Raw genomic sequence first — 72,089 nt, 5'->3', positions numbered from 1 at the left:
TCGAGCGTCATTACGTTCACGTGAAAAGTGCGGCTTAAGACGCATTACATGAACAATACCAATCTGTGGTTGACGACGACCGAGACCCATGGTTTTACGCGGAACAACTTCATAATCCACGTTGCCAACACCACGGAGCTCCTCTTAAGTTCCATAATACCGGTGTAACAGTTTTTCGGACAATCCTTTTTCCAACGGGGGCCCACACCCAGACATGGTCAACTGGATTGTAGGTAACTTCCCTGTGGTGCATGTTGTAACGTCCGCTGTCCGTGCCTTGTTGAGCTCTGATGAGGAAGCGAGGAAGCTAGCAAGCTTGCTCGGCTTGTCCGACGAAGTAGCCGGCGTCTAACGCCAAGCCATCATCCGCGCACGAGAGCATGGCGTCCAGCATCTGCACTTCTCTTCCGTAGACTAGGCAGAATGGTGTAAAGCGGGTTGTTTCTTGAGCCGCAGTGTTGTACGCGAACGTGACGTAAGGCTGTATTTGGTCCCACGTTTTGTGCTCCACATCCACGTACATCGAAATATGTCAGCCAATGTTTTATTCAGGCGTTCTGAGAGTCTAATTCCTAATGGTTGACATGCTGTCGTAGGTTCACAGCTGGTGTGACTCAGCTCGAAGATGTCACGGACAAGCTGAGCTGTGAATATCTTGCCCTGACTTGTAATGACGCTGAACGGAGCGCCGCGTCGGAGCACAATAGCCGGCATAAAAAAGTGCGCAACTTCGAACGCTCTGCCTTGAGGGAGAACTTTCGCTTCGGTGGAACGCGTCAGGTAATCTGTAGCAACCGCTGTCCATCTGTTTCCTCCCGATGACTTAGGAAATGGTCCGAGGAGGTCCATGTCGACTAAATGGTGTTTTAGGCGACATAATTACTGCAACATGCCGGGTGGTTTCAGGAGCGTCGTCTTTCTACGCTGTCTTCCTGTGACAGGTCCGATCGTATTGCTTTATACATGAGATAACTTGGGTCATGGTTATTCTGCCGCACCCAGGGAAGTGTTTGCGTGAATCCAAAGCGCCCGGAGGTCGGCTCGTTGTGCCGGGCGGGGAGGATGTCGTTGCTAAAGTGGCTGGTATTAGCAGGAGGTAACTCTTACCACTGAAGGTGGAGTTGTTATTACGCAACCCTCCGCCTTCAAGACGAAAGATGGAAGCCCACGAGCTAGGTGGTAAGGTATCGATAGATGGTTACCTTCTAGATGTTCCGTGAGCAGCTTAGACACTTCGGCCACACGTTGTTCTGCGATGTTGTCGGACGATGTGACTGCACCAAAGAATGCATCGTATTTTGCTTTGTCTTGGTATGGTTGCACGGGTGCGCAGCAAAAGCATTCAGCGTCGGTGTGCCTGCCGCCAGGCGTAAAAGACTGTGAAGCCAAGTTCCTGTAAACATAAGGCCCAACACGCTAGCCGCCCACATTAGTCCTTCAAGTTAGTCAACCAGCACTGTGAGTGATCGTAACATTGTGGAACTGCCTGTTGTACAGATAGGGCGAAATTTTGCGATGGCCATGCTACGGCCAAACATTGCTTGCTTCTCATATGTAGACTAGTTAGCCCCAGCGCGTGAAAGTGCGCGGCTAAACCGTCCCGAGACTGACATACCTGCCATTCGGGTGTGAATTTCGGTGGCGGCATCATCGTCGAAATGGGCTGGTACTGGCGGTGACTGTAGCCGACGTCGTAGATCGTCAAAGGCAGTTTGCTGCTCGGTAAGCCATAAAAATGGCTCCTCATCTCGTGCAAGCGCCTCAGAGGACTAGCCAGCTTAGCAACGCTTTTCATGAAATTGCGGTAGTACCAACAATTGCCTAGAAATCTTCGGACGGCTTTTTTATTAGTGGCGACCGGATAGTCCGCAACGGCAGAAATTTCTCCGTGTCCGGTTGGATTCTCTCGGCGCTGACGACGCGCCCAAGAAATTTAATTCATCATCATCATCAACCTGAATATACCCACTTCAGGGTGAAGGCCTCTCCCAAATTTCTCCAATTAACACGGTTCTGTGCTAGCTGCATCCACTTGGCCCCTGCGAACTTCTTAACCTCATCCGCCCACCTAACTTTCTGCCGCCCCCTGCTACGCTTTCCTTCTCTTGGAATCCAGTTTGTTACCCTAAGCGACCATCGGTTATCCTCTCTTCGCACTACATGTCCTGCCCATGCCCATTTCTTCTCCTTGATTTCCACTAGAATGTCAGTACCTTGAGTTATTTCTCTGACCCACTCTGCACGCTTTCTATCTCTTAATGTTACCCCTACCATTTTTCGTTCCATAGCCCTCTGGGTTGTCCTCAACTTAAGTAGAACTCTCTTGGTTAGCCTCCACGTTTCAGCCCCATAGGTGAGTACATCTAAGATGTAACTGTTGTATACTTTCCTCTTGAGCGATACCGGTAAGCTGCTAGTCATAATCTGCGAGTGCTTGCCAAATGCGCTCCATCCCAATCTTATCGTTCTTACTATTTCCTTTTGATGGTCCAGATCTGCGGTTACTACCTCTCATAAGTAGACATATTCGCCTACTACTTCCAGTGCTTCGCTACCTAACGTAAACTGCTGTTCCTTTCCGAGGCTGTTGAACATTACCTTAGTCTTCTGCATATTGATTTTAAAGCCTACCTTTCTACTTTTCCTGTCTAGGTCACCAATGATTCTTTGCAGTTCACCTCCTGAGTTACTTAGCAAGGCAATGTCATCAGCAAATCGCAGATTACCGAGGTGTTCTCCATCTACCCTTATCCCTTACTACCCCCATTCCAAGTCGCTGAATACTTTCTCTAAGCAAACTGTGTATAGTACTGGGGAAATCGTGTCTTCATGCCTAACACCCTTCTTTGTAGGAATTTTGTTACTTTCCTTATGCAGAACTATGGTTGCTGTGCAGCACTAAATATATCTTCCAGCACTCACGTATGGCTCGCCTACCCCCTGATTTTGCAATGCCTGCATTACCGCCGGGGTTTCTACTGAGTCAAATGCTTTATCGTAATCAATGAATGCTATGTATAAGGCCTGGTTATATTCCGAACATTTTTTTATCACCTGGTTGATGGTATGGATATGACCGATATTAGAGTACTGTTTCCGAAACCATGCTTGATCCTTTGCTTGATTGCAGTCTGAGGCTGTCCTGATTCTATTAGCGATTACCTTAGTAAATACCTTATACGTAACAGACAGAAAGCTGACTGGACTGTAATGTTAAGGTCCTTAGCGTCCCCTTTCTTGTGATAGAGGATAATGTTAGCGTTCTTGCATGGTTCCGGTACCGTCGATGACATCAGGCCACCAGGATGACACCCTGTATACCAGGTATACAAGGTAGCCAGTTTTTCTTGCACAATATCCCCCCGTCCTTCAACAAATCGATAGGTATTTTATCCTCTCCAGCTGCTTTCCCTCTTTTCACAGTTTCTATTGCTTTCTTAACATCGTCCTTCGTCACAGGTGGAACGTCTAACTGTTTTTCCCTACCGCCAATCTCATTACGGTGCTGACTACTTTGGCAACTGTTGAGATCAGTATAGAACTCCTCGTCTAGTTTAACAATCTTCTCCTTATTCGTAATCACGTGACCTGCCTTGTCCTTTAACGCATACATCTGATTTTTGTCAATGCCTAATGTCTTCTTCACCGTTTTAAGGCTTTCGCCGTTCTTTACAGCATGCTCAATTTTCTCCGAGTTATACTTTCTTATATCGGCCTCTTTGCGCTTATTGATTAGCTTTGATATCTCTGCCAATTCTATCTGATCTGTTCCATTGAAAGCTTTCATACTCTGGCGTTTCTTAATTAAATCGTTCGTCTCCTTAGACAGCTCACTGGTATCCTCTCTAACTATCCTACCGCCTACTTCTACAGCACACTCAGTAATGATATCTCTGAAATTATTGCTTATTGCTTCTAGGGTAATGTCGCCAGCCTCAGTTAGAGCTGAATATTTTTTCTGTAGCGAGGTCCTGAACTCTTCTGCCTCACCCTCCTCGCTAATTCGTTGATAGACTTCTTTCTTACTAACCTGTTGCGTTCCTTCTTAGATTTAGGCTGATTCGGGACCTCACCATCCTGCGGTCACTGCATCGCACTTTCCAGACTACCTCTACATCTTGCATAATGGCGGGAGTTGAACACAGTATGAAGTCAATTTAATTTTTAGTCTCCCCGTTAGGACTTTTCCATGTCCATTTCTGGTTCTTCCGTTTGCTGAAGAAGGTATTCATGATTCTGTGCGCTCTGCAAACTTAACTAGTAACTCCCCCCCTGCTATTCCTAGAACCAATGCCATAGTCACCTACTGCCTGGTATCCTGCCTGCTTTTTCCCTACCTAGGCATTGAAGTCACCCATTAGTACAGTATATTGCGTTTTTACTTTCCGCATTGCCGATTCTACGTCTTCGTACAAATTTTCAACTGCCGGGTACTAATAACTACATGTAGGTGCATAGGCCTGTACAGCCTTTAGTTTATACCACTTATTAAGCTTAATTATGATGCCTCCCACCGTCTCATTATTACTATAGAATTCATCTCTATTACCCGCTATATACTTATTGACAAGAAATCCTACTCCTAGTTCTGGCCTCTCCGGTAAACCTCAATAACACAGTACATGCCCATCCTTCGGTACAGTATAAGCTTCACTGAGCCCTATGACATCCCATTTTATATCCTCTAGTTCGTCTAACAGCACTGCTAAACTAGCTTCACTAGCTAGGGTCCTAGCGTTAAACGTTGCAAGGGCCAGTTTCCAATGGCGGCCTGTCCAGCGGAGCGAGGAATTCTTAGCACCCCCTGCTGCGTCACTAGTGTGACCACCGCCGTGGTCAGTTGTTTCGCAGCCGCTGATGACTGAGGGCAGGCATTTTATCGGACTATTCATGGGAGGTTGCGGCCAGTTACTCCACCAGAGTGGCCAACTCCTGTTCTGGTGAGGGAGTGCGTTGCCGAAGGTGTTCACCGGCATCAGGTCGCACCCCAGTCCAGTTTATGCAATTCCATTGAACCGCGGATTTTTTTTATCCGGTGGAGAATTGAGCGGCACCGGGATTCGAGCCCCGCTCCTCTTGCATGAGAGGCGGATGCTCTACCGCTACGCCACCGCTGCAATTTAAATTCAATAAAACGAAAATGAAATTTATCCCTAATCCCAAAATGACTAATAAATCAGCAGAGTTTTATGGCATGTGTTTGTGTTGTGACTTTTACTATATTTTATGATGCTTCTTATTAGTGGTTCAGCAGTATTTGGGGACTATATATGCAGTGAGGATGCTCAGGTAAATTTTATTGATGATGCTAGTTGATGTTTTCATTTGTTTTTACCCAAGAACAAAACAGATGGCATAATACACAACAGTGAAAACTCTTGCATACTCAGGCAGTGGTATTTATTGCCTTTTCAGTTTTAAGACGAAAGCCTTTATAGGCTCATGCTGTCGTGGACAAAATGTGTCCCGCTTTTGCAGCGGCTCTGATTGACCGAGACGGGATGATGTCATAGAGATCTCGACCAATCACAGAGCACCATCACAGTATATGCTAATGTGAGGCTTATATGGTCATATGTCAATCAAGGGTCACTTAATTATTTATTAACTAAATAATTATGCAAGCACTAATTGATGAATAAGCCGTTTGTTAATTAAATGTCATTATTTACTGATTTACAATAAATTATTGAATAATTACGTATTTAATTACCTGCCTAATGATTAGTTAATAAAACAATTACCTAATGGCTACTTGATTAATTACTTGCCTAATGGATTACAAATTATTGCGCCAGTTGCGTAGCAGAATGCTGCACTCATGCTTTCGCCTTTCACTACTTTAGTCGCTAAAGTATCTCGTAATTTTTGTCTTTTACTACTGCACTTCGATTATGTGCTCCATGTTCTGACCCATCCTTATAGTATTCAGACTAATTACTGAATTTTTCTCGTAGTGTAGTAAATACTTGCGATATATGGTCATGCGATGTACGGGTTTTCTAAATGTGTGTTAATAGGAGGTCATAAACTATGTGGAGAGGGTGCCGCGGAAGTATTGGTCAATGTTCTGGGCCAATAATACACACTTCACTGAATGAGCCACATCTAATGCATTTTTTCTAAGCGCGAGATCACTGGCTTAAACAGTGTTAGACAGGTTCATTTATATTTTCTTAACGCTGTCTGCTGGGGACGTTCTGTGTGCACTGGACGATAACTATAAACCAAATATTGTGAACTACATCAAGTAGTGTTAAGAGAATGCTCTCCCTAAACCATAGTTTGTAAACCGATAGTTTATATACCATAGTTTAAAAACTTATAGCTTCCTAGAAAACGATAAATATGTAACAGGCAAGTTCTATCCGACTACCAGAGATTTCGTGGAGCAGTTTCAGGATATTTCTTGTTTGGGATGCTTTCAGCGTAGGATATTTACGCGTGGTAAAAAATTACCTTTTATTAAAATGATGCCTCACTGCTTATTATCTTCTTTAACGGATAAAGCAGTTTGTTTCAAGTGCAATGCATGGTCAATCTGCAAGCCTCCTTTTAGTGAGAACAACAGAGCTACTAGTTTTTCGTTTGGGGATGGGGAGGTAGGGAAAAGAACATGAATATATTTTTATGTCAAAAGAATGCTTTCTTAAAAGTCATCTGTACTGGCGCTTTCACAGGTTGATGCACTTATGAAGTGCATGTTATTCCTATGTAATCTGCGAAAAAATTAACATGATGAATCTTGGGATTACTCTTAGTATAGTATTCATCTAATATATGAGGTTAGGATGCATCCTTGAAGCACGCAATTTTTCTGTACAATATTCATTGAAACAGTTGCTTCGAAATGGACTTTGAAAGTATGGTTGTTCAGAAAATCATTCATGCAGTTCAGCATACTGCCGCTGACATCTAGATTTGCTCCATCACGCAGGATCCCAAACCTCTACTTGGTTTCTTTCTGGGTTTAAGAGGACCTCGATACAATGCTGCTTTTGGTCGAATGCCATCCGGACTGTTTTCTAGGCGGACAAGGGGATTGGTTGTTGAACACAACTTTTTATCGCGAAAGCAATACTGCTAGCACTTCGAGAATTTGGTGTGTCGTGGAGCCTCCATACATGACCTTTCACGTGACCGTGTGATGTCACGCCAGACCGAGAGACGAGGCCCCAGCTCGCGCCATCGGATGGTGGCGGCAAGTCCATACAAGGCGCTGTGTCGCAGACGAGAGAGGGCGCTCGCTGTTTGTGACGTCACGCTAGGAGGATAAATGGGGCTGTGGCTCGGCTCCTCGCAGTAGTCGGGGTGCAGCCACCGAACAAGGTGCAGCCAAGTGTATTGCTCTCGCAATCTTCCAGGCTTAACCAAGCTAAGCCTTCAGCCAATTTTTTTAAACCCACATTGATGAGAGTCTACATATTGTCGTGATTCCAATATGAAGGTCAGCCTGATATTTACACTGTCAAACAGCTTTACAAGTCAGCTGGTGAAAGTTTTAAGCTTGTAACTGCTGGGGCTTGTAGATGGTGTTTAGCAGCAGCGAACTGAGAGTTGAATCCATTGCCACTCTAAAGGTGATGGATGGCTGGCTTCAGCTGACATCCTCCACGGAATACTTCGATGATGATTAACGGTCACGATGGTCCACGGCCTTCATTTAATTTTTTGTGAACCAACTGTACCGGGCTGCGTTTAAGCAGCAGAGTGTGTTGAAACAGCTGTCGCCATTTTAGTAAAGTGAGGGACCGGTTCACTTCAGCAATGCTGTCCTTGTGCCTGTCAACAAGGAGGCCTCCAATCAAGGCGTCGACTGTGGGCCTCTAGCACACATCACATAATCTTCTCGCTAAATTCTCAACAGTGTGGCATGTGCCACTGGCCTCTGTGAACAATATGGGGACTTGGATGCCAACACCAGGTCCAGCAGCTCAACCTGTGTGCTGACTAAAACTGAAGTCGGTTGCAGTCCTTGTGCTACCCTCTTAGACATCTAGTCTTCTTTTGGAAGTTGAGTCGCTTTCTTGGCTCCGCTTTCTGCTGTCTTAAAATTGATAATTTCCATTTCTCCTCTCAAGGCTGGACACGACCTGGACTGCGCGCCATGTGCACTACTGCAGTGGACACATTTCGGCGCGCGCTCATATCTCTGCGGCATGTTTCTTTTTTCCACAGTGATACATGTAGTCTTGCCCCAGCAAGCCAACGAGCTATGTCCAAACCGCTGACATTTGGAGCATTGCCTTGGATTTGGTATATACGATCGCACTTTTCAAAGCAGGCATGCTGTATGAATAGAGGCTGGTAAAAGTGCTCTATGGAATGTTTGGATAATATGCTTCGTCTTAATTTCTGTATTGTGTCTTGGTGATTCGGCGAGCTCCGATTACTCCTTGTTTGGCAAGTTCCAGTTAGTTCTTCATCAGTACAGCGTGAATATTCTTTCTTAGCTCTGATGTCTCTCGTGTAGTTGAAGATTCGGTGAGGAGTAACCGGCATGCCCAGCTTGCGAAGCGTTTGCAGGAATAAATTTTGCTACTTTGTTCTTTTGTGACTGTGATCATCAGAGACTCTAATTCTCAGCTTCATATATTTATAGATGGTGCCAATGCAGTTTTTTATGGTCTTGACATTGATGAAAGCGCACAAGTTCTTTGCTTGTTCATCAGTGAGGGAGTTGATCACGAAAAACATGTAAAGATTTACATTTTTTGGCATCAATTGCTTCCTTTCGGTGCGAGTCCTTTCCAAGGGATCATAAGGTTTTTTTGCAGATTTATCCACACTACACGCATAGAAAAGGGGTTCCTGATATTCTTTCTCCTCTTATTCACCCTTATATGCAGAGGAAGGTCCCGGAGCCTCTCGCCTGATAGACGAGGAGTCCATCGGCCGAAGCTTGACCCCGTCTTCGACCGCCACTGTCCATGGTTTCTTCCCTCCACCTCTCAACCTATCACAACGGTACGGACGGCAGCTTCAGTATGCAGCTAGCGGTCCGTGATGGCGCCAAGCTCTACCATATCATTACCTAAGGTGTCCCTTGCGAGGACATATATTCCACTGTTAGCTGCATTATTTACATGCGAGGAAAGGCGCTTATAAAAGTTAAGAATATTTGTTTAGTTAAACCTGCACGTATAATATTATTTAGCAACAACAGTGAAGCTATTTACAAGACGCCGTTGACAAGTTTCAACTCTTCATAGAGCCGTTGCTATGGAGAGAGTAAAGGGGCACGCTCGAACCCTCTAGAATGCACTTATCATTATGCAGGATTAGAAGTTTGAGTATTCGCTATGGTCAGGTTGTTTTCTTGACAAAACTCTACTAGCCTCTGTCCAGCTTCATTTGACTCGCCAAGACCGAACTTGCCTACAATTCCGGATATTTCTTCACTCCCGACCTTAGCATTCCAGTCTCCTATGAGAAAAACGACGTCTGATGATGGGGTGTGGTCTAAAAGGCATTGTAGGTCCGCATAAAATCTCCTCAACGTCAGCTTCTTCAGCAGTAGTGGTCGGTGCATAGACTTGGATAACTGTTATGTTGAGAGGGTGACCTTGGATCCGAAGTGAAATCATTCGGTCGTTTTTGGGGTTGTACCCTAGCACTGCTTTACCCATTCTTCTGTTTACTATGAGAGCGACCCCATTCCTTTTCTTGGATTCGTGCCCACAATAAAAGACATAATGGTCGCCGGAGTTAAATTCTCCCATTCCGGTCCACTTCAGCTCGCTGATACCCAAGATATCAATGTTCAATCTGTTCATTTCTCGCTTGACGACATCCAGTTTACCTTGCGTCATAGATCTTACATTCCATGTTGCTATGTGATATATCTCCTTGCAACATCGGACTTTCCGGTCGCTTCCCGACACATTCACAACTGAGCGTCCTTTTGGCTTTAGCCCAGCCGCTTCATTCGTCCTGGAGTTACTAGGAATCGCCCTTTGTTCATCCCCAGTAACATGTGGGACGCCTTCCAACCTGAGGGGCTCATCTTCCGGCGCCATAACATTAATGGTATTGTGACTGGCCATAGGGTTTTCTTGGCAGGAAATACTGGAGTGGGTTGCCATAACCTTCTCCAGTGAATCACATTTTGTCAGAACTCTCTGCCGTGACCTGTCTATCTTGGGTGGCCCTACACATCAGAGCTCACGACTTCATCGAGTTTCGCAAGCCCCTCCGCCACGACAAGGCAGTGATCCATGAAGGGGACTGCTCATTGGAGGGTTAAATTCTAAAGTTAAAACTCAGCTACTTTGGTCATCTGATGAGAAGAGAGGAGTCGCTGGAGAAAGATTTGATGTTGGGAAAGGTTGAGGGTCGCCGGAGAAGGAGTAGGCAGCGAACGCGATGGTTAGATGGCATCCTCGAGGCACTGCAGATGAAGTTATGTGATGTTAGGAAGATAGTGAGAGACCGGAAAGCTTGACGTGACATGGTCCATAGGGTCACGAAGAGTCGGACACGACTGAACGACTGAACTGAACTGAGAAGTTTGAGGCTGCTGCAGAGTGAATCAGGGATCCGAGGCTCTTGTTTCAATTTGTGTTGTCATCATAACAGCGTCAGGCGAAACGTAATGAACTAAACGCTTCATTATTAGAACTTTGCGAATAAATTTACGAAGCTAACTTCCGCGAAAATAAAAATTAGCAAGACATATGTTCGCGACTTGAAACAGAAATGTAATATTAAGATGCGTAGAAATTATAGCATGAGAATAATATATAATCATTCTTATCATCAACATATTTCAAGCGATTGGCAATTGTTTTTTATACTCATTATAAGAAATTTACATTTTCAATGTGTGCTCGCTGAATATTTGGAGCGGGCCTGAATATTGAGTTTTGTGCGTTTTAACATCCTCCGACCTGATTTGGATGGCAATTTCTGTTCTTGAGAATCGCCCTATGTCATTTCACATGTGATGAAATTTGTTTACGTTCACACCAATGCATTTGAACATTCTTATGACGTTCTAGCATAGACGCCCTACTGTTACCAGGCGATGAATAGTAAAAATGTTCGCTTCATCTATATTTTTCCGCCTATGTTCAAAAACAATACTTTGCACTTCGAGTGCCTCCGCATGCTGGGCATCTTGCTAAATTTCACCGCTGAAATGTTTTCCTACCTCTAAATAAATAATTCATCTCTACATATTTTGTTTATTACACATTCAAGAGTAATTCGGCCCACTCACGAGATCACTGATGGCGGATTTGTTGCACATAATGTCGTACGACATTATTTTCAAAACATAGTACGTTGCACACCATCCACTAAAAATATGGCGGCTGATGGGCACTTATTTCAGCACCCCTAGATATGGGGGTTGCATCATGCTAGGCTACGCATGCATCTTTTGTGAGAATTATACGGGAAAATATATAGGCTTCTTAATCGCATTCATCAGTACGTCCTTACCAAATGAGCCTTTTAACATGTAAAACCCTTGATCACCTCGCTCTCAAATGGGGTTGTGTGGCTTGGAACACACATAAGCAGGATAGTTTTAGCATCGGGGCTAGAAAGGCATTGCAGTTTTCTTGTAATTTGGCCAAAATTTAGCGCCATCCTCTTTTCTTCTTCAGTTAGGTTCCACTGTCATTACTACAAGTCGTCGTATTCAACGCCTCCAATTCATGTGAATTTGAGGCATCAATTCCAGCCGTTTCTCTTCAAACGACGATTTTCTAGAAACACTTTTACGCAAGGAGCTACCATGAACCAATCATATTGGCTTTTTGTAATATCACACTACTGCTTTAAATTACAGCTTTTTCCACGCACCCTTTAAATTTCAAGTTCATTTCCAGGCAAGATCCATTCATTGCCACTAAAAGACTTTCTTCTGCCTGTCCTGCAATATGTTAGCGCGAAAGAGCTTCATAACATAATAAAACCAAATCATGAAGTTTGTGTGATGGGTGAGCCTCTGTGGAGCTTAGGAAAAGATGGTGGGATCAAACCGAATTTGAGCCCAACAATTTTGCTTATTAAGCCTAGCGACTGTCATCGCAGAAGCTCACCCCGTGTATTTCCCTGTGAACATTTAGCCCTGTACATTGCTCCTCTTCATATCCCTTAACTCCTATCAGTGCGTGATCGATCCAAATGCGCCTCTATTGCATTGCCTTTTAAAGGCGAGTTGAAGGCTACGGACAGTTTGACTAATGAGCTTGGCCCACCCAGCACATTTTGGTGGCCCACCTTCAATATCGATATTACTCAATTAGAACATCTAAATTCAGAGCTGCAGTTCACGCACATTCAAACCTATCTTGTCCATCCCCACAATGAGACTTCTCCAACCGACAAAATTTCGGTTGCCCACCCACAATGCTACAATGCCGAGATTTTGACGATTCCGCACGAGAGTATGTTACTTGGCTGTTTACAACTGTGAAATATTTTCAGCACATTTGTATTCTTTCTACGTCATTCCTGCAACAGTCTTGTCAAGGTTGCGTATGTATTAAAATAAAGAATTTTACGATGCGAGCGCAGAAAGATATAACGCAGATGCATTCAGTGTTTTTTTATTGATCGGTTATTCCTAAAAGATCCGCCTAATCCTGCTGGCCTTTGTATTATCAGAGGTGCAAGGCGCGGATGAAGATATCCAGGCTCGGATGGTTTATTTGGGTCCAAACATTTCCCTTCATACATCTTGTCGAACCACCTATAACATAGGCATCCAGGGTTGCATTCGGGCCTTCTTGAAAGAGGATTGCACTAATGCAGCAAAAAAAAAAAAATGAAAGTGTATTATCAAATGGCATCTAAAAGCACCATCGCCTCATTTTTTTATACTTCACAAACTTCACAAGAAGCCAAGTCACCGAAACCAAGCTAAGAAAAGGGACTGTATTTTGGGATCGTTGTGTCTGGCTAAAGAATAGTGCACTCATTCCAGGATTGGTTGCTTTTGTTTATGGAGTTTCAGGACGCAATGTGGCTCGGGCTCTGTGCGAGACGCTGAGAGTTCCGATCATGTGCTGTGTATTGGCATCGCACAGCACACGGGCGCTGTGCTTTTCACCTAACTCGAAAAGATGCGCCACGATTCAGTCTCGCATCATTGGGCAGAGCAGTCGAGGATCTTTACTACCGCACCACCACGGCGGAGCAGTTTAGCCATTAAATTAATAAAAGGTAATGGTATTCAAATTAATATTATATAGAATCAAATCTGAAAGGAAAGAATCCGATGTCTTTAGCTCGGGTCAGCACTAAATAACCTTGGCAAGCATTTCATTCTTGTCGTATTCGTTGAGAACCACAATAATTCCTCAGCCTGTAATACGATCAGCAACACGACACACTTGTGACTTGCCAGCAAATATATTGTACTAACTTTAAGCACACCTTTCACGGCCAGACACATAGGCTTCCGACGCTACTCGCATCGAACAAATTATAATCGAGCACCGAAAATAGTAAACATGAATTGCAGCGTTCTTCCTGGGACTTTTATGCCATATTTATTTTCAGGCCATGAACGTCAGCATCTGTTCGCACAAAAATAGTCTTTGTTTTAGCGTCAAATGTATCGATAACTTCACTAGAGTCTAACGTAACCACCAGCTTTGGTTTTCAATCCGCCGTACAAACTGGCAAACAGAGCCCTCGCCACTGCACATGAATAATGCATGAGAATGTTACGGGTATATGTTTCGAGTAAGGTTGAATGCAAAACGAGTAGATGCCTCAGTATGAAGAACATCGTCGGAGCATCCAGCCACATTTTACATATTATACGTATGCTAAGTTTATACAACAACCGATAACTAATATCTCAGCAACTACGTCAAACATGCACTCACCACGGTTGATAGAAGAGGAAAATTTACAACTCACATTCGCCGTGGACATCGTTAATATTTGGAAAGAACGGAATTAATTGCACTAGTTGCCACTTATCAGCTCAGTTGAAAAGAATCTTTAGGCTATAGGATGTTTACGTACCGGATTCCCGCATTCAGGTTCTTGTATGGATGGTATAGGTGGTAGCGGTCTATTTACCCGATGCTTACTGTAGGGTCTACCAGTCCTAGAAATAAAGCACAATAAAGTGTCATACAAATGCAGTTAGAAAGTGACAGATCTAGAGGGTCCATACTGCAGCTGTGTGAAGAGTGATGCCAAGATGCGAGAAGGCTATTACTAATCAAGCCAGAAGTAAAGACTTCTAGTGAGAATTTTACTCCCACGATGTGCTAGAAATGTACAGCCACTCACTAAACTGACTGCAACATTCAACCCTCCGCCAGGATTTGCGATGCGATAGAAAAGAGCAGAACTAGCTACTGTTGAAAACCGCTCTGAAAATTATTATTCTTGCTCCACTTTGCTAGTTCTTATCTGCGGCCTCAATTTTTTTGCGTTATGTTGATTATCATCTTACTTAAATCCCCAAAGTATATATATGTATATTTTCTTTAACATACTGCCCGAAGAACTTATCATTAGCACTGTAGCTGGATAGTGAAGATACAAAACTGCATCTTCGCACGGCGCCCACACTCCATTTCTTTGCCTTACAATCCCTTCCCTAGTGTACCAAAATTGTCAGAGTAAACTGAAATGAAACGTATATGTGACTGTCATATCGTCTTGCCGTTCTAGCAAATATGCCTCCTTGCGCAGGTTCCTTTCGTGATCATGATCCCCGTGAAAAGACCCCATTCGACACGACCAATGAGCCATTTGCCGTTCTCCAATCACTCAGAAGACCTATGAATAAACTGCTGTCGCAAACCCACCACGTTGTCTCTCTCCGGCCCTCAGCATGATCCAATATCTAGATTTGAAACCCTGGGAGGCGGTTGCGGTTTCAGCCCTTTCCCCGCAGCGATGATCTTCTGGTAGAGCATCCACTTTGCATTCGGTCAACAAATTCGATTCCTTGTGTGTGCGGATACCACCTGTTTGACCAGGCACAGGTTTCTATTGGCCTGGTACTCGGCTTTCTGGAGGAGATCATATGGAAAAGATCTCTGAGCAAACCATGCTCAATTTAACCGGTACCAGGACCATTGGGTGCTTACCAGTCTATATCACCGGGTATCTGATACTACCAAATTTGCTTCTTCGGCGCACTTCTCACCATTGATTACCCGTTATTCTGGCGCCTGGTAGGTATAGGAGAGCGGGGAGCAAAACCACCCTCGTTTTGCCATCACATGGCCAGACTACATTGTCTGACATTTAGGATGGCCTTCGTCCTGCTAAGGGCCAGCAGATTGCATCTCCTCTGAATTTTCTTGCTACCTTGCTCCATCCCAGGATGCCTCAAAATAATTTCATTGACTGTTTAAACCATTTGTATGCCCCTCGACATACTATACGTTCCCTCTCGTGAAGAAAGCAACTTTCGGCGTGCGAGCGGACACTTCCCGTCATATCTGATGCCGATCCCGCTGGCTGCCTTGTTCGCGATTTGAATGCCTTGCTTCCATGTTTGCGCCTTTTTCTCGCTCGCATCCTCTCGTGCCTGCGATAATATGGCTGTGGCCATATCAAAACAATGCCCCATACGCAGACTTATTTTCCCTGTGTCCATTTCCTCTCTGTGAGCCGGATATTGTACACCTGCTCTGTACCTGGCCTTCTTCATAAGCCCTCCAGCAGAAACGTATGCTCCGATGCGGACCGCCCCCAGGTATGCCACCAAGTGTAGACGACGGCTTCCCAGGCCCTCATCACTGGCCTTTCCTAGACTTTCTTGGGAAGTTCAAACAATCCCTCTATTTGCAAAAACCAGTTATGCTTCCAACCACAATATAGCAAAACCTATGAGATCACAACATAAGTGCTTGCTTTTACAGCTAGGTGGCTCTTTTTGTCTCTGTACCGCTTCTTATCGCTTTCACGTCTCTCTTTACAGACTCATCTAGTCAAGGGATCTTCGTCTAGTTAGGTGAGTTTGAAGCTTTTATGCAAGTAGTCTTAACACTTAAATTCCACGTCTTTAATTAACTGCCTCATGCGTAATCATGTGTACATCGGTACATATATCATTTGATATGATAATATAAGACGTACTAATACATATAAGTATCAGCACATAGAAAAGTTTTTAAGACAACAGTGCTTTCTCTAGCCGCGCCTTTCTCCAGCTTCGAATGCCACAGCGTTGTAGCGGATTGCAAAAAAGTAAAAACTGTGAATAAGTAACAAAAAGCATCTTGACAGAGTGCCTGCTTCCCCGCCTAGCACAGTGGTATCCTGGTTTCGATTCCAAGATGGATCTCAAGTTCGTTTCTTCTCAATTGGATCTCAATTCCGTTCATGAACCTCGGTGTTGCGTGACTTCACAAATGGTACCATTTCCGGTAGCCAAATTTTGACTGCGGACTTCCAGTAACGAGTTTCTCGTCTGACGAGCCATAGCATTAAATGAAAAACCTGTGCCAATATCAGTATCATGTGGATTACTACTACTACTAAAATAAGGTTGTAGCATATGACGGTATGCTAGGGGCGATTCTGGAAATAGTAAAGGCAGAATCTAAAACGTAGTAATTTAACTGCTTACACAGTTAATCTATGTAAATGGAACGGAAACGCTTGAGCCACACATGCAAGCCATCAACGCTGTCACATCATTCTGTTAAAGGTGGAGCTTCAGCGTCGCCCTCATTTTTTAAAGAAAGCATATCTTTCTCGAAACCAACTCTGAGACGAAGAAATAATTGCTCGTAAGCTCCTACCATCATGCTAAAGTATTTATGAACACATTCTATGTTTTCTATCACACCTAATGAGCCTTCCAATCTGCATTTACCAAACACGCTCATCTATACACCTGAAATATAGTAAAAGATTTCGTACTGAAATCAGTACTCACTCCACGAGGGTGATAAATAAAAGGAGGTATGGGAATAGCTTGGGGGAGATCATATGGCCGGCATACACAACTATCGCAGAGTAGGATACAAGACGGCAGCATTTTTTATATTTGAGACCTTTAGTACTTCATTTGAAACATAAGACTCAGCAGCCGACTCGTGTATGTAATTACAGCTAATAAAGTTAAGCATAAATACACCGAGGCTATCCAATTTGCTTTAAAATATGCCACCGCTAGGGATAATTGAGGCTTGCTGATATTTTTGTTACAGCTTGTACGGACTGCTGATATATTGCCAAGAACTTTTGCTGCGCAATTAGAAGATTCCTGACTTTGTGAAAGCAGCCAGGGGATCTGTATGTAGGCCTTTACTGATTCGCGTCAGAGTTTTTTTGTTATTTTTACCTTTACCTCTCTGTTGTACTGCCCGTCCGCTAATAGTGAGCTGGGTTTAGCACAACACTGTCAAACAATGCCACCAGACACAAAAACACATGCAACCACATTAATGAACTACCTTAATTATAGCCTACAAAATGCAAATGCCATGTTCTTTGAGACATTTTCAATATTTGGAACTGCGTTTTCAGAACACAGGCCGGCAGAATCTCTTTTCGCCATGTGTCACCCTCGGACAATGCGATTATTATGACAAATGTAATTTTCTTAGCACCAGCGTTGCCCACTGAGTGGCTTGATACTAGAAACCCTATAGACGAAATTGGCTGTGCTTTAGCTTCGGTTAAAACTTGTGTGAAGCTAGAGCTCTGGCCGAGGGCGAAGAAATTCCGGGACAATGAAGCATAGGGCATTGTGGGGATACAACAGGTATGAGGTTTTGAGGGGTATTTGGAAAGAAATTATGCTGCTCGGGCTTACTTTCGGAAAGCCGGTTTTGTGCCTAAAATCAGAGGTACAGTCGACATTAGCAATAAATCAGAGAGCCGTCGGACGATTAGCACTCGGTGCCCACGGCAAAACCACAAATGAGGCAGTGCAGAGAGATATGGGCTGGGCATCTTTCGAAGTACGGGAAGCCCAGAATAAAATATTATATGAGAAACGCCTGACGATATTGGACAGTAACAAATGGGCAGCTAAAGTATTTTAAATACCTTTATGTAAAAAGCGTTGACTCACAATGGAGAAAAAGAGCTAGGAAACTAACCAGTAATTATGCTGGTCACAAGGACGAAGAAATAAAGAGCGTTAAGCAACAGGTAAAAAACACAGAAGGTAAAAATTGGATAAATTCGATGGAAAAGAAACGAAGTGTGGAGCTACACTGAGAGTAGAAAGGGCAGACCAGGAAGGCAGCTATCTTTGATAACGCAAGAGGCAGTGCTCTACTTTTTGAAGTTAGATCAGGGTGCCTTAGAATACTTAGCTACAAAAATTAATTTAACCATGAAGATGACACATGTGCAGTATGTGGTAAATCTACAGAAACAATTAACCATCTTATACTCGAATGTGATGGTATTCTTGAGGAAGTCGATGCAGGCGCAGTCACTCCTCCTAAAGCTCTGGGGTTTTAACGATACCAGTGGCCTGTTGAATGAACCTATGGTGGAAGCTAGCAAAAAACAATTGGAATATCCGTGGCCCAAAAGCAGAAAAGTAACATAAAGTCAGTAATTTAGAAACAAAAATTCAATAAATAGAATATGGTATAGTTCACGGATCTCAAACAATAAATAAGATATAGGGGAAAAACGACAATGATAGCAACTGCTACCACTCGTTTCAAAGGAAACGCTCCTATATTCCATCCATTCATCCATCCAAGGTCAGCTCCATCGCCTCGGGTGTAGACATGGAGGCACGTTTTTCAAGTGGGACCAAGTCTCTCGCATATATATTTGGTGGCCCGGTTATCTGTGAGAAGCTGACATCCGGAATGGCGAAAATTTGTGCAGCCGACGGCTGCTTTGTAAGAAGTCGTAATGGAAGAATATCTTCAGCACTGCACTGCTTGGCCACTACTACAATTGTTGTCTGACCCCTCTGCGTGCGGCGTCAGTATAGAGAGCGAAGGACAACATTTTGTTTTTTTCGTGCCTCTCAGTATGATATTTTCTCGGTTATCTTTATGTTTATTACTTCCTTTTCTGCCTAAAAGGCCTCAAAGGACCGCGAGTATTGCAGGAGAGTTGAAACCTTGGTCTGTTGGTCGTCCTGGGTCAGACCTGGGTCGTCATTCTTCGTCTTCGTCCTTTGGCTGGTTTAGTATTCTAAAAACCGTGAAAATGTCGGGTGTGTGCCCTCACAGTTCACAAATTTGGAATCAATTGCACTGAGGTTATCGTTGCATGTCGTGTGCACTGCACTTGGCACTGGTAAGCCTTCCTCAGCATGTTTGCCTATCGTGCCTATAGCGTTGACATCTGGAGGACCTACGAGGGCTTGGGATGTATGGACTGTGCAGCGGATGAATTCCATATTGATGAATTTAGGATGTGTGCTCCAGTTGAAAGTGAGAACAATATGTTTTGTCTTTATTTCCTCGTCCTTTCGCCTGATTGTTATTTGTCAAACACAGTCTCGCCTCGGCTCAGAAGGCCTTGAAGGAGATCTGACTGTTTCATGTAACAGGTCTAGCTCCGAAATCACTCAATGGCAGCTGGTGCAACTATTGTGGGTGATACCTGAGCGTAAAGATGAGGAAATATCTTTATTATGAGAAGCTCTTTATTGGGCTTTGTCTGCTACCTTTATCAGCAGGCCCCCATATACTAGTTTTTTGGCTTTGTAGTTTTTGTGTTTAGTAATTTTGGCTTTGTAGGCTTTATATATGGGCTTCAGCGAGTTGGCAATCAGAAAAACTGCAAGCCGTTGATTTTTTTAGAGTGTCAGAGAGCGCAGGACAAGCAACTTTAGGAAATTCTCGGTGCACGGATTTGTGTTACTTCGGTGCGACTTCTTTTTGGAGGTCTATCAGGATCTTTTAAATGCTGTTTTTCCATAGAGCACGGATAGTCTAAGGGTTCCTAAAATATTTCACCTCTTATTCACATATACGCGCAAAGGAAGGTCCTGGAGCCCCTTGCCTGGTAGACAGACAAGGAGCCCATCGTCCGAGGCTTGACCACGGTCTCGACCGCCACCGTTAGTGGTTTCTTCCCTACCTTTTTCAACCTATCGCGCGGTACGGATGACAGCTTCGGTATAGGAGCTCACGGTCCGTTGTGGTCTTTGTTTTGTTGTTTGAAGGCCTTTGTTTCGTACACAGGTTATTAGAAATTTGCAATGTTAAAAAATATTTTAACACTCATGGGACCATATGTTTCTATAATATTGATGGTAGCGTATGTTTCTGTGCTCGCATCTATTCAAACGCTGGGCATATATTCATGATGGCGTTTGCATTTTACCGTCGCCTACAAAAGGTTCTCGCTCCTGCAACGCCCCGTTTTCGTGTAACAGATGGCGGCATGCCTGCGGTAAACGGGATGTGTACCACTCGCGTATATAGACGGCCACAGTGTACTGCTTCCTAGTTATTTTCATATTTTTGAAGATCTGCACTTAAGACCTTATTGCCGGTTTTTTATATTCTGCCCAATCATTCAGTCCTCATCAAACGCTTGGATGGTATCCCAATACTGACGCTTCCGCTGCTCGAATCCGGGCATTTTCCTCACCTGCCCTCCATAATTTTGTCTCAGAACTGATACCATCCCCCTCTCTTTTCAATTAGCACTACCTCACTGCGCCAATTCTTAATCCCCTGATCTCCCACCATGTCCCCCTACCCCAGACTATCTGCACCGTAATGTAGAATAACTCAGTGCGCTTTAACAAATATTATTGCCCCTAAATAGGGTCTCCAGAAAAAACGTGTACTCACATTCTGCTTATTTATAACGCCCTCAATTCTCTCTGGGGCCTAATATTATCCTCTTGTATCGATATTCATTCTCGTTATTGGCAGATTGCATTGGATTAGCTCCGAATGCCGCCTGTTTAAGACCAAATGGCGCCTATCAAACTAACATTTTTTTCATTTGGCTAATGCAATGCGCAAGCCACTCTCTAGTTCATGATGGACGCCCTTGTGCAAAGTTTCAAGTCTCGACATGTCCCTGCTTTCTCGGTGACGTCATACCAAGATACTTTGTTGGGCGAGTTGGTACTTATTCATTATTGATATAAACTGCGCGAACACGAAAACAAGGGACAAGAAACAAGAAAGCCACAGTACATGCGCTGACTCACAACTAAGCCTAAGCTGTTTACTCCAAGGCCCAGCAGCAGGTGAACCCAGGGGTTTTTTCACGTGACTGTTTCGTTTTCTTCATGTTTGTTTTTCTGGGCCTTGGAGTAAACAGCTTAGGCTTAGTTGTGAGTCAGCGCATGTACTGTGGCTTTCTTGTTTCTTGTCCCTTGTTTTCGTGTTCGCGCTGTTTATATCAATAATGAATCGGTGACGTCAGTTTTCTGTACTTTTGAAGCGAAAGCCTTGCTAGTCCCAATACGTGAGACTCCGTCCGTCAGCATCGACACCCGGAGGTACCTGAAAAGCGGAGACGCCTTCATGCTAAATGACGACAAAGCCGATAGGTGGAAAGAATTGAAGCGAAGGAAAAAACTCATTTTGCGCGGGTGACTATCCGCGCAGAGTTTCTATTATAGGAGAGAGCAGGTTGAACCGTGAACCTTCTAAAAGCATCGCCTCAATGGAAAGGCCTTCAAAGTCACACATGCTTTCACCCCAAAGAGGCACATCGACAGCATCTCGAAGCACAAGACCGCAATAATGCAGCCAGGCTTACGAGGAGTGCATCGCTGGCGGCTAACAAACCGATCTCACTGTCTCCGATCTAACAGCGCACGCGACATGCTCAACTGGTAGCCGAGTGAATGACGCAAAAGCTAGCCCAGGACAAAAGAGTGTCGGCAACGTGAGGTGGAGGCAGTGGAGCCAAAGAGAGCAGAGGACAAAGAATGCCGGTGAATAATTTATTTAATCTTAAAACCTTTTGGAGGTAGATTGCAGTCATGAGGAGCGTTATCTTCGCAGTCTTTCACGTAAGTGGCCCGAAGATTTTTACCAAATTTTTTCCTCTCAACTAGTTGACCATGCTAAGATGTTTTCCCTCTTTCATCATGCTGGCCGGCAGTTCAATCTACCCGATTGCTGTTTCGTGTACCTTAAGCCACGTAGTTCATGATATTGGCATTAATCCTGACCTAGCATAGACTAGAAACGTGAAGGACATGCGTTTCTGCATCGACGTTCGTAGCTTCCTGGGCCTGTGTTCATACATCATTCGAGACTTGCAAGGCAATGCCTACATCATGTGCCCCTCGCCGACCTTATCAAAAAGATGACTTTCTCCTGGGGGTCCACTCAAGACCGAGCCTTTCCAACACTAATCTCTAAGGTCATAGAACACTCCAATCGAAGGTCATAGCACACTTCCATGTGGGCGCTGCCATTTATGTCCACGCTGCTGCTAGCGTTCATGGAATCGGTGCTATCCGTTACCAGTGGCATCTAGAGACTGGTCGCATAATCACTAACATCAGTCGCCTTCTCCCCCCTCACTCAGGGTAAAATTACCCCTGTTTAGAACTTGACTAATTTTGTGCAGTGTTGTCGTTGGAAACTTTCTGCTCTATTAATAGAGCCGAGCATTCGTTGAGGTCAAAGACCACTATGCGCTCTGTTAGCTTTCCTTTCTGGAACACGGCGTAGGTTTACAAGCTGGTTGTTATTTGTAACTTCAAGAGCACGATTCTTCGATAAGCGAGTTTTAAATTGCTGGAAAGGCAAGGCGGTAAAGTACTGTGCAATTTGGTGCACGTTAAAAAACTCCAGTTTGTCGAAATTTTTGGAGCTTCAGCTGCAGCGTTCCTCATGCCTAGGCACTCACTATAAAAATCACAAAATATCCTTTAAGTGACTGCAGAGGCAACCTGTTCTAGCTCTCCGCGTTTCCTCGCATTGGTTAAGAGCAGCTTTAGGATACTGAGCTGCGCAGTATATTGTCGAGCGCCTCAAATCGGTTCCATCCCACAGGGAGCATCTGTTAAAGCAGATATTTGCGTGTTCTGTGCGACACCGCGGCCCCGAGTCGTAGCATCACCATTTCTTGGAAAACAGGGATCCTGGTGGTTGAGCCGATGCTGACTGTTTGAACATTTAAGGCCCCACGGCTGAGGCAACACTACGCTTTGCCCCACGCTTCCCATAGACTACACACCCGAGCTAACCCACTCGTGGAAGTTGGCAGTCGCCTTTTTCTATCTTCCCCTCTATCTTTCACTTTTCTACCTTCTACCTTACAACAGTCCTGTCTCTTTTTTCTTGGATTCTTCCTTTTCCAGACGGCTACAGTTAACCGTAGGCGGTGTAACTATACCTTAAAGTGCCTATATTAGGTTATACTTACTTTGTACAACTGGAGTGGGCAGGACTTATTTTTTAAACTCCTGCTCGTCCTCATATTGGGCTCGATGATGGGTGGCCGGCACCGTGCACTAACAACATACTTATTTTATGGCTTCTTCAAGACAAAATGATCGCCCAACAAAGAAAAGGTGAATCGAAGTAACCTCACAATTCTTTCATGGAAAACATGGTGTTCACCAAGTTCCACGTCATCAACAGCGAAGAACCAGAAAACTCCGCCCGCATGGTATCTCCCTTCCTCGTGTCTGTCTCTTACACAAGCCACGGGGCCAGGTTACAAAGTATCTAAATTTGGCAGTGGGGATTTCCTGCTTGAAGTCAAAGATAAAACGCAATGTAATAACATTGCAAAGCTTGAGTCGTTTGGCGACATCCCTATCACAAAGTCTGTGACCAGATCATTAAACACTGTTGTGAGTAATATCTTAGAATGATTTCTCAACCACACAGAAGAGTAAATGCTTTGGGGAAAGAAACAGAACACGTAACAAATGATCAAAAGAATAAAATAAGAAAAGACGAGAAATAAATACCTGTGAAACATCTTGTCATACGCTTGCCACTTCTACATTGCGCAAATTGATTAAAGTCACTCTGCTACGCTTACATCCCCAGCCCCAGACGCTGCTTTAAATGCCAGCGTTTCGCTCAAGGCTCATAGAGCTACCACGGCCATCCAAAATGTGCAAGATGTGCCGGAGATGACCACACTTCTGACAACTACGCTAGTGTGCCCCATTGCGCCAACTGCGAAGGAGACCATCCCGGCTACTCCAGGTAGTGCCAATATTGGAAAAAATGAAAAGTAAATCATAGCCCTATAGTAACAACAGAAAACAGCAGCTTCAGAAAAGCGCGCGAAATGCTGAAAAAGAAAAAAAAAAGCATTTTTTTTTAATTTACAGCCAGGGTAAATGCCTTCAAAACTTCCCAGGGACTACCAGGGAGGTTTGTAGGAAGGAGTGGTTTCACTGAATTCACTAGAATATAGGCGCACCTTTCACAGCTGGTCACGAGAGAGATAATCTCTGCTATTATGCCAGGCCGCCATTCAGAATCGGGAGCAAAGGCCTTGGTGCGACTGATGCCCTGATGTCCTTCATGTAGAATCTTCGATAGAAGTACGGCTGATTGGCCGAGTTGGTGATCCATGACGAACAGTAATATAAGAGTGCAACACGATGGGACAAAAAGGAGAAGGGGCAAACGCGGCACAAACTAATGAACTTATTTGCGTGATTGACCTTCGATGTGTTCTGCTTTTGGTGCCCTCCAGCGTTCTTTTAACTGCTGCCCCTACCTTGCAAATCTTATTAGGAGCGTAAAACACTATCTGCACGGCACACTTTGCCCCTTCTTACATCGATGCGGCAATGCACGTGTATAAGGCATGACAGCAATCTTCTTTCATTTTTTTTTTCTTCTGAGCTCTCCTGAACATTTCACAGCACGCAGAACCTCAGCGGCCCTAGCTACAAGTACTGCGTCTCGATAGCCAGCCTCCCTGCATCTATAGGCTTGGACAGCAAGGCTACTAAACACTTGATGAGAGCAAGATTTTCGACAGCCATCCAAAACAGCCTGTAACTATTGCAGATTTCAGAAGTTTGGAATGAAAGGACTTGTTTAAAATAGCCTTTACACTCCTAGGAGAGTACTGCCAATACACATGATTCAGAATAAACGTCAACTTTAACTCTCAAAATAGCAAGACATTTTTCTAAGGAACCTCATGAGTGAACTTTAGCACCGAACCATTTCGTGAAAACATATCAAGATTGTGGCAAACATACCGTATCCGTAACATAATATGTGAGAAGTGCAATAATTCACAACAAATGGGAATAAACAGTGCGACTACATGAATATTCTAGAATTTTAACTGCGGCCTGTTATGTTGTCGCAGTGGCGGTAGAAAAATTATAAACGAAGCAATTAAAAACAGCACTATTTATTCGACTCTCAAACAGTAATTACAGCCCTGCACCACAAAAATGCAATGGAGCCCTTCATTGGAGATATCATCCGCAATGTTGTAAAGGCTAAAAAAAGCACATGTAAGATTCTGCTTGGTCCCTAGCCACATGGAGATCAGGGGGAACAAGAAAGCGAATGAGTCAGCTGCACGCGCTCATAACATTGTAGTAAATCACATCAGCGTACCCCATAAAGACTGTATGACAATAATACAGACTAAACTAATAACTAACTTGCAGGCTTCATGAAATAATGAAGTAAAAACAAACTACACTTGGTAAAAACTAGCGTTCAAGGATGGGAATCATCCAGTCATAAAGAGCGCTTTTTTTGAAGTACTATCTCATCTCCGCATTGGGCATACATATCTCAACGCAACTTTATACTCCTCGAACAAGATAAACCTGCAATAAGGCATGCGATGTACAGCTGATAGTAAATCGCATATTAATGTCATTATTGAAATTTGATGAAATCAGGAATAAACGTTTTATGTGTTTCTATAGTGAAAACATCCTATTTCATCCACGCCTCTTGCAAGGATAGAACGCCATTGTCGAAATTTCTTCTGTTTTCAGCTTTTAAAAGTAAAGCTGCTACACAAACTGGGACTTATTTAAAAAGAAGGACTTATTACCCTGGGTTAGGTGCGTGTTTGCCTTAGTCGCCTTTCCGCGATAAACCAAAACACAACAACAATTAAGTTGGTTCCGTACCGTTTGATGCATCAATTAGTTCTCAGTAGCTGCACATTATAGCTCCGCACCTTCCCCTGCTGGCCCCAAAATCATCCTCGCTGTGATAAATCACATTAGAAGTGTTATATTTGAGGAACCACACGTCTCCCTCTTTTCATAATCAGGGTGTCTCGAAAACTTACGGTCATGAGCGTCGTCAGTTTTTTCGCCATGTCTCTCTCTGCACCACCGGTATGCGGATGCCTTCGACCTGTGTAAACGCCGCAAGTACCTTGTCATTCAAGCGGCCCCCTTAATTCTACTGACGGTCCCTTCGAAGCTTAGTGCCGTACTGGATTCGACCTTTAAGCCAATTTTCTTATTCCTTCTCCAAATATACATAGTCTGCAGTTGCCACCGACAATACTATTCCCTACGAAATCCAGTTGGCAACCTCAACCAGTACTGCTACACATGCCAACGAATTTCTTTATCGGCTCGTTATACATATTTCTGTCAACTCCTTGCAGAGCAAGCCCAACCCTTTTTGTCCATTGTGCTTCCGCCGATCACCTCCGTCACCTATATAATCACACCATCTCTGAGTCTACATCAAGCTCCGCCCCGTAAGGCAGTCTCTCGCCTGAAGAATTACTACTCGTTGTCAGCGGCCGGTAATTAACTGACGATAAGGCGGTGTTTTTTTTTCTTTTCCTGCCAGGGGACCGTGCATTCCGACTAGCATTACCAAAAGGGAAAGTACGATAACTCAACCTTTGTGACTGCCGTGCTCGCTCTGTCCTCTGCTCTCTTGTAGCTTCTGCACTGTGCATTACTCCCTAACGTCTCAGTAGTTTTAGAACTGGGAGGGACTAATGATTAGGTGTGCATGCAGGCAGAAACACATATTTTTGGCAACCACCGTCAAAACCCACTGAAATGCACACAATTAAAAGGGAATGTGCCGGTTGGACGTAATGTATACTAGAGGTTCCTTGAGCTCATTAAATGTGAGACTTGTAACGCGAAACAGTGCGGAAAATAAAAGTTTTAATACAGTCAAATTATCTGGGCTGAACTTACTTAAACCAAACCGCGAAGAAAATAAACTAAACATTTTTGATCATTTGAACAGACCTTCAAAAACGTGCTTTGGGATTCTGTACATAAAATTTGGTGCAAGTAAAGGGCAAGCGTATATCGATTCCTTACATTATGCACAGCTGCCAGTGGGTAAGTGCTATCTGCATCGAATGAAGAGGGTAGAAATATTATGCAGATCCAGCATTCCTATATAGCCAATTATTTGTGATGAATAGCGATTTCAATCGAATTTGTCGCTTTTTACCAGATTTGCAGTTTTCTATTCAGGATGGAAACCGCCTCCTATCGGGCTTTAGATGCCACACACACACACACACACACAAAAAAAAACAATTACAATACGAAGCCAAAAACAATCGAATAAGGCATACATTTTGCCTATTTTATTCCCTGTTGTCTTATCCTATAGAAGATGCAGAGTTATCCTACACGCGACGCACAAAACGCCGCAAACACGATACAGCGCCGAATCTATGACGGCTTGGAAGTAATAAGTACTAATCATAGTGGAGTGGTTTTGTCTTGTTACTCTCGCTTCTTAAAATGTGATATTAGTCGCACATATCGTCGTCATCATCATCATCAGCCGGATTATACCCACTGCAGTGAGAAGGCCTCTCCCATAATAAATACTCCAGCTAACCCGGCCCTGGGTTTGTTGCATGCACTTGACCACGGCGAAGTCCATAACCTCATCCGCGCACTTAACTTTCTACATCACCCTGCTACGCTTCCTGTCACTTAGAATATGATTTATAGTTTGTTGCCCTTAGCGACCATTGGTTATCTCTCTTCACGCTACATGTCCTGGATATGCGCCTTTCTTCTTGATTTCCACTCTAATATCATTATCTCGAGTTACTTATCTGGCCAACTCTGCAGGCTTCCTATCTCTCAATGTTGCACCTAGTAATTTCCATACAGCTCACCTTAAGTAGAGTCCTGTTATTTAGCCTCCACGTTTCAGTCCCATAAGTAAGTACTGGTAAGATGCAACTGTTGCATACTTTCCTCTTGAATGATACACTATAAAATATTGCGCATCATTAAATGGAACATACTGAACAGCACACCTTTGCACCTGGCAAAATAGGAGTTTCTATCACGCTTGCACCTGTACTGAATTTACTTAATGCGTTAGTGGGTCCCCGTGGTTTTCATATCATTAATACCTTTGAAGGTGCGAGAGTATCTTCTTTAAATTTGTAAAGCTGGCTTCACCTCATTGTATGCCTGCCTGATTGGGGAACGAAACGTCGGGAAACGAAAGCCCTTGCCTGTGTGTATCATGGAAATAATTATGCTATATGGTGCTTATTAAAACACTAAGCATGTGCATGAAACAATGACAGGCACGTTTAGCACTTTATCACGCTTTACAGGCGGCCAGGGAAGCGATTATTAAGGCCCCATGTGACATATTGCCCAGCCTATTCAATTAGTAAAAGCCTACATATTCTTTCACGATGCCGATAGCATGTGCTCTCTATAAGACTGCACATTTTGGCGCGCTTAAAATTATTTTTTCACATACGTTTGCAAAGGTTTCAGTGTGCGGTATGCGGGGTTCATATACATTGGCTGTTTTCAGTTTCCATTTATGACAAACTTGCGAACATCGTCAAGCTCTGCGCAGCACCAAGTCGGTAGAGATCATATGCATGAGATAGAACCTGAAGCCAATGTTTTCCTCCACCCAGTGCGCAGCGTTTCGCCTCCTAATGTGCGCGCTCAGTGGCGGCACCAAGCGGAGCGAGGAATGCTGCTGTGGCATTAATATCCGTCCAGCGCTTCTCTTAGACTCCGACGATTGAGGGGAAAGTTGCACGATACTACAGACGCATTGTGACCCATGCGTAGCTCGCAAACACCGCTGTATGTTGCTAATTTATTTATCCAGATTTAGACACTAAGCCTCCCCCCACCCCTCCCCACCGCCATCCGTCCTGAATTTCCGCTTTCCTGCATCTCCACATGCTCTCTGCCCTTTTTGACTTTTCTGCCTCTTCACACTACTCCACGACGAATGCCCAGACGCCGAACATCTGTGCACAGGCCTTCGACGGTGTGGGTTGACGGTGGAGCGAAAAGTGTGTGGATTACCAGCGCAGCGCGTTCTCCAGCGGTCCCATCACTCGACGCCGCGGCAGCGAGCGACCTGCTTGCCTACGGGATAACGCTCGCGCCATTACGTCCGTGCTGTCGATCTGTGTTACCTGAAAAACCGCTACCTAATCACTCCGACGTAGCACAAAAATATTAGACCATTGTTACAATTTGTTTCAGTCGAACGTTAATTTGATACTTTTTTTCTCATGTTTTAGCAATGTTATATATAAACATTGATTATTCTTCCCATAAATATTTAAACAACATAAATCTGATATGTATACAGCATAAATGTAACACTGGCGAAAATATCGAGCAACCTTGCACGAGCATGTAGGCCCACCGCTCGCGATGGTACAGGGCTTGCACGCATTGCAAAGACCTCAATGCAACACAATTCTATAATACAGCACCATACCTACACTCACCTCTGAACAAGTAGCATAGAGTCAACCTTTTATATTCATCACCGATGGGTGTAAGGTAGAACAAAATTGTGGCTATGCTTCTCAGGCAATTCTTATACCTGGGAGTGTTCGTACAGCAGTTCCAGGCTGAGGTTGTGTCCGTGGACCGTAAACAGCGCTTGAGAGCGGAGCTGCAGCGGCGCATGCAGCACCCGCAGGTTTATGTCCATCACTTCATTCACGTGTTAGCGGAATATTATGAGAGAATTGGTGAGCCGGTATCAGAAGATGAAAAAGTTCGTACAGCCAGATAACTCATCCACCTGTAGTTTCAAGACCTAGCGGAAAACTTGCAGTTTAATGACCTGTGTGAAACGGCGAAAGCGGCGGGAACATAGATTGAGAAGGGGTGGAGCCGCCTTAACTACGTGCCACCGCCTCCTCGAGGTAACCAAGTGGCCCAAGATCTAGCCTTTGTCGACCACGTCGCAGCAGCCCATTGAGGCGGACAAAGCAACCAGAGCTCTTTAAATGTCCGTGCGTATATATCAATGGCGTTTGCTCCCGCCAGCTTTGAAAACTACCCATTTCGTAAGCATTCCTGCACCAAGTGACTGCTGGTCGGGAAGAATGGGTAATGCAAGTGGCGTAGGCGATGTTACAAATTCGCCCACATTGCCTCCTAGCAGTATTGGGCGGAATCCACCAAGTAGCGCCTCCGAGGCACCTCGACAGAACTCGCAGCAACAACTCTCTCATCGTTGTGGAAGTGCAGACCACTTTGCTAGGCATTGTGCTACGAGGGAGTCAAGAGGACAGCACCGCTGCTTTTTATGCAATAGGGCAAGGCATACTAGAGCCAATTGCCCAGGAAACGCCCGGGTGTAGATGCTGCTCCAGCCGCCACCTACACTTCAACGCTGCAAGTGGCCGCTACAGCTGGAAGGAAAAAGCCCCGCTTAAAATAGGTTTGGCGATCGGGTTCCTCAATTCCTAGAGAATAATCTCCTTCCCTCCGTCTAGCGACAGGGTGGACTGGCACAACCAAGCACAACGCGGTCGGTGCGATGCAGGATTCGTTGGGCAGGGGCCGGTCGTGAGCAACCCTTCCTGCCCATGCCGGAACCATGTAGAGATGTGGTTCTAAGAAGAAACTTCCTCGTAGCACCAGAGAAGTGTATTCATATCGGTCGTGGTGGGTGGACAGATGGCACAGAGACGTATTTTCCCTTCAAGATTGTGCGTCGGCTCGTGACTAGGCCTACACATTCGGCACCGATCGATAATGTGTATGCCCTGGACACCCTTTCAAGAGCCAGTGCCACAGCATACCGAGAGCAGAGTGAGCAGCCAGCCTGAGCAGCCAGCCTGAGAATAAAATAGGTGATTCACTGTTGGTAGTAAAGCGCGCATATCATACTCACAAGCAATTCCATTCAGCAAACGGTCACTGTAACTTTTCGCAAGCTCACTCATGAATATTCACACACTTAAGGTTATATCTTTAGGCTGTCCTTTAGCATGCAAAAGATTTTCATTGTCTAATGTCTTGCCTGGAGCACAAAGGGTTGTTTCATGTGAAATCACTTATACTTTGCCCTCAACCATCTTCAGTTGTTTAAAGATGCTGCGCACAGGCGCCTTATCTACTATAGCATACGAATGTGGGGCACATATCAAAAGTAATAGGCTGATAATATCTGGCTTCGATGGGGGTACATGAATTATCATAGAGGCTACCCAGATGTTGGCAGAAAGTAAGCAGGAGGGAGCATTACACTGCCATGCAATGCTTAATTTGATTTCTGTTGGAATAACTTGACCTTAAATGCGGCATAAATATATCTGACCATGTTCTGGGGGACATGGGCTGAGCCCTATACAGAGTAGCCAGGGCTCAGCTTAAAAAATTACTTCTCTTTACAAAAATGCCCACGGAAGCTACACAAGCTTGTTTATTGATTGTAGGGTGATGTAATGAGTTATTCTTTGTATTTTACGTGGACCGCCAGTGTATTTATACGGACTCTGAACTAGGGAGGAAATGGTCTTCTCTTACGTGTTACGTTTTGTGGGAAACATACGAAAACTTCACGGGCAAATCTTCTTTCTCTTGACCACTTTCCAAATGCGCAAAATTCGCCTAAGAAGCTCACAAGAAATGGTCATAGCACCGATAGAGCATTATTGGATCTCTGTCACTTTTTAAGATCTGTTATAATGTGTATTTCATCGAATTTTTTTTTTTGTTGCATGAATTTGTTTGTCGAAAGATTCGGTGCCTTGTGTTCTGCTGTCATGGTCTGTCATATCCTGGCTTGTTTTTGGTGAAATTGTACAGCAATTCAAAAGATCCCTATGATGTTCCTTTTAGATGTTAAGGCGCATTCTTATTTCTATATAGTCAGTTTATGCACTGGCAAGGCAAGTGGTTTTCATTAGGTTGTAGCAGTTATTTCTCTATCACGTGACCTGGCCATACAGGCATCTTTTTCATAACGTGTTGCTTTTTGTTAAAGCATTGTGTTTATATTGTCACATGTGACTGCTTTGAAACGGTGGTAATTAATTTCTCGCCGTTCAAAAGCCAGTTTGAAAGTGATCCAGGAGTTATTAACAGCTGATGTTAATAACTAATGTTAATAAAAAACCCCTATTTTTTAAGCATCAGAATATGTGATATAATAAGTTGGCCTTAGAAGGATAACTGAGCGGTGTGCACTGATGCGAAATGTCTTGCTCGTTTTTACAAAATGCAGGAACGGCACCATGTGTGCCATTCTTTGAAAGACAACCTGAGTCGGCAATGCATCAGCTCCTCGAGGATGAATATGCAGCAGGCTTACCAGTATATGTCTCTCTACAACTGCTGTAATGGCAGGATTACAGATATTCAGTGCAAGCTGCCTTAAGTTTTAGTCATGCTAATATGCATATTTGAAGTCTTGTTCTTAAATACGGCGTCAGAATACATGCATTACTGAAGCTTGTATATATGCTACACAAGGAATTGAACAGCTTCTTCCAAGCCTGCCACCAATCTCACGGCTAGCACAGTAGCCGCAGAATAAAGCCTTGTATTTTGACTTTAAGCAGGTATTTTTAATTTTACTCATTCTGAAAAGAAACTTGTAAGCTCTATGAATTATTTATTTTTGTCGCATCATAACATCACTGCTCTATAACTATTACTTTTTTTATGTGTTCCATATTTGTATGCTCTGATTGTTAAAACATTTCCTTGGATGGATATATTGTTTCTTGGATGGCAATAAGAAAGTTGTTGCTCAACAGCAGATTGGGATTGTTGATGATTCATTATAGGTTAACAGCGCCAACAGCGTGACTGGAACACAAGAGAAGCGCATGACAGAACGAACGCTGACTTTCAACAATATGTATTTCAATGAGCACACATTCATATTTACAGCATCACATACATGTGCCACACACATGTCACTTCTCCTTAGTGTGATAGCACGCACTTGTGCGCACCCCACGAAGTCGGTATAAATTTAACATTATCATCATCATCAGCCTGACTATACCCACTGCAGGGCGAAGGCCTCTCCCATATTTCTCCCCTTAACCCGGTTCTGTGCTAGCTGCATCCACTTGACCCCTGCGAACTTCTTAACCTCATCCGCCCACCTAACTTTCTGCCGCCCCCTGCTACGCTTTCCTTCTCTTGGAATCCAGTTTGTTACCCTAAGCGACCATAGGTTATCCTCTCTTCGCACTACATGTCCTGCCCATGTCCATTTCTTCTTCTTAATTTCCGCTATAATTTCGGTAACTTAAGTTATTTCTCTGACCCACTCTGCACGCTTCCTATCTCTTAATGTTACCCCTACCATTTTTCGTTCTATAGCCCTCTGGGTTGTCCTTAACTTAAGTAGAACTCTTTTGGTTAGCCTCCACGTTTCAGCCCCATAGGTGATTACAGGTAAGATTCAACTGTTGTATACTTTCCTCTTGAGCGATACCGGTAAGCTGCTAGTCATAATCTGTGCTTGCCAAATGCGCTCCATCCCAATCTTATTCTTCTTGTTAATTACTTTTCATGGTCCGGATGTGCGGTTACTACCTGTCCTAAGTAGACATATTCGCCTACTACTTCCAGTATTTCGCTACCTAATATAAACTGCTGTTCCTTCCCGAGGCTGTTGAACATTACCTTAGTGTTCTGCATATTGATTTGCAAGCCTACCTTTCTACTTTTTATGTCTAGGTCATCAATCATTATTTGCAGTTCATCCCCCGAGTAGCTTAGCAAAGCAATGTCATCAGCAAATCGCAGATTACTGAGGTATTCTCCATCTACCCTTATCCCTAACTGCTCCCATTCCAAGTCTCTGAATACTTCCTCTAAGCAAGCTGTGAATAGTACTGGGGAGATTGTGTCTGCTTGCCTAACACCTTTCTTTATGGGAATTTTGTCCGTTTATTTATGCAGAACTATGGTTGTTGTGCAGTCGCTATATATATCTTCCAGCACTTTCACGCACGGCTCGTCTACCCCCTGATTTCGCAATGCCTGCATCACTGCTGAGGTTTCAACTGAGTCAAATGCTTTTTCGTAAATTTAGCATATGAAGTTCTTTTTTTTAGCTGCAGGGACGTTTTGTTAAGGCATTGTTCTTGCAATCTAGCTATCTCAGCTGCCTCGATTATCTCGAGCACCAGCTGTTCGTTATGTATTTTGAGCTATTCGCAATGTTCAAGTTCTGTGGCACAAGTTTTCGAAAGGCAATCTCTGACATGAATTCCTACATCCCTGCACTTTTCAGCGATGTTATGTTTTAGCTCTCTTAATCATACGTTCGTGCATCTGCCTCTTTGGTTAATATAATTTATTCCGCATTGCAGAGGTATTGAATACACTACGCCTTCAGTGCATTCCACAACAAAATCTGGTGGTTTGTTTTGCACCCTTGCTGTTCTACCGCCTCATCAGTATTACGCATCGGGAAAGGCTCTCTTAGATTTTTCGTGGCGGGGAACAACATTCGCACCCACTCTGCGTACCAAACTTTTGAGGCAGTGGTAAATGTTGTGGACATAAGGCAGGACCACAAACCTTCGTTCGTTTTCCAGCTTCTTGCTCTCGCAGCCTTCTTTGCTGTTCGGCAACCGACACACGAAAGTGCAAGGGGTAGCCGTGCTCCCAAAACGCGGTCAACCTGGCGACGAAAGCTCGATTCCATTGCATGAATGCACGACTTCTTCAGCACATTTGATAACGGAAGGTTTACGATGGCTCTTTTCACTAGTTTTACCGCCTTTTGGAAGGTGGCTACCCCTCACATTTTTTTGTGTCCGTCGCCGAACGGTTAAATAGGAACTTAATATAGGAGCGTGAAGGAAGCAAACAAGGCCGTGAGAGCGCGAAGCCGAAATATGAACGAAGGTTTGTGGCCCTGCCTTTTGTGCGCTACATATCCCACCGTCTGAAATAGATTGGACGTAGGACGGGTGAGAATGGCATGCTCACCACAATAGGAAAACTAAAGAGCCTTTGCTGATGCGTAAATCTTGAAGACACTGTAGAGCAGCAATGGTGCAAAATAAACTACCAGATTCGGATTGTGGAATGCACACAATGCGTTGTGCTTTCAATACCTCTGAAATGGGGAAAAAAGTATATTTGCCAAACAGCAGATGTACGAACGAACGACTGAGAGCTAAAAAATAACATCGATCAAAAGTGCAGGCAATCAATATTCATGTCAGAGGTTGCCCGTCAAAAACGTGTGCTGCAGAACTTGGACGTTGCAAAGTTCTTGAAAAATATAATGAATAACTGGTGCGCGAGATAGAGGCGGCTGACATACTTATATTTCAAGAACAGTGCATTAGCAAAACGTCCCTGCAGCTAACAAAAAAACATTATATGTTAAATATACAGTGCAATTTTGTCTGTCGCGGTGGGCAAAAGTGATGTGTGCGTGACACGTGTGATGCTGTATATATGGATGTGTGCTCATCAAAATAAACATCGTTGAGTCAGGGCTTGTTGTGTCGTTCTCTTCTCCTGTGTGCCCGTTACGTTGTTTGCGCTGTTAACCTATACTGTTGCTGAAGCTTTCTGTGCTTTTTACATGAATGTAATGTGGTGATAAAAAATTTCCCCCATTTCTGCATTGGACATCCTTGCTCTGCGATAAATATTTTTGTAGGTTCACTCAGCCTGTCCACTAGCACGAAAAGCTCCTGTACTAAACTTTCATTCATCAGCTAGGTATCGCAATAAAAAAAATGCTAAAGGAAATTTTAAAAATAGCCCGTGTTTCTGACCCCCGCTGGTGTTTGAGAATTCCGTAATTCAATTTCATTAGCTTTTCAAGGCTATTCAGTACGGTCGAGCAAAGTCACGCTTAAAGCTTTCCTGCGCTGCCTTATAGATGTATTCGGCATACAATACAGGCTTTTTGATAGTCGGCTCCTGGGCAACCTATCGTGGTAGGTAGCCATTGGCCGCCAAATGGCCGAGTAACAGCTGCCAAACAGGGGGGCATTCAGTTGGGGTTACGAGCTCGGGCCATGGACGTTCGCCGACTTCTGCCCAACCTAGTACGTGGCCGACCAAGGGCTGCCCAATGGCCGAGCAACCATGGCGGAATCGGTCGGCGTTCAGTTTGGTGCCCGAGCTTGGGCTTTGGTCGGTGGTCGAGTTACGCAAAACCTGTTGCATGGCCAACCATGGGCCGCCACTCGGTCGAGCACCCAATGCCGGCCAGGTCGGATGCGACCAGCAGCCGATGATCGGCCACAGGTCGGCAGTTGGCCAAGCTGCCTGGATGAAGTCCTCGCCGTCGTTCTCGGGCCTGGCTCGGACCGGGTTCTGTTGTTGCGGGTGGGCCGGGCCTTCCCATACACACCAATCCCGAGTGCACGCAACGTTTCTGAAAGCGCGAATATGGTCATGGTGTGCTATCGCTATAAACAAATCCGTCATTTTACGCTCAAAATGTCCGCCTAAAATGTCACTGTGTTTCGTTTTAATGAGCTCGTACTGAACATCCATGCGTTTTAAATTCGGCACGTGAATGAAGTAGGACTTCATAGCAGTGCCGCCAGCGCGCCGTGCCGGCATCTTTGAAGTATAAAGGCTGAAATCGCTCTCTCGCCTTCCAACCGTGCTGCGCGCCACATTCCAATACTGCGAGTCCTTTCTTTGGCCTGATGCCGCCGCTTTCGAGCTTAATATATTTAGTTTACTAGACCAATGTACCATCCTGTTCCCGTCTTTCGTTAGAAAAGTGGATGTCGAACTGGCTACCATGTCAGATGAGATGCCAGTGCTTTAGACGGCATGTGTTGAAGCTGCGCCGCTCATTGAAAAGGTCCAAAGCATCTGGACTTGAAACAAATCTGTCTTCTTCCATACTAAGGCCTCTATAGAGAACATTTTATTGATCTCATGGTCGCGAAGTCATTTTGGTTCTTCAAATGGTGCAGCGCAGCGGCACGAAGCTATAGACGAGAGAAGGGGACGAACACAGCACTGAACTGACAACATAGTTAAGTTTATTCAGGGTGCCATCGCTATATATACTCTGGCACCGCAGGAAAACATGAAATGGACACATGTGTCAGGGCGGTCAACCCATATCACTCTGACATGAGATATTTTACCGTCAAGTCCGGCCATTACAAGATAGCAGATAGTTGATCTATTTCTCTGATATGGCAATGGACGTTGTGCTGACACATTTCGCACCAAGCTTCATAATTTTTGATGCCTCAATAACCGCTCTTGTTAGGTTATTTTTGTAGGTGGTGAAAATCTGGATTTCTTTCCAATAATGGATCACACGAGAAGCGGCGTAGTGAATTCCTATGTTGCGGACAGCATTCTTAACATTAATGCTATGCTCCCTAAGTCTGCCATTCTGGCAACGGCCTGCCTAGGCGATTTACGAACAACCGCAAGACAGGGGGATTGAGTAAACAACAGTGTTCATGCAAGGCACATATTTGGTGTGATCATTTTTGTTTTCAATTAGAAACATCTTTTGTCCTCTTTCCAGTTTCATTAACACGCTAGCACATGGCACTTAATCTAACAGAGGCTGAAAACACTACGTCATCCCTAGCTATATTTCTTATTCTTTTCAAATTATGGGACAATTCATGGATATAGGCTATAACGACCACATTAATTACGACGATGCTATGTTTGACTCTGTCACCAACTTTAGCTTCTCTTACATTCCTTCTGTTACTGAAGCAAGAACCTCAAGAAGGTATCCTGCTTGAACAAGCCTATCCACTCGATCGGACAAGCTACAGATAACTGTGGGTGCAGGATTTTTTCAGAGCGTTGCTAAAGCACGACGCCGCTATGCCCCTTTTTACAAGTTTCGAGTGATCTGAGCTGTACAGAAGCAATGGCTTTTTACTTCTAGACTCAAACGACCAGGAGCAATGAACAGCAGTGGTATGCAATGTCAGGTCAAAAAACTTCAAGTTATTTCAAGTGGTGCTATAAGATCAGAAAAAAAAGAACATAACAAAGGTCACTCCTGTAGTTAAATATGCCGAGTCACATTCTACCAAAACAAGATAATCATCAACAAACGTAAACACTCGTTTAACATTTATACCTAAAAGACATTTTTCGAGTGTCTTGCTAATCATTGCAAGATAGAAGTCACTCAGCAATGGCGCGATGCATAAACCAATGCCTATCTCTTTCTTTTGTATAAAGACCTCTCATTCCAATTCCGCATAGGTAGATTGAAGGTAAGCAAGTAGTAGGTCTATAAAATTATCTTATTTTTTGCGTGTTTTTGGTTTTGAGCAATGTGTCCCATGTATCAAGCTGGCAGCTAGTTTTCGTGTATTGTGCCACTCCTGCTTGAGCCGAAAAGGATTGCAGTATTTGTAAACAAATAAATAATTAAAGAATAACCTTTTTTCGCATTATTTTCAGGAATGGAGCTGTTTATTGATTATACATTACTGTGCCACGACGTTTGAAAACAATTTCTTCTGCCACAACATCTTGTAAATAAAAAGTTGGCAGAGGCTTAGCTTGGTTAAGCCCGGTAGGTTGCGAAAGCATCCTTAGCCGTAGGCGGCATCGTAGTCATGCGCACCGCCGTCTTTTACGGACGGCGCGAGTTGGTCGCCCATCTTTGAGGCGTGACGTCATAGCACTTGTGGCGCTCCTGGCGGAGAGAGCGGGAGTTAGGCCGCCGTTCATGTCCACCGCCGTCTCTCACGGACGGCGCGAGTTGGTCGCCCAGGCGTGACGTCACACAGAGGTCATGCAAAAGGTCATTTCATGTGCACCGCCGTCGCAACGCAAAGGCTTGAAAGTGAAAGTAGTATTGCTTTCGCAATAAAACAATATCCTCACCACGAAAGTAGCACATGAGAAAATTACGTGTAGAACACGGTCTGAAACTGGGAGGATTCATTTCCGCTAACTTATCGGACGGAACTTGTCTATAAGCAAACAATGATTCAATTATAACAATTCTCACTCCGTTTTACCGCAGACAGTCTGCATGCCAGAATCAGCAAAAGAGTACAGTGGTGACCACCCCCCATTTATTACCCGTATGCACATTCGTTGTTCAACAGCGCCTGATTTTACCACACTAGAAAGAAGGCGCTCTCATATATGTTTCAAAGCAGAGTAGGTCATGAGCGATGTATCAAGGACCCAACGCAGAACATTTTATTATTAGGGATATGCTATCGATAAAGCGGCAATGGTCGGCGTGAAAACAAAAGTGTAAGCGGGCTGCAAAAATGTGTAGGCAGAAATTCATAAACATTAGAAGAAACGTAAAAGACGCATTGCTCTCTCCATCAGCCTAATTAGAAAATAAATCAAAATGCCTACACACAAGACGAAAAAAATTGTTAGGTATGCACACAAGATCTCGAAAGCATTACATGAGTGGTTTAAACCTCCAATGACTGCATGTGTGGAACACAACATAATATAACTGAATTCTTAATTGCCGCAATTTCGTAGATTGTTGATAAAGTATTTATTAAATATTTTAAAGCAAATACCGTCAGGACATTTTCTATATTATAATATTTGCCAAGGACTTAAAACTACTCGAAGTCCTAAGAGGTCTGTATAAGATTCTCAAAAATTGTTTGCCATGATGCTAGGGTCGGACATTTTTAGTAAACGAATCGGCCTTCTCAGCCTCCAGTCGCAGGAATAAGTTACGTTATACTGTAAAAGAAATAGGACTCTGAGATTTGCGCACTTCCTAATATTTGACATGCCCCCCGTCTCCAGCCTTTAGTGTGTCATCAAGTCATTCGGATTTCAAAATTTCTCACTCTCACCTCAATCTTTTACATTTTCATCAATTTCGAAGTAGCATTGGACGCTTCACTTCCATCAGGAACAGTTTCCTTTAAGCCTCATTCTCAAAGCTCTTAATCTCGTTTCGTGCGAGTGATGGAAGTTCCTTTACTTAGCTGCTGTGGACTATTAGCATTGGTGAAGGTAGTTGGTTCGCTTCATAGTCGAAAAACCGCAATGATAGGTCAGCGAGAAGAATAGAGACCATCGCATTCTTTCAAACTTGTTCTCTGTTGCCAGAATCACTAGGTAATATATACACTGACCAGTATGGTTGAATTTTGTTAAATAATAACTTATTTATTCGTCCAAGGAGTACCCAAGATAACAGGTTGCCTAAGCCAAAAAAGGCTTATCAGGCTGTACGCGGCAGTCAAGGTAGGGGAAGGGGGGGGGGGGGGCTACATATATTTGCAAGCAAAAAAACAGGATGGAGGGGGCATAAATCAGTGACAAAAAAGGTGCAAAAGGTGTGAAGAAGGGGCACACTTATGCAATGGTTCTCATCTATGGTGGAAGCTAAGCAATTGAAGGTCATTACAGTGCAAATTATGCTGCTGCTGATGGAGCCCTCCGCGGTTTTCTGTCCAGTACGCTATTCTTTGTGAACGTTCGCCACGATCGTGGTACGAATATTAGAAATTTTTATGCAGTAACGCCCAGTAATTATTGGACGAACATTAAAAAAAAAAGTTTTAAATCTTCTGCGCAGTTGGAATGCCGAAGCTGCTTTAGTAATCGCATTATCTGTAGAAGGTTGATATGTAAAATTCAAGAGGCAAGACAAATCTGAAGACGGAGCATACATAGAGAATTTGAAATAGGTTTTTTGCAGGACCAGGCTTACAATCCATCATTTGTATGATGTCTGAGATATATATTGCGAAATAAACACAGCCGTTCATTTACCGATAATGACTCTCTTAATCCCCATAAATCGCTTTTTCCATTTTTTTATTGTTTCATAAGGTTTAGGTTCAGAAACTTTCCATCATACGGATTTATGTCATTCTCTTGAAATTACTGTTAGCCCATTATTGAAACATTTGCGATATAGTAGTAGACCATAACCAGATGCTGTAGTGTGCACATTAAAGATTTTGTAGTTTAAATTTACCACTGTACGTGCACAACATCGGCATGATAGCATACAGTTGAGAACACTATATTCAACATTATGCCGAAAAATGATTAGCTGAAGAACTAAAATTTTCAGAATCAGCAGTATAATGTGTGATTAGCATGTAGAAAATTTTCTAAAGCTATCAATGATTGCTCACCCGTTATTTTATAACGTCTTGGTTGTAGTTTCTTTTCACCAAGATGAAATTTATCAATTTCAATAATCTGCCACTTTTTCAAGCACTAAGGGGCTATGTACTAATCGCGAGAACCAATACCAGTATTTCAAAGTACAGGTTTAACTATATGTTCTGGAGTATCGCTGCTTAGCTCCTCATTGATATGCATGGAAAATAAAAATCAAGAAGGTATCTGCTCTGCGCGATCACCACGGACTATTGGCGGCGTTGGCATCAGCCGACGGTGATGTAAACGTTCTCTCAAGACTGCAAGCAAAGTTTAGGAGGATGTTAAGCTTCGCTTTGAAGTTGCATTCAACACCGCCTTTTCATTCCGCGAATTTGTGCACTGAAAGTTGGCACAGACTTCGGCAAAAGTGCTAAACGTGCTTAGTTGGTGTGATTTTTGGGGAAAGGATGGCGCAGTATTTCTCTCGCTTCTTGTTGCATAGCTACACAATCGAAGGTACGTACAAATGTCATTGATTTGAATCCCCATCTTAAAGCAGCCTCCTAGTTTACTAGCAGATGGATGCTAATGGTAACCTCAATGGTATGACACCACCCTTAACGCTGCTCAAAGAACGGTTGCGTCACAGTTTTGATCCAAAATCATGTACGCATCTTTTTTAGCCCGCTTTTTTTTTTTGGTTTGTCGGTAAAAGCGAAGGCTTTTCAACCGAACGAGCTGTTACGCTATAGCAAAATGGTCTTACGGACGCTGCTTCAAGCAGTGCTTGGGATTGTGAATTATGAACAGGAGAACGAGTGAGGAGGACGAAGAGTGCGCAAGCTGCTCGACCTCCACTTTGTCTGGTGGAGCCTGCGTTGCTGCTCCTGACCATGTATTCATGGCCTGCGGAAGTGCCCAAAAAGTGTTCATAGGCACGTACGGACGTCACATTGTGGTGGAGGTACGGGGTGACGACCCGCGGTGCTACGCGCAGCTACACATGGAACCTCGCCGGAGTCGTCGCCTTGCAGGCCTCGAACCGCTTACCAGCACCATGCAGTTTGCCAATGACACGTCAGCAACTCGCAGTGACGCGGTAATCCAGGCGGGAGACCGGCCTGCAGGCACAGTGAATGCTTCCTGGCACCACTATCAGGAATAAGGAGGAAAAAGGTGTTTTGGACACGCTAATGTTCATGTATGCCTTCAATTAAAACTATGGACTAGAACATGCTATGAACAGCTTTTGCTTTTGAAAACTAAATATGTTAGCAGACAGCAGGCTTCTTGGAGTCAGCTGGATTATTTAAGATGCATTGAGCATGGATAAGCCAACGCGAATTATATTTCTCCCAAAAATATTTGCTGGTCATCAATATCAACTACAAAAGTATAAAAAATCCCCAATGTTTACCTTGTACTCTCAGTATACTGGCTCCTTTCATTGTGCGGGCGCGCGCGCGCGCGCGTGTGTGTGTGTGTGTGTGTGTGTGTGTGTGTGTGTGTGTGTGTGTGTGTGTGTGTGTGTGTGTGTGTGTGTGTGTGTGTGTGTGTGTGTGTGTGTGTGTGTGTGTGTGTGTGTGTGTGTGTGTGTGTGTGCGTGTGTGTGTGTGTGTGTGTGTGTGTGTGTGTGTGCGCGCGTGTGTGTGTGCGCGCGTGTGTGTGTGTGTGTGTGTGTGCGCGCGTGTGTGTGTGTGTGTGTGTGTGTGTGTGTGTGTGTGTGTGTGTGTGTGTGTGTGTGTGTGTGTGTGTGTGTGTGTGTGTGTGTGTGTGTGTGTGTGTGTGTGTGTGTGTGTGTGTGTGTGTGTGTGTGTGTGTGTGTGTGTGTGTGTGTGTGTGTGTGTGTGTGTGTGTGTGTGTGTGTGTGTGCTCCAAACAACAAAGACAAAAAGACGCTCTCTGCACTGGTGATATGTTTTCAACACAATTTGTTACTAGTGGCTTAAGCAAGTATCTCTTTCTCCTACTTCCCGCTCCCCTTTTCACTATGCCTGATGGCAAACGTCTCGAATAAAAACTAAGTATCTCTGTTTGCCCTAGCCGTTGCCTAATACAAACCCTACACTTAGGCCTCGTTACATACTCCCCGTTATACTATATTAAGGGCTAAATAGTTGTGCGCTCATGTGGAGGCACTACTAGCGTTATTCTGGGTGCATTGCTGCACGTTCTGCTGACCTCTTGTCTATAAGAGACGTGCAACAATACTATATAGCTTGCTCTGAGCAAGTGAAAGTGTTCACGCCATAACTTTTCGACATCAGAGAGAAGTTATTAAATTTTGGTATAAATCTTCCAGCTTATTCATTTCAAAAAGTGTTATAACGAATAATTATTGAGCATATTAGCGTTCTCAAACACAATACGAATGCATTCTTAATGTGTGAATTCGTATAATTTATCCACTCTGAATATAAACGCGATTATTATAACGTACTTTGCCGCTTGAGTGATTATCAAATTACTTTCTGTGTGATGCATTACCTTAGGCGCGACTAGCTGATGCACAGGAACACTTAGGCAATTTTAATTTCCTTTGACGTGCCTAAAATTGCCTTCTAAAATCATTGCAGAATATATGCATATAATTTCACTCTTCTCGCATCCACTTTTAATCAATTACATTCTCAATTAGCCTGCCATTACACGTTGCACCCCCCTAGGCATTTGCGTTCAATGCCGCGTTCTTCAGCCAAATGAATTGTGTGTATCTCTTCCTGTTTTGCTTGAACCTATTGGCACCTCTTGTGCAGTGAGTACGACATCCATATTTGATATCCGTCAGGAGTGTTATTGCGGTAGGCCTGCAAATGTATTTTTTTTTATTCTACTGCTCTCTTCATGGTTGACATGGGGTATTTTGCGAAGCCCAATCCAGACTTAAAAAACGGACTGTTCTTGACTCGATGCGTATGTAAATTTATGAAAAAATACTAATGCCTTCAGTAGTAAGAGCACTATTTTTATAAGTAAATATCAAAAGTGCGGAAGTATAAATCAATTTAGTAACCCTGATGCACATGAATTCATTACCGCTATCCTAATTATCGTCAACCGTTCGTATACCAGCATATGATACGCACAGGTGCGAAAGCAGATGTTGATATACTTGATACGGATTTCAACTGACTAAAAGAAAGATCTTATAAACAGAATTTTGATACTATAATAGTAAATAAAACCATAAATACAGATAAATTTTGTAAATTGTAGTTACGCTACGTAAATATTGAAAGTGGGGCAGAAACCCTGCCTCCCAGTACCGGTCGATATTCATCCACGTTCCAATCGCTGCAGCCCGTGAGAAGGCATAGCAGCCTTGCGACAGACAGCTTTTGTAATGCGTCGGCCCTCACTCGGCTGGCTTTGTACCTTCTCGAATCCCTAAGTGAGAACCCTGCGTGTATTATGTGCAGAATGTACTTGTGGTGTATTTGTCCTTTCCGCGCGCCGTTTTCCGAGAGCTGCGACATGAAGGCAAGCCACCAGTGGTCTCCAGCTTTGCCGAACTCCATCAGCTCATTTTGACTCGCGCTAACGACAGGGCGACCAGCGAATAAATGATCGTGAATGTCAATTTAGTTTTATTATAGAAGCAGGTAGTATGCGTGTCCTCATGCTCGGAGTAGGGAAAACGTACTAGGGTTCAATCCGGCTTAACCTAGTTTACGGAGCAGAAACTCGACTAAGCATGTTAGACATGCATATATCATAGATTGACTGTTCCATAGCTGTCTGCGAACTTGAAAGGCACAAAGTTAAACCACTCATTTTAGCGCGCGTCTCGTCGAAGGCTGTCTGCTAACCTCAAGGTCACCATAGCCGTGTCTAAAACGACAACAGCGTGTCGAGGACGCATTCTGACGTATTGGTGCAGGTTCTGCTGATCTCGTGCCTACAACAGACATACTCTATTGCTTGCTCTGAGCAAGTGGAACTGTTGTTCATGCCGTAACACGAACCGTTATAACGCTTAAGTTGGGTTTTGTGTTTGCGCATTATCTTAAAAGCAAACTAAACGTTTGCCTGCATAGAGGAAAGTGAGAATTTTTGTTCAGTGTGTGCCACTGCGCATCAGTTGAGACACCTTGTGAGGTTTGCCGGCTAAAGCCTCAAGCTGAGCTCCCGAACTATGAAGCAGCTTTACGATACTCAATGACCACTGCAGTTCGACTGTCCGTTTCATTTTCCCCGTGTTGTGTGAAATGCCTCAATGCGAAGATTTGCCTGAGCTGACCTTTGGACTCAGTTTTTTTCAAGCCCACGAGAATAAAGGCTATATCTCAGAGAAATGAAGAAACGTAACACCCCAATGACAGCCCACTCATTCACTTTTCCTTCCATTTCGTTTCAGCGCAAGATTCCGCAACAGCCCAGTGAGATACCACCTCCATAATCGCTGCCTGAGACCCGTGAGATGGAATTTTATAATAATAGTTCTTTTTACATACTTGTATATTTTAGAGCTCCGTGCAAAACTCAATACAAGCTTTATAAAGTTTTGCATTGGAAATAAGAATTAAAATTTGCCCTTACAATCGTGGCGCATGTCCCGATATACAGGAAGGCAATCGTAAATGCCTTTAGTTTTACGCCTGCCCCTTTAACACTTCTTTGAAGCCCTTATTTCCCTCTATGATCTACATGAAGACAAGTTATGAGGCGTCTACTGCGCCACTGCTTTTGTCTGCTATAGCATGTAAGCGTTCTGCGTGGCTTTGTCAGAGCTACGGTAGCCGTTTAGCTGTGTTATGAATCAAGCATGAAGTGTGAAAGGGTTTGCAGGAAACGCCGCTATATGCTTTAGTTACTCTCGTCAGGCAGCATGGCGTAAACTCTGTCCATTATTTGAACCACTGTCGTACTCTGTCAGTGACTCGGGGCGGTAGAGAAGAGCGCCACCCTCAGGCGCGATCTGCAGTGCTATGTTCATCAAAGAGGTGCGTCATTGCGCAGACTAATCTGGGCGTCAGTAATAAAAGATGTTCTTCATGACCCGAACTTGTCATTTCTACTTAACAAGCTGTCTAGCTTTAGTTGTTATGCATATAAGTTGCTCCTCTAAGAAACTAGACACAGAGGTGAGCATGATGCAAGGAGGCATTCCCAAAGTATTCACAAAACCCATTATTAGGGCAATGTTGGCACTCTTGCAGTGGAAGCGGACTTGAGACCTCTATTATTAAGCGTTCTTACTCGGCCCGAAAACAGGGAATGTGCGTTCTTGAGAGGAGTGAGATCATTTTAAGAGCCGTTAAGGCTATATCCTGACATACAAAATTTTGGGAGATAAAGCTATGAATGTTCAATAACTCTAGTGCTCAAATGAAATGCAAAATATTAGTTCGGCTCGAAGTTGTTGAGTGAGAGCGCGCCATATACGCAAGGTGAAGCGCACCGAGTCAGAACTCGCGCATGGCATCATCGCTCAAAGGCAATCAGAGGTTGTCAAAAAAGGCAAAGCAGTCTTTCGCATTCTTTCATTCCTCGCCCTACTCGTCTCACCTCCCCTCCCGGGCTTTTCTTGTTCAGAAGAAAACGCCTATAGTGCCACGAAGCTTTGTTTTGGTTGTTTCATCACCTTTGACGCCACTGGGCGTAACGTCATCACTTTCTTTGTAGCGCAAGATGCGCAGAGATCTTTCTCAATAGATATGCGCACATCTTGCGCTACAGTCTATCTCGATACATATCCGGGCATCTTGCGCTCCGAGGTCTATCTCGATTGTTCGCGCCCAAGCGCGTCTGATTCTTCTCTGCTCCAGATTGCTCGAGTAGATATTGCCGGCTTTCTCTCGATGCTGCATTGCAAACTTTCAGCATGCATTGCATAGTTCAATCACCGCCGAGTATGTTTGAGCTATCGATTACTGCCGATTTAGGGCCACATCATGCGCAATAGAGAAGTGTGTACGAAGAAGTAAAAATCATGGACGCATAATCACGTCCTGGAGGTCATTTAAAAGGGGTTTACACGGTACCAAAGGAAACCCATTGAAGACACGGAAAGGGGCCAAACTGTTGCTGTGATGTGGAGAAGAAAGATGCAACATAAAGTCACCGGTTAGCTTCCGGAGCACATGAGGTACCAAAACAAGGGAATAAATATGCCCTTACTTTTAATTCAACATAAATGAGATAAGTACAGGAAGCAAAACATACCATGCCAAAAAGACTCTTCAAGATGTCCAACGCAAAGATAAGCGCGCGCCACCTAAGGTTCTAGGGCCATTTTAAAGCACTTCGTACATTCAAATTAAAGCATCGTCGTGTACATGATAACGACTGTAACTCTAAGAAAGATGAGGTGGTCATTGTATTTATTTCTTAAAATTTTAAACAGGCCGTCAAAACGTATGGTGGCGCAAGCGCTGTCCTGCTTGCTACAGGCTTTAGCCAAGGGGAACGATATAGCCTAATTAAATTGAAACAAAAAGTGAAGAAAACAACCTAAAGGGCCGTTTACATACAGCAAGGGACGTAATAATATTTCTGAGAACCTAGTTACATTTCTTAGTGTGGAAGGCTTTGTATCTTGCTTTACGCGAAATATTGAAAACTGAAGGGATTCCAGAAAGCCGGCAAGAGGGTAACATGAATAACAGCTTAAGGGGCGAGTTGGCGTTTTCTATTCATGTGATTGTGTTCGATTGCGCCGCATTTCTGGGTACTAGGGTAACGTGAGCCTGGGATACGAGTTCAAGAGTTTAAAAGATCGCTTTAAAAGATCGCAATATTTCTTTTTTTTTTTGCTTCCAATGGTGACTTGGGCATTGCTCAGAACAGCAATTCAAACCATCAAGGAACGGGTTTGATGTTCGATAGGGGAAGCCGAGCCATTGGCAGAGCTGCAAACAGCTCCAGGCAGGGCCGCGGGCTAAATAACAAGTGCGGAATCACCCGTCGACGCTTGCATGCTAATTGCTTCAAGAAAAAAACGTGGTGAATGGTTGTTGTTGTTTTTCTTTTTTTATCAAAAGGGGCTTGCGACATTGCATACAACTCTGTTGCTGAAAATGTTAGGATAAAATTGGTATGACTAGTGAAATAATTGGTTCACCAAAAAGTACTTACAAGACGATTCGCGTATCAGTGGATAGGTTGGAAATAGAAGGAGCAAAATGTGTTGCCGGTGAAAAAGCACGCTTAGGTGGACGTATTCTTTACCGCCTCTTCTATTTATTGTTTTCATCCCGGACAATGCAGAAAGAAATGAGCGGATTAGGATCGTGGCGACGGAGGGCTAACTGGTGGTTTGTCGCAAACTGGAATTGATATATGACGATGATATCATTCTTATAACATGTTTCCCAAAAAACTTCAAAATATAGTCGACATTTTCAGCACAGTGTCCGTTTGTAGAATTGTGAATTATCGTTAGAAAATTGGAATTCGTGGCTTTAACGACGAGTCCGGCACAATCAGGCTACCAAACTTAGTCATCTACAACTGACGCGCACAAGTATCTTGCTGTAGAGTAGGTGAAGGCAGTAACTACATGTGATACAATAGAAAGGATGTTATGTAGAAAGCAAGTATTTATGCATCTGACATGAAGAATGGCCCCATGCGGGAATGTAGCAGAGCCAAATAATACGGACAACCTGGAACACTGCTATGGCATCCAACTTAACGCTTTCAAACACTGTAATATTCCTGAGCCCCGTCACAACTTCTGCACTTGAACTAATTCAAAGAACAGTCGGTAGGTCTGCCTTGAGGGCATCGAGAAACAGAACTAATGAAGCAGTTCAAGCTGCGCGCTGCAGTAATTGTTCAAACAGCACCAGACAAAAAGATGCTCTATGAAGAACGGCTAAGGGAAATTAATCAAAAGCGATGGTACGTGGCTCAAAGGCTCAGGTACTTATATCAATGGAGTATAATAGGGGAGTAATTGCTCACTGACGTGCACCCAAGCGCAGCCACAAAGGAAAGCTATACAACTTTATCAGAAACTGACCGCGTAACAGGACGAATTTCTCTTTCACTACGAACTTTCTGAGAAAGTTAAAAAGCTTTCCTATGTGGGCATATGGCCGCGGTGGGGTGGATGCCAATGAGTAACTACTCCCTCATTATTAATCTGCTCCACCTTGAGGGATTCCCCTAAATATTCCACCAGCACCAATGGAGTATAGAGGGTGCTATATGCCTATCATTTTCAGAAACTAACATAGATGAGGCTTTTACGTTAGAAGACTTCATTCCACAACACGGCATTGCTGGCAGCGGAGTGCGAACAAATACACCAAAGTGCTAAATAGCAGGCTGGGTAACTAACGCATCTTTTTCACACTTTAAGTTAAGCCCATTATTGGTTTGGCCGCAAAGTCGCGGTCGTTGCGCCATTGATGGTGTATCGCCTGTAAGTTAAACATGTTATTCACGGGTCACGTTATCAGCAGTGAGGTAAAATCCACGTACGCCAGTATGTTGCAGGGATGGTAGCGGTAGCGGCAACTCATAGCGCTATGTTAAACGAGTCGATCCTAAGAAAACGCCGCTGCGCACAACTTGTTCATTTTGATTTCCTTTTCTCTTCAATTTTGTATCGGTGAAAGCACCAATTCATTTCTTTGCCTAATTAATTTGCTTCTCTATCTTATCGCAACCATCTTTGCTCTCTTTATTGCTTGACCGCCTCGGTCGCTGCCTCTGGACGGCTTTACTCTTGCGATGGCGCAGGGCTTAGACCACATTGCGGTTCACATTATAAAAATATCCGCATGACAGAAAGGGTACTACAGCGCCCTGAAACGCGCGTTGAAATAAATAGTCTACATTTCTCTCGAGTTGCTACTCTCCCCGATGGGGCTTTGCAGTTCCATTGGATGAGGGATATGCTGTTGCAGCTCGTAGCATTGCTTCCGGGCCGGCTAATTGGGTAAGCTGTTTTCCAAGACCATATAAAACTTCCTAATTTTCACTTTGCTCCTGAAGCCGATAATTAGAAAGCTACCTAAAAAGTACTACGAGTTCTAGAATTTGGGTAATGATTTCAACATACTGGAATTTCTCTTGCCTCCTTAATCAGTGTGATCCGAACCAGCAAAACCCTGGATGCCTGCCTGGCTGCGACTGCTATGCCGAGATTAATCGGCCTTCGAGAGGAACGTGTTTTGATGGACGCTTTTTGAGACCTCCGGGCTACGCCCCGCTTCCAGCAATACCTGGTAAACGACACAAGCTTCGCATTCTATTTTGAACAGCACAGGCAGGCGCTTCCGTGCTTCTACACCTCAGTATTTAAACTGTGCCGTTATTCTCGGTTCCCTAAATGCTTTGGCTTTTTGAACCGATTGTTCAGTAAAGTAGATAGCTGGGCCAGTTGGTAATATTCCGTGTTAAAACAGCGCACATAAAACAAAAAAAAAACACAGAGAGTAACGCAGACAAGAACGCTCTACTATGTGTTTTTTTCCATATATGCTTTCGTGTTTTGTGTGCACCGTTTTTAACATGGAACCGATTACTAGAGGCTGATTAAAACGCTTATCTTTCCTTAAGATAATGGCGCCCTTCTTTTCAGCAGAAATGTTTTTACGTTTAGGGAGTATTTGATCTTGCTGAATACAGAAACGTGAAACTGATACGTATAGCATGTGCTTTACGGACGCCTTAAGTGAAAAAAAATGCATTGGTAATCTTCATATAACGAAACACGATAAATTACCAGGAAGAGCGTTTTTACCACGTCATAAGGGTTAATTTCGTGATCATTTAAATTATAAAAGAGATTGCCAGATCTCAGCAAATGACATAGAAAGGCATTGCACGTCGTATGCTGCTGATCCCACATGGTGAGCAATTTGCTTTCCCTTTAAGCGCATAAAAAGCATTTCGTTTGACGTGCACACCGTATTTCAACATATCGTTCTTCCTTCCATCACCTTGGCCAATTTCCTTCCGTATGTCAGCGCTACTCGAGTTCATTTTTAATTAGGTTCTCAGGAAGATATCTTTTTAATAGTGGGAAAACATGACTCGCAAAATAACTCGACGCAAAAACTAACGTGTGGAGCCAAGTCCACTCTTTTTAACAAAAAAAAAAAAAATATTCGTCGAGTGAACTTCTCCCATGTGGATGCCAGAATAAAAACGGCGAAAATGCCGTGAATTTTCTGAATTGTGGTTGGTACGGCCAAAAGCACATTCATGAGGTACCACAGCCTCGACATGAGAAAAACGTTAGAAACGCGTAAAAACTTTGATAGTTGCCTTCTTTGCCACGGGTCCGCTTTTTCTATTGCTCTGGACGTTTGTTTTTTTTTGTTTTTTTTTGTTTTTTTTTTCAACCAGTGCATATTGCCAGATATTGCATATTGTCCTGGTAAAAATCTAAAGGCACGCCTTGATATCGCACTTTTTTCCCAGTTGATCCAGAGCTTTTTTCCCAGCTGATCTTATACCCGGTTTGATCACAAAATGTCTGAACGACGCTCAAGACTTCACAGATGCTCTTTCTGGATATGATGCGAGCAGCGGATACGGTATCGGCGCTGTGCTCGCCCAACGTCACCAAGGTCAAGGCTGTGTAATTGCATATGCCAGCCGCCTTCTTTCCACTGCCGAGCGCAATTATTCCATTTCAGAGCGCGAGTGCCTAGCTCCTATTTGGGCTGTGTCTAAATTTCGACCCTACCTGTTTGGCCGTCCTTTCTCGGTTGTGACCTGATCACCACGCTCTTTGTTGGCTTTCTTCACTGAAGCACCCTACAAGCCGGCTTGGTCGTAGGGCATGCGCCTTCAAGAGTATCTTTACACCGTTGTCTACAAGTCAGGGCGTCTACATCAAGACGCCGACTGCCTGTCTCGTCACCCTGTGGAGCCACCAGATCTTGCAGACAGTGACCTCAGCCCTTGCTTATTCGCTATCTCTGATCTGCTTAATATCGCGGACGAGCAGCGGCAAGACTCCACCTTGCGTCCCCTAATCGATCGCCTCAGTGGTGCCACCTCAGACCCTACACTTCAATTCTTTGTTTCTTCGCTATGACATCCTGTATAGCCGCAACTTTCGCCCTGATGGACCTCCACTCCTGCTCGTCGTTCCCCACCGTCTCCGCTCCTCTGTCCTCAAAGAACTACATGACCTACCCACCGCGGATCACCTCGTCTCACGAACGTACAATCGGGTCCGACGCCGCTTCTTTTGGCCCGGTCTATATCGCAGTGTTCGCCGTTACGTTGACAGCTGCGACCTCTGTCAACGCAGAAAGTGCCGCCGGTCTTCTGCAGCCTATCGACGTACCCCTCGACCCCTTCTATCTTGTCAGACTAGACCTCCTCGGACCTTTTCCAAAGTCCAGTTCCGGCAACCGCTGGATTGCTGTTGCGATCGACTACGCCACCCGATATGATATCACGCGTGCATTACCAACCAGTTGTGCCACCGATGTCGCCGATTTCCTGCTTCAAAATGTCATCCTTCACCACAGTGCTCCACGCCAATTGCTGACGGACCGCGGCCGCTACTTTTTGTCTCGGGTAGTTGAAGACATAATCCGGTCCTGCTCCACGCAACATAGGCTCACACAGCGTACCATCCTCAAACGACCGGGCTTACCGAGTGGCTGAACAGGACTCTCACTGACATACTATTTATGTACGTCACCCCCGACCATCATGATTGTGACATTGCCTTGCCCTATGTAACATTTGCCTACAATTTGTCGCGGCATGAAACCACAGGCTATCCGCCATTCTATCTTCTATTTGGTCGACATCCTGCATTGCCAATGGATACACTGCTGCCGCCATCTTTGGAGTTGACCACGGAGTACGCACGTGACGTCATAACCCAAGCAACTATGGCCCGCAAATTTGCCCGCAACCGTCTCACCGCCTCTCAGACCTACCAAAAGTCTGCTTACGACCGCCGGCAGGATCACTTGTTCTCGTTTGATCTCCTCTTTGGCGTGTCGGTCTTTCTGAGAAGCTCCTTCGCCAGTGCAACGGCCCTTCTCGTGTGCTCCGTCAGATGACCGACGTGACATATGAGGTTGCCCCTCTTGATCCTCCGACATCATCCACCCGCCCTGCCGCCGACGTTGTTCACGTAGTTCGCCTCAAGCCGTACCATGAACCTGACCCGTCTCCTACTTAGCACCGGGACGGTGCTTTCGCCACCGGGAGTTACGTAAAGGGACGACGACGAGAAAGTACTGTGCTCGCATGTGGAAGGTGGAGAACGACGAAGTATGTGTGATTCGTGCTAGGCGCCGCTGGCATGAAGTTGTTCGTCTAGTCAGCTACCCCTTTGTAAATATCTCTAAATACATCCGTGTATCTACGTTACATTATCTGTATCCTTATTCAGAAAGAGGCGATAAGCTACTATTACCGCCTTCTCGCTCTCAGCCCTCTGACGTTCAAAGTAGTTTACCTGAACCACTGCACTATGCTTGAACGTCATACATTAGAGATGCACAGCTTGGCTGCAGAAAGTTTCTGACATTGGTCAGTAGGCAGCCGATATACAAAGCGTTCAGGTCGCCACACAACTACAGAGGTGGCTCCCCCGCCTGACGTGTATGAGCCGAAAAGGCTGGCCTCCGCTTCAAAGTTGAACATCAGATACCCGATGTCTTCGGCAACGACTCAACACAGCCACCACCTCGACGCTTTCCTCGTGCTGTCGTTTCGCTGCCCAGGCCGCGGTTTCTTGGCTGGCGGCATGGCAACAGGACTGAGTTGCTTATAACTGAAATTCTGCACAGTTGCAGAAACATCGGCTGCAACTTTTGACGCTACCTTTGAAGTACTATCGTTGTCTTGTGACGGAACCTGCAAGGCACGCCGAGTTCCATTCTCTTCACTCGGGAACGTCGCTGTCTGCTTTGTTAGAACCGTCATGCAAGACGCGTCCTGTTTAGTTGACTGTCCTGTAGTGCCAGCAGCCTCCTCTGCATCCGCCTCATCCATTAATAACCCGAACAGGTCTTCCCTACTGAAAAAATTGTACGAGGCAATAACCTCTTATTCTCTCGCTCACTCACACTAACTCAATCTCACTCAATTCGCATAAGAAATAACATACATTTCACATATAATTGCAGGTCTCATAGTTTCTTGTACATTGTCATAAATTATGTACGATATGATAATGATGTGCACCGTATGAGAGTCTATGCGATTAGATGAGATTTTATGAAGTTATTGCCCCGTAGAACTTTTGGTTTTTCAGTATGGTGGTCCCTGGTCCAGCAATGCTAGCGTAGATGTGAGCCCACTGGCTGCTTTCATACCCGAACCGTGGAGAGGTTCCGCAGCGTGGAAACCGCCACTCAGTGCAGACCCCTACTGCTACAGCGGAGGCCCAACGGAGGCCTATCAGGCACGAGAACAGCGAGCTCACCAGCTTCCCGCTCCACTACCTTATACTGTGTACCTCTCGTGTCCTTGTCCGTCTCGCGCTGTCTTCTTGTAAATCATGTCGACACAACTGGCCCAGAACTCCCCTTTACTCAAACTCCCCACGTTTGTTTATCTGATGTGGCGGGTCATCGAATTTCATACCACTTTCATCTTCAAGGTGACCAACCAGGTAGTAGAATCATTTTTCGTCATTTCGTGTACTCGCCAGCACTCCCGGGCAACTTCCGAAACTTTTCCGTGCGGTGCGATATCAGCATGCACATCCTCGTCGGGCACGCGATCACGTTAGTAAATGCACAGCGCAGAGGATGTATGTCGACGGGTGCTGATAGAAACGGGTGAAAGCTGTCTTCCTATTTCCTTTGACCTGTTACCTTTGCATGGTGCTGGCAATTCTCAGGTGCATTGTGGAAAGCTTGAAATATAAGGCGGAAAATTCCAGCCTACAAAGTGAACTTCTTGACTGAATTAGTTTCAAAACAGTATTGTGTCACAGCGCTGACAGACAAAAACAAAAGAATTAGAGACACACACAAATGCGCAGTTGTATGTTTCTTTTTTGACACCAGGCAGCTTATTACCAAACCATATCTCGTAGGAGCACTCGAGCAGACGACGCTCTGACGCGTGATGATGATGATGATGATTCCTCTGAGCAATGCCACCTGGCGACAAATTGTGGATATATTGTCTGAACGAATAATAATGAATTTAAAGGCCCCTGTTCCAGTCGCTTTTGTGGCGCACTGAATAGACACCGTCCACCTCTGCACTGATGCCACTGAAACATCTGTTCGACTTCTGTGTCGTGATTCTTTTTTGCAGATTTTTTTTCACTTGCCTTCACCGTAATTATCCCCTGCCTTCAGTGAGTGTATGTTACCTTTAGTTGCGTCCACTGACACATTTCAGTAACAATCGGTATGATAACGGTCACACTAAACAATCACCTTCTCCATAATTATTTCCTGCCTTCAGTAAGTGCATCTTACCTTTAGGTTGCGCTCATAGACATCAATCAGAAAAGCTGTACAATGGCGTGTTGTGCAGACAACAGCGTTAACAAATACAGACAGAATAATATATTATTACGTTAAACATTAGTTATTAATAACAATGATTATTTTATTGAAATGTTAATTAGGCATCAGCTCCTAATAGTCCGATTTCAATTTCTGTAAGACGCCCCGCCCCGCCCCTTAAACCACCATATTTTCCCTCTGGATGGCCGCAGAACGACTACTGTGAGCCTGTGGAACTTTCTAAGACCTAATAAGTATCGAACAAAAGCCAAAATATCCACTGCCGAATATCTATTGGTTGTATGACTAATTTCAGAGAGGGGGGGATGACCGGAGGTATGAATACTGGAAATTTCAAGCTAGACACAGCGAAAAAAGTTTGCCGTTGTTGTTTTGTGGGGTTTCCATAGCTTTTCTGAGGAGGAATAACAGCGGATCCTTACGAGCATGTCGTCTCTTCAAGCCAACACATTTCAGACAGCAGATAAGAGCCATCGAAAGCATAGGACATCATAATTTGCAATAATATTCAAAGTACTGGTAATATTGATTCATTATTTTCTGTGTTCTTGACAGGTATCATATTCCTTGGGCGGTAGGGGCTGCCCAGTGCCGAGAAGAGGAGCATCGCCGAGAGTTATATGAAGAACGCATCAAACCTGGTGCTCAGGCTCCCAGTCTACAGCGCTCGTCTGAACAGTAGGAACAAGATACCAGAAGCTACTGCCTAAATCAGCTGATGCTGCACACAACGTACAGATAATTAAAGAAAAATGTTCCCTCGCCCGTAATCAAGATTAGATGTAAGCATGAAATCATTGCGGGCATAGAACGTTGTCGGCAGCCGCGATGAGTCTTCTGGTGTTGCGTATAACTCGCAAAGCCATCGCTTTCCCCAAGACGCTTCCTTCACCTCTTTCCATTAGGCACCACTTCTCGGTTTCGGCAGCTGTGACAGTGACAGCATCGGGAAGAAGGAAAATAATACCAAAAATACATGTGGATGAGTAAGATACTGCATCTTCTCGGCAATGGCAGGCTCAAACCAAATAAAAATGAAAGAATAGGACTAAAGTAAGCAAAAGTTAAATTTGATGGAAGAAGCCAGTCGAAAAGAAAAGTGGGCACAGTAACACAAATCTTCCCAAGGTGATCAACGAGCACAGATGGGTGACAGTTCATCGCAAAGCTGATTTATTGGTTGGTTGGTTCACAGGAAGGGAAAGGCGCAGTATCTGTCACACTTGCTCTGTGGACACCTGAACCGCACCGTAAGGGAAGGGAGGAAGGTGGGACTGAAACGGGAAAGAGAGAAAGGGGAGCCGTAGTGGAGGGCTACGGAGTAACTTCGACCACCTGGGGACCTTTAACGTGCGCTGACATCGCACAGCACACGGACGCCACTTCGTTTCGCCTCCATCGAAACGCAGCCGCCGAGGTCGGGTTCGAACCCGAGAACTCCGGCACAGTAGTCGGGCGTCTTACCACTGCGCCACCCCGGCGGGGTGATTTATTGGTAAAAGATGTTTTATTGGTGATGCCAAAATAAAAGCAAACGTTTATGAGAATGAAGAAAAAAATTACCGACGATTACGTTACTTCCTAATGCGAAATTCAAGCGCAGCAAATAAGCTGTTTCACCTTTTCGATAGATTGAGGCAAAGAAATCGAGCAACACATGTATGCGCTATCACAGAATTTTTTTTTATTTTTCACACGTATTCCTTTAACAAAGACTCCACTAACAGTTCTTGACAGTCATGAAGGAAGCTTTGTGGTCGGAGAAATAGACTGATATATGTTCGACTTGGTACACCAATGCTTGATTCTCAAAGACGAGATCTATACAAGTGCCTCGCGAGGTTGTCACAGCCGTGGGACGCGTTACGAGCGAGAGGAACGGGATACGAAGAGGCGTCCGTGTGCTGTGCGATGTCAGCGCACGTTAAAGATCCCCAGGTGGTCGAAATTGCTCCGTAGCCCTCCACTATGACTCCTCTTTCTCTCTTTCCACTTTCACTCTCGCCTTCCTCCCTTCCCTTACGGCTTGGTTGCGGTGTCCACAGAAAACAAGTGAGACAGTTACCGCGCCTTTCCCTTCCTATAAAAAATAAATCCGTTTTTCTACGCGGTCATGCCCCGCCGGGGTGGTACAGTGGTAAGACGCCCGACTACTGTCCGGAATACCCGGGTTCGAACCCGACCTCGGCGGCTGCGTTTCGATGGAGGCGAAACGAAGAGGCGTCCGTGTGCTGTGCGATGTCAGCGCACGTTAAAGATCCCCAAGTGGTCGAAATTACTCCGCAGCCCTCCACTACGACGCCTCTTTCTCCCTTTCCACCTTCACCCCTGCCTTTCTCCCTTCCGTTACGGCGCAGTTGAGGTGTCCACAGAAAACAAGTGAGACAGCGCGCCTTTCCCTTCCTGCAAATCAATCAGTCCAATGGCTCGAAGCGCTTTTTGAGTGCTTCTGCTCTCTTTTGCCCCCTTTCCTCGTTGTATATGGGGTGCATGTGTCGAGGAAGAGGAGAGATGGTGTGCTTATCTCGGTATATCTGGGGGATGCTCGACTTCTGTTGCATCCCTCTGTCCGTCTGCAGGCCTACCATATTTCTAATGGCTCTTCCTCGTTGTCTGGCTTTAGCCTTCGAGTTGCGACACTGACTGCTTCTGCTATTTCTTCCCACGGATTGTGTACCCCCATAGCGAGCAGCATCTCTGTGAATGTACTGATAGGTAGGCGCAGGGCCCTCTTTATTCATAGTCTAATGAGTGCTTCTAATTTTCTTTTTCCTCTGCTCCAAGATTTAAATACGGCGTAGAGCAGCCTATGCGGCTTATGACATATGCTTGCATAAGTCTGATCAAGCTCCTTTCTTTTAAGCATCGGCCCTTCAATGTTATTCTCCTGAATATGCCTAGGACTTGTGTGGCGTAGCCTTCCATTATCTTTAGTATTCCGTCGTTGTGTCCATTATCTTGAATGTATAGCCCTAGGATTCGTATTTGATCAACCTTTGGTGCGGACATTCCTTCCACTTTGATATCGAATTCTCCGATTTGCTTGCACCTCAACGATTTTGGGTTGCAGACTAGTACTGATTTGTAGCGGCGTAGTCCACTACTGTGTCTGCCGATGCCTGCAGTCGTCTCTCTATGCTCGCATCATTCCCCTGGTTTATCCAGAGACTGAAAGCTGGTGCCGCACACCAGATAGGCGTCTGAACAACAAAGAGGCAACCGCGTAGCGGCGTCTACAGGCAGGGAATTACATCCACCCGGTCTGGGCCTATCACGTCCAGAAATATGAGCGACAGGACGATAAATGCAAGCAATGTGGGGAGAGAGGGACCCTCAACCACGTAATTTGGGAATGCGCTAGCTCCCCATGGGCTAAGACAAAAATACTTAGCAGAGAAGCCTGGGAAACCCTTCTGCGGAGCGAGGACCCCACTCTTCAGGAGCAAGCCATCCACCTGGCGGAAGAGGCCGCAAGGAATCAAGATCTCTTTGCCTGCCTCTAATCGCGGAGATTCCGGCCCCCGTCCCCTAGGCCTGCGTGCCGGGGGCGGGGAGTAGGGGGCCTCCATTCTGGTGGAAATAAAAGTTGTTCACACACGCACAGCTGCGCAGCCCCCTCGCCAAGCTCTGCCGGAGTACCCTAACAACACTTAAGAGGTGTGCGACTCCTCCTCATTCAAAAAACAAAATTAGGCTAAATCCGGAAATCGAATCTCCATCCCTTGGATCCCTCACCAAGCGCTTTACCGCTGTGCCACGCCCCGGGCCGAGAAACGCTCTTCATAGTTCCGCTTGTCTACCGTGAGGATGATAGCGGAATTCGGCGAGTGACAGATACTGCGATGGGCGCGCAATCTCACAATACCAGATAGAATATATTAAATCTGCCGTCAGCTATAAGGACCAAGCGGGAACGAATGCGCTCCAACGCCGCCGGGCGGCACTTCTCTGTAAATGAATTATAGAACGCCGGTGAACGTAGACGCGCTTGACATAGTAGCCACGAAGAGTTTAGCAACGCCCCAGGTCGTGAAACGCTCTTTATAATTCCGTTTGTCTACCGTGAGGATGGTAGCGGAATTCCGCGAGTGACAGATACGATGGAGGCGAAACGAAGTGGCGTCCATGTGCTGTGCGATGTCAGAGCACGTTAAAGATCCCCAGGTGGTCGAAATTATTCCGTAGCCCTCCACTACGGCTCCCCTTTCCCTCTTTCCACTTTCACTCCCTCTTCCTCCCTTCCTTTACGGCTCGGTGCAGGTGTCCAACCAACCAACCGACACTGCGATTGGCGCGCAATTTGAAAGTACGACAGACTAAAATAACTGTCACTCAACTAGGATGACGTCAACGATGTGACGTCACCCACAGATGCCGCACAGCTGCAGGAACGGCTCCTCTTTTCGCCTCCATCTGAACGCAGCCACCGGCGGTCGGGTTTGAACCCTGGAATGCCCTTTAGCTAAATGAAGTTCATTCATTCATACCCGCACATTTAACCATCAACTACGACTGAACCACCGCGATGGAGCTGACCAGAGGTGGCATAGTGAAGCCTTCGGTTCAAAATTAGTGCATGCGCAGTACCTATCATCTGCTGATGGATGACCTTGAATAGTGCTAGCATTTCAGCATACCATCTAAATTGTCTACAAATTGATAGAGCACAGGCCCCGCCGCGGTGGTGCAGTGGTAAGACGCCGGGAGCAGCATTACAGAACTGCGTTCAGTTGACTTTCAGTTTCGGAACGCTTTGTGATTGGTTGGAAGCACTTCCGCTGAACTCAACGCTTTTACGTCACGGCACCTTCTGAAAGGTTTTGAGCGAAAGAAGGTGAGCGAAAGGCCCCGCCGGGGTGGTGCACTGGTAAGACGCCCGACTACTGTGCCGGAGTACCCGGGTTCGAACCCGACCTCGGCGGCTGCGTTTCGGTGGAGGCGAAACGAAGAGGCGTCCGTGTGCTGTGCGATGTCAGCGCACGTTAAAGATCCCCAGGTGGTCGAAATTACCCCGTAGCCCTCCACTACGGCTCCTCTTTCTCACTTTCCACTGTCACTCCCACCTTCCTCCCTTCCCTAACGGCGCGGTTGCGGTGTCCACAGAAAACAAGTGAGACAGTTACCTCGCCACCCCCTTTCTATAAGTAAATCAGTTTTGAGCGAAAGTGCTTCCAACCAATCACAGAGCGTTCTGAACTGAACGCGAACTGAACGCAGTTCTGTAATACCGCTCCCGGCTACTGTGCCGGTTTACCCGGGTTCGATCCCGACCACCGGCGGCTGCGTTTCGATGGAGGCGAAACGAAGTGGCGTCCGTGTGCTGTGTGATGTCAGTGCACGTTAAAGATCCCCAGGCGCTCGAAATTACTGCGGAACCATCCACTATGGCAGCCCTTTCTCTCTTTCCGTTTTCGCTCCCACCTTCCTCCCTTCCCTTACAACGTGTATGGGGTGTCCATAGAACAAGTATGATAGATACTGCGCATTTTCTTTCCTTTGAACCAGTTGTTATTATTATTATTATTATTATTATTATTATTATTATTATTATTATTATTATTATCATTATTATTATTATTATTATTATAGAGCACAAACCCCCTACTTTCCGGATTAATCAGTCAGAAAATGATTCTCAAACGCAAACACTATTCTAAATGTTGAAAACATAACTGTCGATAATGTTGCATACGCAAGGATAACAGCCGTGACAACAGGAAGAAACTAAACGTTATAGCCATCGGCTCTTATTGCTAAATTAATTGATACAAGTGCCGCTCTGAGGCAATGAGATCACACCTGATGCCTATTTTCGAGTTTTTTAGCGTCACATTAAGAACGCGTTGCGACTGTTTCGATTTTATGGCGCATTTACTATCGCATTCTCGTAGTCGCTGGACTTCAACCCGCTTCCAAAGGAAGGGCGCAAGCAGTTTGTCTTGACACTGGCAGAGGTCAACTATCAGGTGCGGTTAGCCCGCTGCAAAGCTGCCTACTCGAACAAGACTTCGAGCATCCTCCATGAAGTGACGGCCAAAATCAGAGAGAGAGAGAGAGACGCTACTTGAGGGAAAAGCGTTTTTTGAACAATGGGGACACCCCATGGTTATCTTCAAAGAAGAAAACGGAAAACTAGAAGTGAGATAGAAGACTTGCTCGCGTCAGGCTTCGACCCAACGGGGTGGTGCGGACGGGGTGCATATACAGGGTCTTGAATATTTGGGGGCTGGGATTTAAAAAATTGCTATGCAAAATCTACTAACCCATTCGAGCTGAAATAACGTTCACAAAGTAGCAAAATATAGTCTACGTTATCTGATAAGTGATTCAACATCGGTACTTGCCTAGATTTCTCGAAATCGAGAACTGCTCTCGGTGGCGTGCACAATTTTCGCAGAAGAGAGTCGAAAAGCTATTTTAACATGATGCGTCATCTGTCGAGCAGTGAGACAAGCTCCATCCCGGCCGTTGGCGCGCTTGCCTCGCTGCCCGACAGATGACGCACCATGTTAAAATAACTTTTCGACTCTCTTCTGCGAAAATTGTGCACGCCGCCGAGAGCAGTTTTTTCTCGATTTCGGAAAATTTAGGCAAGTACCGATGTTGAATCACTTATCAGATAACGTAGACGATATTTTGCTACTTTGTGAACGTTATTTCAGCTCGAATGGTGTAGTAGATTTTGCATAGGAATGTGTTAAGTCCCAGCCCCCAAATATTCAAAACCCTGTACACTGCGACCCCGCCCTGGTGGGAACAGGCCGGATTGCATGAGCCCCTTGGCTGGGAAAAGCCCGCTCCCTGAAACAAAGAAAGTTTAGAGGACGCTTAAGCTTCGCCTTCAAGAGTGGAACGCGATAGCGTTATTGCACCTCGTTCGCACCGCCCACTCATTCGCTCGGTATGCTCTTGAGTCACACGAAGACATAGTTGCCTCCGCCTTCTGTGCCTCCGTCTTGCGTGGCCTTCCTCGTGGTCGAACACCAGTTGACGGAGATGGTCCATCAGTGTTCGCCGGCGAGGAAGACACTGATGAGCAAGACACTGTAGCGCTACCGGCACTGGTAGACGGCGCCGCTTCCATCACACGCGTCTCAAGAGCGAGCGCGCAAGGCCCAGCAATACAACACCCGTCGACCTGCCAAGGAGTGTAAGACAATGCGCTACGGCGCAGCAATCACTGATGAGGCGCCCCACATCGGACGTTGCACTCACGAATCACGCGGTGAGCGCCGAGCAACGCAGCGTTCGGCGCGGCAACAAAACGTGCGCCTGAGCAAGCGGAACGAACCAAAGAACTCGGTGTCTCGGAGGGAGAAAGCCGGGCAGCGACGCGCCATGAAGGCGGACGCGATTATGGGGCTGACGCCTTGATGGGATCGGATCGTCCTCTATTTCGCTTGGGAGCACCACGCAGAAGCATGATTCCTCGGAAGCAGCTCGGCCCACATCGCAGGGGACGCTTTCCCAGCAGAACCGCTACGGCGCAGCGATCACGTCAGAGGCGCCCGGCATCAGACGCTGCACCTAGTAATCGCGCTGTGAGCGGAAAGAGGAGCCGCGTCGCCTGAACACCACTGTTCGAGTGACGCACGCTGGATTTTGGACGGGGAGAGAGCGAGAAAACTTATTAAACGCAAGGGTATTGGGGCATCCTCGCATCGGTACCCGCGCGGCCCGAATGGGAGAAGCGGGTGAGCGAAGATAGTGATATAAAGAAAGAAAAGACGCTTGATTCTACAACCCGTGAGGGTGAACGGCGAAACGTCAGGGGCGAGTGGCGCGCCACGTGTCGGGGCAGCGCCGCACATTGCGAGGAGGGGTTCTTCTGCGTTTGCCGCAAGATGGCTCTGCATGTGCGCAGAGCGCAGAAGAAATGTAGCGGAAACGTACTTCGCGACTCGTGTAACTGCGACTTCTGTAAGTAACATGCTCATTATTACCGATATACACCGCAGTATAACGTTCTACGGCACGTTTCTAAGGCAACAACGCATTCACTAGAAGCGCTTTTGTACCGCTTTCAAGCATCAAACTCGTGGCTGAATGTTACACAAGAAACAGTTTGTTGACCAAGGGACGAACAGGCCTTTAGCGTGCATCCATGTTTTGACTGATAATGTGCTAGTGTGGAGTTTAAAGAAAAATGATTTGACTGGTGGTGATATTGGCATCTTCTTAACTCTGTTGAGTACATCATCTCCTGGGCCTGGACAGTGCGACAAACGGTATATCGGTAATGTCCAAGTCGGCAATAAAGAAAAAAAAACTCGTGGCTGTGTGGTAGCTTCTCCGTCTCACACTCCGGAGACCCTGGCTCGATTCCCACCCAGTCCATCTTGGAAGTTTCTTTCTATTTATGAAGTGCATGCCGGGATTTATCGCTCACGGCCAACGCCGCCGACACCGACGACACCGGCTTTCCTGCGACACGAGCTCCTTAACGCTATCGCGTTAAAACCCCCCAAACCTTATGGTGCGGGAGACCATGCCTGGGGTAGCCGTAGGATGATGATGGTCGCGGGTTGAGGTCTGTACCCTCACAGGAGGATCGCACCCAGTGCATCCTTCCTTTCATCTGACAAGGCAAGTTCATTGATTTCTCATTAGGCGAATGAGACCTTTCCTTTGACATCTTTGTACTGGTTGGGTTGGCAATAGTGGCTAGGCAACGAGTGTGGTGGAGGCTTGATTAGTGGCGGGAGTCCCTGCGTGTTTCACGTTAGGGGCGTCCCGTGGTTTTCAACAGATCACCCTCAACGCCGTGGCACCCTTCGAAGACTCAGGTCTTCGACATAGTCGTCCCTGCGGGAACCAGTCCTGAGACCGTCGTCTGCGTGGCGGCCTCAATAGTGGGTTTACCCGAAGGTCACTGCGTCCAGCATATGGGCGCCCAGTCCTTTTAAGTTACAGTGAAGAGCATGGCATCCATGTTTCTAATCGTTGACGCCGGCTGCCTCGTCATCGGCAGCGAGCGTATACCAATCGTCCCTGTTGGGCCTCAAGTTACCACCATGGCCTGCCTTTTTCTACCGTCTTACGTTTCAACCGAAACGCCCTCAAACCTTATGGTGCGGGAGACCTTGCCTTGGTAGCCGTAGGATGATGATGGTCGCAGGTTGAGGTCTGTACCCTCAGAGGAGGATCGCACCTAGTGCATCCTTGCTTCCATTTGACAAGGTTTGGTTTGGTTTTGTTTGTGGGGTTGAACGTCCCCAAAGAAACTCAGGCTATGAGAGACGCCGTAGTGGAGGACTCCAGACGTTTCGACCACCTGGGGTTTTTTAACGTGCACTGACATCGCACAGCACACGGACGCCTTGATTTTCGCCTCCACTGAAAAGCGGCCGCCGAGGCCGGGATTCGATCCCACGTCCTTAAGCACAGTAGTCGAGCGCCGTAACCCCTGCGCCAGCCCGGCGGGACAAGGCGAAACGCCTTTCACAGCTGGACCGTCTGGAAGAAAGAGTTCGAGGTGTATGCAACAGCAACATGCCCTTAAATCTAGAAGCTGAGAGAGCAACCAAACGAGTGAAAGCAACAATTCCCATTTAGGTTCGAACCCGACCGCGGCGGCTGCGTTTCGATGGAGGCGAAACGAAGTGGCGTCCGTGTGCTGTGCGATGTCAGCGCACGTTAAAGATCCCCAGGTGGTCGAAATTACTCCGTAGCCCTCCACTACGGCTCCTCTTTCTCTCTTTCCACTTTCATTCCCACCTTCCTCCCTTCCCTTACGGCGCGGTTCGGGTGTCCACAGAGCAAGTGTGACAGTTACTGCGCCTTTCCCTTCCTGTGAACCAATTTAACTTTATTTTATGATGGCCATCTGGTCTAGTTGGTGCAAATCTTAACATATTGAACCAACAAAAGACACACACAAAAAAATGGTTGTGGCTTAGCTCAGCTAGGCCAGGATATACTTAGCGAAACCCTGTGTGCCTGGCGCTGGGCTGCCTACTGCTCTCCAATCCAGTCTAATCTACTCCAGTCAAGTACAGTTCATCCAGTGAAATGCAATATAATCCTCCCTATTTTGTCGAATTCAATCCAGACCTGTCCAATACAACCGAATCCAATGCTGAGTACGCGCTCGCCCTGAATGCGCCGCTGAATAGCCTATCATCTTTCGCGGCTATCGTTCTTGCGCTAGAGAAGGAAAATCAAGATACGCTACTCATTATGTCTAGCTATGTTGTTGCTGCATTAAAGACGAGACTACTTCTGGTTGCTTCTTTATTGCCAGATGGCGCAGCGAGCATGCGGCGTCTAAAACCCCTCAATAAACTAAAAGTAGCGCCAACATGTGAAGTTTGCCGCCCGCCTCCTCTCCTGCGGTTTCCTTCGTCGTTCGACCCTCTCATTGGCCGAGCGCCGTCACATGCGCGCGCGCGCTTTTTTTTTTTTTTTTTGCTGGGCGTGCAGCTTCCTCCTTTCCAGCGGGGCGGGCGGCGCGCGCGCGGCACATATCGCCGTGTGTTTTGCTGCCACGTGGACTGCTACTAAATCGTTCCCTCTGGCTATTTAATTTTTTTTTTCAAGCATGTTGCGCTCTTTGGCCGGCGGCTGATAGAAGCACGGTGGTGAAGGCGCGTTCAACCAACGCAGACATCGCGTACAAATGGTGTCACGCACTGACAGTTGAAAACGGAACCGTTTCAGCGCAAAATATAAAAAAAAACTGCAACCACGCTTTTCAAGTTTCACGGTAGCTTACAATTCAGTCCAACCTGCAAAGAAACCACACAGACTGCAGCTTCCGCAGCCTAGTTAATTTTTTTTTTTTTTTTTCAAGCATGTTGCGCACTTTTGTCAACGGCTGACGGGCTCAAGGAGGTGAAGGCGAGTTAAATCGACGCCAAAATCGTGTACGTATGGTGACACACCATGGCAGCTGAACACGGCACCGTCTCAACGCCAAATATATAAAAAAATAACTGCTACCTCCCTCCCCAAGTTTACTGGTAGCTCACAAGTCAATCAAAGCTGCAAAGACTCCGCACAGACTGCAGCTTCCGCCGCCTATAGTTAATTTGATCTGCAGCTGAAGTTGAAAATACATGGAAGACAGCTGCTGCCACACTTCTCAAGTTTACCGGCAGCCCGCAATCCAGTCAACGCTGCAAAGAAACCATACACAGACTGTTCCAAAATTGTTCCTCTCCGCCGCCTAGTTACAAATTTTATAAAGCATGCCGCTGAGTGGCCAAATGTGACGGACACACGGAGATGACGGCGAGTTGAACCAACGCCGAAATCGCGTAAATGTGGTGTATGACACTCACAGCTGAAACTATTCTGGCGGGAAATCCCTGTCAACATTAGGTAATTATGTTTCAGCAGTGAGTAATATTTTAACCTGGACACATTGCGACAAAATGCAAGGCTCTGGTGAAACCCGGCGCACGGCCGCCTCGGTCGGCGCGCGCGCGGCGCTGATCGAGACGGCTGTGAAGGGCGCCTGCTCCGGAGAGCGCGCGCTAGTCGCGCACTCCGTAGGTGGAGCCACGGTCGAAATGCGAGAGGAGGAGCGGCGCCGCCGGAGGAGGAGAGAGGAGATGGCGCTACTTTTAGTTTATTGAGGGGTTTTAGCGGCATCCGCCAGTGCGGGGGTTGCTAGGTAACGGATCTGTGCCTCCCGCCCCGCGAAACTCCTCGTTTGTGGCCAAAGTATACCTTTCGCTAGAAAAGAGAACTGTCCCGTGTACTTCTTGTGTTTCTGTGTCTTTCGCTGATTCAATATGTTCGATTCGCAGCAATGCCCACTATATCGTGCCCTCTCTTACATACCAAACGCTAGTAGACTAATTCGACAAAACTCTTCGCACATGGAGGCTGAGGTGTGGGCGCGAGAAGAAACGTTTCTCTTCTATCTCTTTGCGTCTTTTCTGTAAATCCCTTTTTAATTTTCCACTGCCGCGACCATTGCGTCGCGGAACAGCGCATGCGTTGTTCGCCTTACTTCAATAATGTGAGTTTTCTGAGCTTAGCCATCCGCTTTGCTGTGCTATCTTGTCGTGTTGCTCCTTCACGTCCTCGTATTATCTTCATGTAACAGCAACTATACCATACGGCAGTGTTCAGATTGTGGCCGTGGCCTTCCAATTCTGTCCCTGTCTCGTAAATTTGATTTCCAATTTGGTTTCGTTTCCACGAATTGCGCTTTTAATTCTTTGTGTGTCGGCTCATTACAGTTGCCGTGGCGATTATCATTTTTGTTTGCGACCTTCGTGTGCGGTGGGGCTCGCTCACCCCCACTACATTAGACAATGAGAGTGAGCGCCGACCATCGTCTTTTAAGTTTCCCAGGAGCGGCGTAAAGCTTTGAACGGCCCCGCTTATGCGTAGTCTCTTCGGAAACTTGCTCGGATACGACCCGAGTCGACACACTAATCAAATTCGACATACAGAAGAGCCGCTATAGCGTGCTAGACAGCAGACCGAACACAGCGAGGCGAGTGCACTCACTGACACTGCGCCCCTGATGTATGTATGTATGTATTTTATGCATGACGTTTTTCATGAATGTCGCACTATTTTCGGGACGATGATTTATTTCACGCGCAATAAATGACATACAAACTTCAATCGCGTCTTTGTGCACTTTCTGATCGCTGCGGTGAATGAGCACTGTTTCCAGCGAGGTCGCGTGCAATGCGCGTATGAGCGAGAGCACTCACAAGCTCCTTTTATTGCATTAGTTCCTTAATTTGTCGTTTCTGTGGCGACCATGTCGTGGTGGACGTAAACTGTTTCGTTGGTTCGTTCCTTTCGGTTGTCGCAATCCGTGGGCGAGCGACCTGCCTTTGTCATTGCCGCTGCGAGCTGGTCACATTGTCACGTGTATTATATATCTCCCAAATTATTACCTGGTTGGCCTAAAAAACTATGGCACATACATACACAGTATGGGGCGATTGTCATTCATTTCTCAGAGTTCACGACACAATTTGTTGCATCCGTTGGTAGCGGCAGTCGTGAAAAATTTAATTGTTACGCTAATTGAACCTTAATTGACGCACATGTACAACAACCTATAGCTCTTGGCTACATGTAGTGGCCGAGAGCTGGTGCCGCTCAGCGACTGTCAAAGCTCCATTTGTGAGCTGTTGTCGCACGGAGCGGAGCCAGCAAATACACGAACCGGCACTGGCCGCCATGGCCGGCCACGCAGTTTAGTTGAAGGTTGAGTATTTCATCGTTTCGCTTCGATACCCTCATGAGAAAGTGTAACCTATTTAAATAAATTGACAATATTCAGCAAAAATATAGTGTTAATTTATTATGGCAAATTCGTTTCCGCGAGTGAAACGTAGTGCGCATATAGTGTCTGTGTTCGTACCACGTGGTGCCGCCATTGGCAGCTTGCCGCGGCTCGCGGCCACAGCTTTCTTTCTTTTTTTTTTTTTTGTGCGTGTGCGACTGCACGCAGTATGCTCGGATGCTTTCACCCACCTGTGTGCGCTGGAAGGACATCAATTGCACACCTGTGCCTGTTCTCGAAAAGATTACCCCCTTGCCACAATTAAAAGTGGTTCACGGCGATAACACATGGACGGAAGACCCTGGCGAAAGCGACCGCGTTTGGAAGTGAGTACAGCGATCGAGCTCTGTGAAAATCTGCACAGCGAAGATTATATGAATATATGTATGCATAATAGAGCAATGAATCTACTGACACATTTTAACGCGAGAGCATTAAGAAGCTCGTTAAACCGAAATCCAAGCGTAGTCGGCGCGGTGGTGTCCGTGTATGTCGAGTACCGAAAAAGAACGCGCTCCACTCTTGCAATCTTGCGAAGCTTATGACCAACCTCCTTGTTTTTGGCAAACAAAGGCGTTTGTTAAACAGGTTGAAGCTTTTTTTTTTTTTTTAATATGCTTGCCTTCGCAAATAGAGCGCTCTGGTATTCTCATTTTGATTAATGCAGCTTGCGGGGCACTGCCTGCGCTGTAGCGCATTACAGTGAAAACTAAATGCATAACTACCCCTGTACAATGCGATAATCGTCCAAGCTCTCGAGCTTAAGAGTGGTCGTGCACCACTACAAAAAACAACATTTCAGATGCGATTGTCTTTTCTACGCTTAAAATTATTGAAGCGCGTGTTATTATCAGCCTATTTTAACTCAGGTATGGCCTGTATGATACTGCCTTCTCAACTGCTTACCTTATTTTTCCTTCGCAACTTAATATCAATTCATGTACTGTTTGGATTTGGTTGTTAAAGAGCTGATTTCCCTAAAGACAATTAGTTTCCTTGTAAGTAATTATTTACCTTGTTTCCTTTTTAGGTCTGGGGATAAAGCCAAGGACTGCAGATGTTGAGGGCTCATATTTGTAGCGCTCTTAATTATGTTAATAAATTATTTCACTGTATTCTGTGAAAAGTATCTTTGTGATTGTTTCTGCACCAATTACATATATGCATGTAATCTCATTATGTGGTTTAAAGTGATGTTAACCATTATGTACAGACCAAGCATAAGAAGCGAAAAATAAAAGCTGGGACTGGCCACAGTGGAAATAAGGAATTTCATAGTATTAATGGGGACTAGAAGCAAACTAGTTCCAGCTGGAACCACCTGGCAACTAGTTCCAGTCGGGACCAGCCAGCAACTGGTTCCAGTTGGAACCAGCTAGCAACATGGTTCCAGCTGGGATTTGTTCCATAACCCAGTTGAACTGATTCCAGCTGGAACCAGCTGAAAGCCTGTTCAATATTTTCACCTGAAGCCTGGGAGACCCTGCTGCGAAGCACGGACCCTGCGATCCACCGATCCACCGCCCCGTCCATATGGCGGAAGAGGCCGCAACAATTGTCAAGGGCTACCTGCCAGCCTCTAATGAAAGGCTGTTCAATATTTTCACCTGAAGCCTGGGAGACCCTGCTGCGAAGCGCGGACCCTGCGATCCACAGATCCACCGCCCCGACCATATGGCAGAAGAGGCCGCAACAAGCCAAGGGCTACCTGCCAGCCTCTAATCCGCGGGCGCACGACTCCCCGTCTTCCCCAGCACGCGTGCCGGTGGCGGAGAAGACGCCCATTATCGATGGAAATAAAAGTTGTGCAACCAACCAACCAACGCATATACGGAGCTGACCGCACCGGGAGCATACCGGGAGTTCCATCCCTGTGTCCCCGCGGCGCCTTTTGATTTGCTGCTTTCTCGAACGCCGCACCACAGGGCATATATAGATACTTCTGCTTCAGCCTCGCTTACACCTGGTTGCTCTCGACGGTGGCGATGAGCCTCCGCTTCGGCGGTGCGAACGAACGGCAGGGTCGTCTCGACGGCGGCGATGAGCTTCTGCTTCAGCCTCGCTTACTGCTCTGGATTCTGGCGGCGACGGCCTCTGCTCTGGCAGCTCGTTCAGCAGCAGCAGCAGCAGCAGCAGCAGCAGCAGCAGCAGCAGCAGCAGCAGCAGCAGCAGCAGCAGCAGCAGCAGCAGCAGCAGCAGCAGCAGCAGCAGCAGCAGCAGCAGCAGCAGCAGCAGCAGCAGCAGCAGCAGCAGCAGCAGCAGCAGCAGCAGCAGCAGCAGCAGCAGCAGCAGCAGCAGCAGCAGCAGCAGCAGCAGCAGCAGCAGCAGCAGCAGCAGCAGCAGCAGCAGCAGCAGCAGCAGCAGCAGCAGCAGCAGCAGCAGCAGCAGCAGCAGCAGCAGCAGCAGCAGCAGCAGCAGCAGCAGCAGCAGCAGCAGCAGCAGCAGCAGCAGCAGCAGCAGCAGCAGCAGCAGCAGCAGCAGCAGCAGCAGCAGCAGCAGCAGCAGCAGCAGCAGCAGCAGCAGCAGCAGCAGCAGCAGCAGCAGCAGCAGCAGCAGCAGCAGCAGCAGCAGCAGCAGCAGCAGCAGCAGCAGCAGCAGCAGCAGCAGCAGCAGCAGCAGCAGCAGCAGCAGCAGCAGCAGCAGCAGCAGCAGCAGCAGCAGCAGCAGCAGCAGCAGCAGCAGCAGCAGCAGCAGCAGCAGCAGCAGCAGCAGCAGCAGCAGCAGCAGCAGCAGCAGCAGCAGCAGCAGCAGCAGCAGCAGCAGCAGCAGCAGCAGCAGCAGCAGCAGCAGCAGCAGCAGCAGCAGCAGCAGCAGCAGCAGCAGCAGCAGCAGCAGCAGCAGCAGCAGCAGCAGCAGCAGCAGCAGCAGCAGCAGCAGCAGCAGCAGCAGCAGCAGCAGCAGCAGCAGCAGCAGCAGCAGCAGCAGCAGCAGCAGCAGCAGCAGCAGCAGCAGCAGCAGCAGCAGCAGCAGCAGCAGCAGCAGCAGCAGCAGCAGCAGCAGCAGCAGCAGCAGCAGCAGCAGCAGCAGCAGCAGCAGCAGCAGCAGCAGCAGCAGCAGCAGCAGCAGCAGCAGCAGCAGCAGCAGCAGCAGCAGCAGCAGCAGCAGCAGCAGCAGCAGCAGCAGCAGCAGCAGCAGCAGCAGCAGCAGCAGCAGCAGCAGCAGCAGCAGCAGCAGCAGCAGCAGCAGCAGCAGCAGCAGCAGCAGCAGCAGCAGCAGCAGCAGCAGCAGCAGCAGCAGCAGC

General features: G+C 45.8%; 2 long non-coding RNA genes across 8 annotated transcripts; one reads left to right on the top strand and one right to left on the bottom strand.

The window, feature by feature from the left end:
- Positions 1–12,544: 12,544 nt before the first annotated feature.
- On the bottom strand, positions 12,545–17,039 carry LOC146178734 (uncharacterized). Its single transcript, XR_014700644.1, has 3 exons — positions 16,874–17,039; positions 13,990–14,074; positions 12,545–12,756 (listed from the first exon to the last, which is right to left on the bottom strand). It is a non-coding gene; the product is annotated as an uncharacterized LOC146178734 (long non-coding RNA).
- A 24,393-nt stretch (positions 17,040–41,432) lies between these two features.
- LOC146178733 (uncharacterized) lies at positions 41,433–69,896 on the top strand. 7 transcript variants are annotated; one of them, XR_014700638.1, is made up of 5 exons: positions 43,788–43,916; positions 45,519–45,576; positions 50,202–50,340; positions 56,143–56,369; positions 69,879–69,896. It is a non-coding gene; the product is annotated as an uncharacterized LOC146178733 (long non-coding RNA). The 7 variants fall into 7 exon arrangements; XR_014700640.1 differs by lacking the exons at positions 43,788–43,916; positions 69,879–69,896 and adding an exon at positions 41,433–41,677 and having other exon boundaries at positions 45,519–45,540; positions 56,143–56,825; XR_014700642.1 differs by lacking the exons at positions 43,788–43,916; positions 69,879–69,896 and adding an exon at positions 41,449–41,677 and having other exon boundaries at positions 56,143–56,819.
- Positions 69,897–72,089: the final 2,193 nt, after the last annotated feature.

The sequence above is a fragment of the Amblyomma maculatum genome, chromosome 9 (assembly GCF_055883805.1).
Source record: "Amblyomma maculatum isolate TAMU_Amacu chromosome 9, ASM5588380v1, whole genome shotgun sequence".
Classification (NCBI taxonomy): domain Eukaryota; kingdom Metazoa; phylum Arthropoda; class Arachnida; order Ixodida; family Ixodidae; genus Amblyomma; species Amblyomma maculatum.
This window is presented reverse-complemented; position numbering and strand designations above follow the sequence as displayed.